The 72,089-nt window shown below is 36.2% G+C and overlaps 2 protein-coding genes, 1 long non-coding RNA gene, 1 other non-coding gene and 1 pseudogene across 9 annotated transcripts; 4 read left to right on the top strand and 1 right to left on the bottom strand.

Annotated features, from left to right (window-relative positions):
- Positions 1 to 36,126: 36,126 nt before the first annotated feature.
- On the bottom strand, positions 36,127 to 36,214 carry LOC145077343 (small nucleolar RNA U30). The gene has a single exon (XR_013693123.1). It is a non-coding gene; the product is annotated as a small nucleolar RNA U30 (small nucleolar RNA).
- A 14,195-nt stretch (positions 36,215 to 50,409) lies between these two features.
- Positions 50,410 to 52,201, top strand: LOC145072482 (eugenol synthase 1-like). Its single transcript, XM_079018914.1, has 5 exons — positions 50,410 to 50,720; positions 50,836 to 50,970; positions 51,261 to 51,498; positions 51,564 to 51,767; positions 51,868 to 52,201. The coding sequence occupies exons 1-5, from the start codon at positions 50,469 to 50,471 to the stop codon at positions 52,032 to 52,034; spliced, it is 996 nt and encodes a 331-aa protein (XP_078875040.1). The 5' UTR covers positions 50,410 to 50,468; the 3' UTR covers positions 52,035 to 52,201.
- A 2,577-nt stretch (positions 52,202 to 54,778) lies between these two features.
- Positions 54,779 to 57,808, top strand: LOC145075123 (uncharacterized). 6 transcript variants are annotated; one of them, XR_013692346.1, is made up of 6 exons: positions 54,800 to 55,088; positions 55,907 to 55,994; positions 56,179 to 56,207; positions 56,310 to 56,372; positions 56,649 to 56,709; positions 56,905 to 57,808. It is a non-coding gene; the product is annotated as an uncharacterized LOC145075123 (long non-coding RNA). The 6 variants fall into 6 exon arrangements; XR_013692347.1 differs by having other exon boundaries at positions 54,779 to 55,088; positions 56,179 to 56,709; positions 56,905 to 57,036; positions 57,558 to 57,808; XR_013692345.1 differs by having other exon boundaries at positions 54,785 to 55,088; positions 56,179 to 56,407.
- Positions 57,809 to 59,137: 1,329 nt separating this feature from the next.
- On the top strand, positions 59,138 to 60,710 carry LOC145073754 (uncharacterized; annotated as a pseudogene).
- A 1,075-nt stretch (positions 60,711 to 61,785) lies between these two features.
- LOC145073678 (phenylcoumaran benzylic ether reductase POP1-like) lies at positions 61,786 to 63,454 on the top strand. The gene is made up of 5 exons (XM_079020194.1): positions 61,786 to 62,033; positions 62,154 to 62,288; positions 62,388 to 62,625; positions 62,708 to 62,911; positions 63,083 to 63,454. The coding sequence occupies exons 1-5, from the start codon at positions 61,851 to 61,853 to the stop codon at positions 63,247 to 63,249; spliced, it is 927 nt and encodes a 308-aa protein (XP_078876320.1). The 5' UTR covers positions 61,786 to 61,850; the 3' UTR covers positions 63,250 to 63,454.
- Positions 63,455 to 72,089: the final 8,635 nt, after the last annotated feature.

Here is a 72,089-nt window from a genome sequence, read left to right as displayed (position 1 = left end):
ATGAAGTAGAAGTGTCTATGGTGGTAGTTTCGATAGTGGAAGATAATATAAGAGAAACAGGAACAGTTGAAGTTTTGAAGTACCTTGGGCTTCATGAGTCGACACCCCATCACCCATGTTGACATTTGTGTCCATATTAGATATGTTCACATGGATGCCAGAAGTTCGAACCTCCTCTGTAACGGATCCAGCAATCAAGACTTCGGGTGGTATGACTTTAGTCTGCTCAGGAATGGAAGGATTTGAAGAATCACCCAAATTAGTAGATGTGTCCACATTAGATGCTTTCACAGAGACACTAAGACTTCTATTCTCCTCAAAAGTCTACTTGACTGGAGATTCCTTTGAGGTGAAGCGAAGCCAATGTTATTATAGAGAATTGGAGACTGATCATCATCATCTTCAAAATCTGTTTCCACCACAACCTCATCAAGAGAATTTTGTAATTTCTTTTGCTTCTTCTTGATCTTCTTAAGCATGGCTTGAGCTCTTTGTTTCTTTGAAGTCGGAGAAAGTGCAGCTGGGATTTCATGAATAACCACACCCTTTCGACTTAGCTATGGTTTCTGAATCCTCTTTGCTTTTGAAACATAAACCTCCTTAGGTGAGGAAATATACTTCTCAGGAACATCTTCGATAATAGGCCTCGGTTCTGGTGAATGTCGAGGTCTATGAGCGAGCTTCTTCGTTGTTTTTAAAACACCGGTTTTTGATGGAACCACTTCATTTTGAACATCCTGAACAATAGGTTCTTGAACAGACTTCGTTACCTCCTTCTCGACTATCTCAAGAACATATTTAAGTTTTTCAACCTTTGGTGGTTTCTTGGAGATTTTGCCACGTTTTGAAGTTCCTTTAATTCCCTTTGGTAAAAAAAAAAAAAAAAAAAAAAAAAAAAAAAAAAAAAAAAAAAAAAAACCCTATTTTGACAGTAGGATTGATTATGGTAAGGTAAGTAACAAGAATAGGGTTCGCTGGATCCACCTTCCTAAGCATGGCATCCAGAATGTGGGAAACAGTAGGAAATATCTCCGAATCATCTTCAACAGTCTTCGGATGTTGATAAATTCAAAACTCAGCTTTTGGAACATCAGCTGGAACAAGAATCTCGTCCTTCTCATACACTTGTTGCAGAATTAGACTCCAATATCTAGCATACGATACACCATTAGCAACATTGGTGTGTGAGATACTAGCACCAAACTCCTCCCACAGTTGAGTAGCATAATCAGTAATTAGATCATAATATAGGCCAGCAATCATAGCATAAACTTCAAGTTTAGCTTTATCAAGACCAACACTTCGACCTGTCAAGCATCGAAGAAATATCCTAAATAGGAAGTTCCACATACACGGTAAAGAAGACTTTTTTGTAGGGTTTCAAAGTACTCCATGGACTATGACCATGGGCCCCCTTGATGAAGTGTAGGTTAAAAGCCCAAGACTTGTCTTTTCCCTATAAATAGTCATGTATTATTCATAATTAGGGTTAAGAGTGAGGCAAAATGTAACCGCCACGTTGTGAGGTTTCTTATGTAGAGTTAGACTATTTAGTCTATTCTGAAAATGTAATTTATTCCCCATGTTTGAATAAATCGAGTGATCATTCGACATATCTTCTTTATTTGTGTTTGTTCTTATTTTCCGCATCTTGTTCATTAAATCACAATTAGGGTTTTAATCCCAACAAGTGGTATCAGAACGGTTCTTTGAAGATCTATTGATTTTTGAAGTATCAGTTCTTGGTTTAATGATTTTTTGCACAAGTTATTGAAGATTATTGGTGTTTTGACGGATTGGAATCAAGGTTCTAGTTCAAAGTTCTGTTCATGAAGATTTATGAAGTTTTCTGTTGTTCGTTGTGGTAATTTGATCCGATTCTCTTTCGATTCATTATTTTTGTTGGATTGATCTGATTCAAGCCCAATTTTCAAGACCAAATTCATTATGTTACTGTTCATGGTATTATTTGAGCCCAAATCATTATTCCCGATTGATTTATGTACTTTCTTTTTAATCCATTGCTCGATTTTCTTTAATTTCTTGAAATTGTTTATCATATCCGGATCGTATTTTATTTCAAATCTCTTGATCTCAGTTGATTTCAAGATCCCGTTTCCATCGAGAATATCGGTTCTTGTTGGAATCTTGTTCTTAGATTCAAATCGAAATCACGTTCTATTTTTTATCTCATCAATCAACTTTCTAATTCAAATTCATATGATCGATTTGATTTCATATTAAACTATTCTTGATTTTTTAGTTCTAGATCGATTTATTATTTCAATTCAGGGCATCTTGATGTGGTGATTCGTGTTATACTTGATTGAATCGTTTTGGAGATACCATGAAAGTCAACGATTATCGATTTGCAGATCTATGATTATTGATTTCTGGAAATTTGATAATCAATGGATGATGAGGATGGGACTTTCATTTGTTCTAAGAATATATGTGAACATAATCAAAATTGTTCTTGTGATATTGAACAATTTGGCAGTTGGAATGAAAACACGAGATCGGAATTTATATCAACAGAATTTGCAAAATCGATTAAGGATACGATGTGAAAAGTCAAAATTGATGTATTGTGAATGCGAACCTGCGAACGATGGGAACTAAGCTCAAACTTATTTTTCCCACGAAGGTTCGCAACTGATTGTTTGGAGTATGCTTGGATTCGGGGATTGGCTTTGATTCGCACTACAACAACTGTTTGACTCGGAACGAATCGACTCGGAATTGGAGTTCCAGTCGGCTCGGAACTGGAATAATTGATCGTGTCGTTTGGATTCAGAATAGTTATTGCGAACCAGTGCTCGAAACGATGGGGCTGATCGGAATCGGAATTTTGGTGTCGTTTGCGAGCGTTCGGAATCAGGTCGTTTTGCTATGTTCGCATTTACTGGTCACTGTGGAATTGTTGCAAACGGCCTCACCCACGAACTTCAAAATTAAGATCAGAATTGGAATGAGATGTTGTATGGCCTGGCATTCGTAGCTATGCGATCGGAACGAAGGGATGTTCGGAGTTTGGAAATATTGGTTGATCTCCGAATCGGTCTTTGGAATTAAGTCGTTGTTGCTGTTCGTTCGTATTTAATCAAATGGGAAAGATGTTAAAGTTTCACTTTTGGTCCCTATTATTTTCACAGCTTGGCGAATTTGATTCAAATTCAGAAATTGTTACAAATCAAAGGGAATATGATGCAGAATTACTTTTTAAGTCCCTGATTTTCAGCAAATGACAGTTTCTGCCCATTTTTCGAAAATATTTACTAATTTAAGGGCTAATGAACAACTTTGGATTTTTTTTAATGTGCATATTAAAATTAAGGATTCCATCCTGTCTTGGCGGTTTGAAAAGTCGTTTTTCGCAATAACGTCAAATTTTTTCGACTTTTTCGGATTTTTTACTTCATCGTTTATATCGTTTTGTCACGGGGAGCATAGTGATTTTTTATTCATTCAAGATCATTCTCATGACCACTAGACGGCTTTATAATCATGTTTTTTTTTATTATAAATCGGGGAAGAATTTGGTATGACCATTCGAAATTGGATTTGTGTGTAACACCTCGTTTATTTAATAAATAAATAAATAAATTACTGAAGGAATAATATCCCTAAAATAAATAATTATAGTGCAAGGTGTTGGTCTCGAGGAGTAAATTGCGGCTATTTTAGAAGTCGGGGATTAAAAGTGTAAGTTCTGCACCTCATTCATAAAGACTTTAGAAGACAGGGGATATTTGTTAAGTATTAGACTTAATTTGTACAGGATTTCAGGAGACTGGGTTAAAAAGGTAAATTTTGGATTAGTCTCGAAAAGATTTTAGAATATGGGGGCTGTTTAGTAAAATTCGGAGTTATCTTGTAAAGATTTTCAAAAGGAGGGGTTAAATGGTAAATTAAGGATCTATTTTGAAAGAAATGGGGAAAATAGGGATTGATATTGTTAATATGGATGGAAGTTTCATAGGGTCGGGATATATAAACTCGCATCCCCGGTTGCCCTAACCCTAACCAACTATTCACCGTTGTCTTGTTCAGCTCTCGGTAGTCTATACACATTCTCATGCTTCTGTCCTTCTTCTTCACGAATAACACCGGAGCTCCCCAGGGTGATGAACTAGGTCGAATGAAACTGTTGTCCAACAACTCCTGAAGTTGCGTCATGAGCTCCTTCATCTCCGTCGGTGCTAGTCGGTACGGTGCTTTTGCTATTGGTGTCATTCCTGGTAACAAGTCTATTCGGAACTCTACTTGTCTATCAGGCAGTAATCCAGGAAGATCTTCGGGAAAGACTTCCGGATAATCACATACGACCAGTATATTCTGCACCTCCTTCTTTTCCTTCTTAGCATCGATCACAAATGCCAAATATGATGCACATCCTTTGGACAAACATTTTCTGGCTTTCATCAGGGAGATGATTCCAGAATTTACTCTGCGTTTGTCCCCGTACACCATAAATGAATCTTTTCCAGGTGGGTTTACTCTTACTATCTTCTTTCGGCATAATATCTCGGTATCGATGGCGCTAAGCCAATCCATTCCCAAATTGATGTCGAAACCGTTTAACTCTATGGGTAATAGCTCCTCGTGGAATTCGTTTCTGTTTAGGTCGATGACGATCTTCCTAATACGATTACTAACAGGTACGAACTTGCCACTGCCAACTTCCACAACTAAGGCATTATAAAGTTTTTCTACATGTAATGCTAGTTTCCCACCAAACTTATGTGACACAAAGGAGTAGTTTGTTCCGGAATCAAACAGTATATTGGCAGGCAAACCATTTACAAGAAAGGTACCAAAAGCGACGTCTACTGCCTCCTTCGCAGCCTCGAGCGTCATCTGGAAAGCTCTTGCCTTCGGCTTCGGTGGAATGTTGGGTCTTCCTGCCTCTTTCTTCTCCGGGTAGTCACTCGATATGTGCCCCTCCTCATTGCACTCATAACAAACCTTCTTAATGAACGTGCACTTGTTGGCATAATGCCCAGGTTTTCCACATTTGAAACAAGTGACTCCTCCGTCACATTTCCCCTGGTGCTTCTTCTTGCACTTGTCGCACCATTTGGCTTCACCTCCTCCAGACTTCTGCGTACCAGACCTTGAGAACTTTATTTTCTTGCTGAATTTCGACGACCCATCAAATTTCCTTTTCTCTCCCACCTCCGCTCTCTCAAGACCCTTTTCTCGTATCTGGGTCTCCACATTCTTAGCAGCCCAGATGGCGGCTTTCAGAGTGGTTGTTTGCTTGAATAAGTTATTTAATTTCATCAACCAACAATAACCCGATTACCCGTCCCTGTTATCCTCAGTTTACATCCCTAAACACTTATCATAAGGGACCTTGCCTAAGGGCCATCATCGGGATGGACACTACTGCTAAGGGGATTCCTCAGCAATAAATGTCCTTAAGGCAACCATGTGGGGGATGGAGTACACCGGTGAACACATCGTTCACAAACACCTATAGGTTGTGAGCCTGCTAGCGTTCCACTGGACTGTCTAGAAGAGTCTGTGGTCGTCATCCATACTTCGCTAGATGATAGAATCAACAACAACAACATCGAGGCCTCTCATCATTTTATCACACATCGTCTACTACATCTACCCATGTTTTACCCCCAACATTTTTGTAGATATAAAATACTTATACCGTTTAAATCATTTAAAACATGTATAAAAATCTTTCATCAGCATAGACAGCAAGTATTCAGACAATATGCACACATAGCACGTAGTTTATATTAAATACTTCATATCTATGTGTAAGATGAAAGTAACTATGCACTCACCTGAAAGGTAGTGACTCTGCACTCGAACAGGGCTTCGTTATCTCAAAATAATTTTCTCTCAACAAAACCTAGTATCAACATCACTAGGGTTTAGTCTAATGTTAACCGCGACTAATTAATAGTCTAATTATTATTACTATTATATAAGCGCGACATAATACTTTTCACCCACTGTATACAGACGAGGCCAGAAATGGAACACCGGAGGGCAGGATCATTTTGGCATATAAGCACTTCTGAATCCAGCAACCCAAGCGGCCCTCCAAACCGGAACCCTCGTACCGCGAGTGGTTAAAAAGATATTATAACGGCATTATATAACCCATAATAATAGTCCAATTAAATATTCTAAGGACCTAATAATATTACTATAATTATTTAAAAGTTATATTAAAAATTTTATAGGTGTAGCTCACTTACAGCGGGTTTTAAAGAAAATCGGGCTTTGCTTGGAGCAATGTTTCCGAACCAAAAGACCCTTTTTCTCGAGACTCCGGGAGCCTCGGGGCTTCTTTCGGGTGCTAAGGGTTCACCTAGGCTTTAGAGGGGTTAGGGATCTTAGAGAGAAAGTGTTTAGAGAGAGAAAGAGATTAGGTGCATTTTCCTCGGAACCCTACACAGCCTATTTATAGGCGCCTGACTTCGGTGGTACGCTAGGCGTACCGAATGCTACGCTGGGCGTAGCTTCGGATAAGGCTACCAGCTCGCATCCAGCTATCTCGCACGTGGCTCGTATTAGAACCGGATAAGACCGGAGTACGTGGGGCGTAATCTACCTTGGACGCGGGGCGTAGGCAAGGTGACGTGTCACTCATCCGATTCGAGGCTTGATCATCATCGGACGGCCCAGATGCTGTCACGTCAGCAACTCTCGCATCCGTTAAAAATCCATAACTTTTTCATCCGAAGTCTGTTTTCATCTGTATTTTTACCATTATGCTAATATTAACGGGATCTTCGATTCTCGTTTAGGTTGTGTCGGCTAAGTACCGCTCGATCAAATATTCAAACTTCGGGTTGTATCCAGCTAAGCCGAAACTTCGAAAAATCATAACTTCCTCATACGAAGTCAGATTTGGGCGTTCTTTTTATGGACGCTCTCGGTTTAATGTATTCTACAACTTTTGTTTAGATCGCTAAGGATAAAAATCGCTCTATCGTAAATTCACTATTTACGCTTCCCGGTATCATGTCGGTTCCCTCGCGAAACTTCGACGGGTCATAACTTCTTCGTTATAACTCGGATTCCGGCGTTCTTTATATCCCCAGAATCCTTTTTTCGATCACTACAACTTTATGTAAAGATATCGGGATTATCTCACACTTTAATTTTGACGCTTATTTTTATTCTTTATTTATTATAAGTTTATAAATAAGTAATAAGCACATAAATACACATAATTCACATAGTATTCAAATATTTCATCTTTATTACTTCAAAAGAGTTACAATAGTTAACCTAGACTATTACATCGTCTACTACTGCTTAGCCCTGAAACACGGGCGTTATAGTTCTTAATCAAGCTCTTCTAAAGCTTTTATAGAGAAGTAGCCTTTACAGTAGCAGTTCTTCGTCGAACTCTTCTAAGGCTTTGATATATCTCTAACTTCTAGTATTTTCTCGATCAAGTAGTGTTGCGAATCTTAAAATTTGGGTCGTTACATGATATTTTTTAGTGGCTTATATCATTAGCTTATTTGAAGATCATTGTGACTTGGAGGGGGAGTTCTTCAAAGACAATAAGTGATTTGGTTTCTTAATTCTGAAATGGGTTTTTATGGCGGGTTTGGCTTTATTGAAGATCTTTGGGATTACATTAGAAAATGAGGTTTAAAAACATTACTTCAGTGCTTGGTTATATATCCTAGAACCCGTTTTTGAAGACTATTAAAGAATCAAGATTTGTGGATTGCTTCAAATATTATTCATTGCAAGATCATTTCTTATTTGATAGATGCTTGTTTTGGAAGTTGAAGCCTTGTCATCCATTCCATACTTTGAGGGGGAGATTGTAGGGTTTCAAAGTACTCCATGGACTATGGCAATGGGCCCCCTTGATGAAGTGTAGGTTAAAAGCCCAAGACTTGTCTTTTCCCTGTAAATAGTCATGTATTATTCATAATTAGAGTTAACAGTGAAGCAAAATGTAACTGCCACGTTATGAGGTTTCTTATGTAGAGTTAGATTCTTTAGTCTATTCTGAAAGTATAATTTATTCCCCATGTTTGAATAAATCGAGTGATCATTCGACAAATCTTCTTTATTTGTGTTTGTTCTTATTTTCCGCATCTTGTTCATTAAATCACAGTTAGGGTTTTAATCCCAACATGATCATCTCCATATTTAATTTTATTCCAAGTATAGTTAAATATCTTGGAGAAAATGATTGGTGTTCTAATGTGATATAGAATCTCTTACTTGATTAAGTATACTCATGAAGTCACAAAAGAAATCTAGGTTATCATTGATTGTAAGGAGTCAATTTAGTTTTTCAGTGAGTTCATTCATCTAATCGTATTTTATTACAACTTCTGAAATGGCAGTGTAATCTGATTTTGGAGTAGATTGTGCGATTATGTTTTTCTTGGACCTCATTCCAATAAAACTCGTCATCCATTCTTATTGAAGTCATAACATATATATATATATATATATATATATATATATATATATATATATATATATATATATATATATATACTAGTTGTATGCCCACACAATGCAGCGGGACGCAAAATTTAAAGGTCGACTAAATCCTTCCTAAAATTTTTATTTGTGCACTTTAATGTTTAATAAGATGATAAATAATAGGTTTTTTTTTTGCAAATAGTCCCCTTTTAACTATTAGAATCTTTTTTGCTACATGATTCTTTTATTTAGCAAAGTAGTTTTCTTTCACATCCCAAATTCTTTTCAAAATTAATAACCAAATAGTAGTAAACTTAAGTATTTATCGTAATTGGAGGGGTGACATTCTTGATTTGAATCGGATATTAGTAGGATGTATATATTCAGATAAATTGTTATAGAAATAGTTACAAAATTTATTTTACAATTGCTTAATTAAAAAATAGTATAATAAGCATGATATTTACTTTTTAACGAATGAATATTCATTTTACATGTACATGAATATGTATTCTATAGGTTTTATATTAGTTTAAAAGTATAATATAATATCATGTATATCAATGCACGTTATTCAAACCTTTATTATAAATAACGAATGAAAATTGCCAGCCAACAATATTGATCTCAAAATGATATAATTTATTATTCAAATTAGTTTTTTCAATTTACAAAGATGTTACAACTTAATTACGAAAGAAATCAAATGATTCATTTAATTTAGTAATAAAAAGGTTATTTTGTTTTGATGAAATGAACCAAATCATTTGTTATTAGCTATTAACATGTTTACAACTTACATAGAATTTAATATAATAAACACTATATGTAAAAATAAGCAAACCATAAAAACAAATTTGGAACTAAAAACTTATTAAACTTTATAAAAACATCTGACATATTTGTACAAATTTGTGTATAATGTTTATGCAACAAATTAAGCACAATTTGTGACCAAAATTTATGCTAGTACCTTTAATACCAAAGATTTAAGTAGAAATATGTAGATGTTAGACATTTTTGGACAGTTGAAGAAGATTAATAATGAAGGAGTTTCATTTCAAATTTTTAATTCCATAGAAAACTCTTAAATAATGGTGTATAGTTAATCAAGTAAGAGACTCTATATCACATTAAATGTTCTCTTCATTTTATGCTAGTACCTTTAGTACCTTGTGTTTTCATTTAAAATAATGATTCCAACCTTGAGAATGGATCTTAGTTCTTACACATTTTATTTAGGATAACTTGGATTAAGAAATCCTCCATGCAAAGTTATATAGATATCTTCAAATATATAGGCTAAGGGACCGTTTGTTTACCTCTTAATTGCAAAATTAAGAGGCAAACTCTTAAAAATTCAGATTCAGACCGTTTGTTTGCATCTTATTTTTTACCACTTAAAATTATAATTGCCTCTTATTTTTTCAGATATTGAACAAGGTCTGAAAGATTAAAAAAAACACGCGTACCTATTTTGCCCTAATAAACGATCGACTAGTTTTCTTCCCTTCGCATCTGCTCCCAATCGTATCTTCTCCCAATCGCGCCTGGTTCTCTTCACCAACAAGGATCCGACGACGAGGCCTCAAACCTTCACCGTCGATGACGCTGCACCCTGAAACGCCGCCGCTGCCGCCGCACGTCCTCACGGCTCCAACGCGTTTTCAGAATCTGCCAATCAGGTAAGTTTTTCTTCTTCTGAAACTGGATTTCTTTGTTGTTCTTCTATTTCTTCCTTATTCTAAAAATCGATTTCCTTGTTGCTCCCAAACCTGAAAATAAAAATTCGAAATCATCTTGATGTTATTTGTTCTTGATTTGTTCAAAATTCGAAATCAAAAATCGATTTCCCTGGCATGAGTTCCTGATTTGTTCAATGTTGATGTTATTTGTTCAATCTTGATGTTATATGCTCATCTTGATGTTATTTGTTCTTGATTTGCTCAATTTTGATGTTATTTGTTCAATGTTTGATGGTTTTGATATTATATTTGATTTTTATACTCAATTTTTTATGTTCAATGTTTTTATATTCGATTATTATGTTGAAATGTTGTTGCTGAAATCATATTTGCGTTTGATGTTATAGTGAACTCATATATGTTCTTGTTATTATACTATGGTGGTTGTGTTGGTTATGGTGGTTGGATAGTGGTTTATTGTGGGTTGTATATAATATTTGCATACAGGTTGACTTGTGGTTTGATACCAGAAACAATGGAGTAAACAAAGAAGCAAGATTAATCAATGAATTGATTATAAAAGCAGTTGAAGTTTTGAAAGTATGTATTCATGTATCAACTTTTGTTGATTATGGGGGATATTATGTAATTGTAGGTAGATGATTTATATAGATTCATTATATTTGTTGAATGAAAGTTGAGTTTTGAAAGGATGTATTCATGTATCAACTTCTATTGTGAAATGTCTTTAGATGTTTTTTGTTTGGTTTGTTGCACAATTCTGGGAAATTTATGCTACTTTTTGTGTGGTTTATTATTAATAAATGACACCAAAGGATGTATAATTATGGTAGTTTTGATTTATCCTAAATTTGGATTTTATAAGAGTTTATATTTTTTAATACATATTTAAGAAATTTATTAGGTTATTTTCTAAACAAACAGTTGAATTCAATAAAAAATAAAACAGAAGGGTAAAATGGTCATTTTAATAATTCAGCACAACAATTCAGAGGTCCCAACCAAACAGCATGTTAAATATTCAGCTCTTAAAATTTCAGACCCTCTTAGAAATTCAGATCTCTTAAAAATTCAGAGCTTAAAAATTCAGATCCTACCAAACAGCCCCTAAGTTACATAGGTATCCTAAAATATCTATTAAGAAAAACGTTTTTTCTTAAGACCTATATGTTATATCTCACCATCAGAATATATACTTATGGTAAACAATATCATTGTTGATTGAATCATAGATACTTAAGAAAATGTTTTATCATATTCAATAACATTAGAATCAAAGAAGCCTTTTACAATAAGTGTTGATTAATGTTTATAGATATTTATGTTTGTATTCATTCTAAAAGGATTATTTACTCCTAGTCTTGCTATAAAGAGGAAGATTAATTAAGCTCATACTTGATTATTAAAAATTAATTACATCTCAATGTTCACGACTCAAAATTATTTATCAGATTCAAGATCTCATATAAAACTTTAGTAGTTGATGAATTTGCCAGAAACATCAAAAATAACTCATCAATAAATGATTTTATATTTCTCATGTTGTAGATGCTTTCTACCATATATGCGAATAATTTTTGTTTATAAATAACTATTATTCATGTTTAACAATTTCTTGTTAAAACTAATGTCAATTGTTGCTACATCGGACCATGATTCTTGATCTACTTCAAGTTTCATATGTTTCCCAATTGTTTTGTCATCAGACTATGATTCTTGATCTACTTCAATTTTCACATGTTTCTTAAATTTTTTGTTACTAGAAGTTTACTTTCTAACAACTTATATTTCAAAGGAATAAGAAATCTTATTCTTTATGGGTTTTTATAAAACAATATAAGCAATCTTTTAGACTTGTTAAACCGAAAACAGATGACCATACCGATTCAACTAAAAAATCATTTTTTTTAAAATTAGTCCGGAGTTAATTTGCTTAAGAAAAATCAAGTTAGACAAATTGGTCGCATTAACAGCTTCGATTGTTATTATGTTGTCACGTCATCTAAAAGTCACCGACGATGGGCGTTTGGGCAAATCAATTATTTTTGCAAGATAATATTGATGTCAAGTTTACATTAGCATATACTAATGTTTTTAGGTTAAAAAATCTAGGTAATGTTTTCAGGAAAATGTTTACTTCTGTGTTTTTAGTTTTTGTAAAAAAAAAAAAAAAAAAAAAAAAAAAAAAAAAAAAAAACTCTTCATACTTTTTATTTATGTGTCGCGCAGCACACGTATAGCACCTTTAATCTCGCAACTGTTTGTTTTTTAGAAGTCTTCAGTGTAAAAAAAATCTCTACGTTTGTTCTGTTTTGCGCAACACTTGATTATATGTTGCTGAAATCTTATTTTATATTTTTTTCGTTTTTTTTTTTGTTTATTCTTGTTGAATTCTTTTTTTTATATTGAATAATGATAATTTCTTAATAAAATATGATTATTTTTTTTGCTAAAATATCTTTATTTTTTTGTTGAAATATTATTATTTTTTATTGAAATATCATAAATTTTTACTGAAATATCATACATTATTAATTTTTCGGTATTAACTATTCTTGTTTATAAAATCAGTTTATTTTAAATTTTTAATATATGCAACAGCATGCAGATGTTAAAAAAACAAACATGTTTCTTGTTACAATCTATAGTCGTTTGGTCCACCTCTTCTATTTCAGAAGTTTGTAGAGATTATTTGTAACTTCATAAATTTTTGTTTCAATAAAACAAGCAGCACCTTCTATCCTAAATACGAGAAACCTAAAACAAATCTATATTTTTGCTCTAATTATAAAAAAATCTTTCCTAATTTTTTTTTAATTAACCATTAAAATCGATAAAAATTTGCAAAACAACTCTTGTATTCAGGTAGTATCAAATTTAAGTATTAAATTGCATTAAAAAAATAAAAATAACAAAAATAAAAACATAAATTATTTTTTTGGTAATAAAGTTATAAAGTTTTGAAGACTTTTCTGCAAATTTTCCTTTTTGTATATAATAAATTTATTGCAATAAAACTTACATATACTTCTTAAAAAAAATCCTTTTATTAAAAAACTCATATTTTTTTTAATTAAAAGCATAAAATCAGTTTATTATTAATTTTTCCTAATTTTATATGAAATGTCATACATTATTAATTTTTTGGTATTAAAAAACTATTTCGGTTTATAAAATCAGTTTATTTTAATTTTTTAATATCTGCAACAGCATACAGATGTTTAAAAAAAACACAATTCTTGTTACAGTCTGCGTCCATTAGGTATAACTCTTCTACTTCAGAGGGTTGCAGAGATGGTCTGCATACTTCATAATTTTTTGCTTAAAAAAACAAACAACACATTATATCCTAAATACAGGAAAACTAGAACAAATCTATATTTTAGCTCTAATAATAATAAAAAAAATTCCTAATTTTTTTTCAATTAAACTATTAAAATCGATAAACATTTGCAAAACAACTCTTGTATTCAGGTAGTATCAGCTTTAAGTATTAAATTGAATTAAAAAAAATAAAAATAACAAAAATAAAAACATAAATTTTTTTTGTTAATAAAGTTATAAAGTTTTGAAGACTTTTCTACAAATTTTCATTTTTATATATTATAAATTTATTAGAATAAAACTTACATATACTTATTAAAAAAATCCTTTTATTATAAAACTCATATTTTTTTAATTAAAAAGCATAATAATAATAAATTATATATCAATTTTAGAATTTTTTTTTTATTCTCTTCAATTGAATCATCACTACATAGATAGTTTTATAATAAATATTTTATAAACAAGACCTAAAAATTCAATAATAAAATAGCATTTAACCTAAAAATACACTTATTGCAACAAATCAACAAAATCCTTTAGAGTTATATACAATAAAAAAATATAGACAATATTTTTTTATTTTAGTAATGACATTAATATTTTAGTGTTTTTAAAATAAAAAATCCTCTTCAAGTATATAAAGTTTTAAAAATATATTTAGTATATGTAAAAAAATTCTCCAAAAAATAAACTTATCAACAAAAATATCATCGATAATTTTCTTTCGGAACCATGATTAATTTGCAAATGATGATAAGTTACCATGGTTAAATAACTAAAAACAAAATCAAGGATGTTTTTTTATCAATAGCACAATAAAATAAGTTTTTTTTTATGATTTCCTTTATTTGTCTAAAACAAACTTAATACCCAAAACTCAAAATCAACATTATCGTATAAAAACATTATATCGACGAATCAATGTTCAGCAAACACAATTACAACTTTAATGGCAGCAACCATCTTTGACATCTTTGAGAATCTTCTTAACAATAAGACTCCAAATCATACACTCCCTAGCACTCTATTCGTTGTACTAATCTCTAAGTGGAGTAATATATACTTATATGTTACATAAATCCCTACCATCGTTAGTAGTGCACTAGGGGTGAGCATTTGGACCGGTGGAGTGTACCGGACCGTTTTTTTGGACCCCCAGGCCGGTTCTTGTTCTAGGAATTCATTAAAACCGGTCCGGTCCGGTTTGTTTCTCGGTCCGGTCCGATGGTTAAAAACCTGTTGGACCCGATTTAAAAAAAATTGTAATCTGTGAAATTTTTTAAACAACCATAACTCATTCGTTTTAAATCAGATTGACATGCGGTTTTTTCCAACGTTTGATAAATTTAGACTATAATTTTGTTGATTTTGGTATTATATTCAATGTGTTACATTCTTTCAAAGTTAAACTATCAAAGTTGAAAATTTTCAGCTTTTCAGCAACATTTTTATAATTTTGTAATCTGTATTTGTGAAAATTTTTAAACAACCATAACTCATTCATTTTATGTCGGATTGACACACGGTTTTTTCTAACATTTAATTTAGAGTAAATTACACGAATTGTCCCTCGTCCGGGTGTCAAAATCCACGTTCAGTCTCTATTTTTAAAAATTAACTCGGATCGTCCCTCGTTTGATTAAAAGTTGCATGTTTCATCCCTCGTTAATTTATATTTACGCACTTAATCCCTTCGTGAGAAATGAAATGACTACAATGCCCTTTTCAATTTATTTTTTATTTATTTTTAACATTTCAAATTATTTTTTATTATTGAAAAATATTTTAATTAAAATTATGGGTCCATCCAACTTTAATTCTTTAAACCTTATATATATATATATATATATATATATATATATATATATATATATATATATATATATATATATATATATTCTCCTTTGTTGAACGCTTAACCACCGACACCACCACCGGAAAAATGGAGCAACATCGAAAATGTGTGCATCCACCCCTTATCTTCCCCTCCTGATATGATATTCTCTAGAAATCAAAAATCAAAAATCAAAAATCCGATACCTACAAGCCAAATGATTCTAGAAACTAAAAATTGTTATAGAAATATCCAACTCCTTCTAGAAATCAAAAATGGTGGTGGCTCCTTTTGAAAACCTAAAATTTGCACACTGGTTTCTCTCCCTCTCATCTCAACTAGTTTTTTTCTGAAACCCTTGAGCCGTCATCGCCATTTGATTCCTCATTCTTCTTCTAGATCAAAGAAAACAAAACAACAAACACACATTGTGTGTGTCTATTGATCCGAATCAGAGAGAGAGGGAGAGAGAGAGAGAGAGAAAGAGCAAACAAAATGCCGTCATCGTTACCTGTGCACTTAGGTTTTGAGAAATCGGGAGGAGATGTGTGGTTTTAGATTGAGAACTTTAGGGGTTTCAGGAAGGATTTCACTTTGTGGGTTTCAGATCAAGCGTCACAACCATCACTAATCTCTTTTTCCTTCGTGTGTCGCAACCACAATTAGAGTTCAACTAGTGGTTTTCGGAGGAGGCTGTAATTAGTGGGACAGAGGTTGTGCACGCAAAGGAGGGCCATCGATGGAGACGATTTATGTTCGATCTGAACCTACTTCTCCAATCTGAATCCCTCTCTTCTCCGGTGGACTTGTGACATGTTCCGGTGTAACACCCAAAGTCTGGAAGGCCAAGAAAGGAAAGAAAACCCTAATTTTAAGGGACGACTCGACGAGTCCAAGGAGGAACTCGGAGAGTCCGAGCGGGATCCGGGTCGAGGAGTAAGTGAGCGACTCGGCGAGTTTTGTCTGTGCGAGGAAAACCCTAAATTCGGGACTTGGAGCCTATTTAAGCGCCTCATTCTCTTCCCTAGGGTTCTTTTACTGCCTCTCTAACCCAGAACACCAAACCCTAGCCGCCATATCCATTGATTGAGCCAATTGTTGCCTTGAAGAGTGCATTAAAGCTTGGAGAAGGAAGAAGGATCTTGGAGGTGCAAGAAGGGGCTATAGATCTGGGATTGGGAAGATATTTCTGAACATTTGGAGGTAATAAACTAGTTCTTGGACTCGTTTGCACCTAGATCTATGTGTGACTTTTGGGGCTTTTTAGCCATGATGGTATCCATTTGAGTTAGAAGCCAGATCTGAAGTTGCTACTTCGGATCTAAGCATATTATGGTCTTGAGAAGCATAAAGTATCTGCTCTTGAGTTGATTATGGAGCCTCTTTGCCTTAAACCCTAGTTTATGGTGTATTTTGCCTAGATCTCCTTCTCTACATGTAAAGTTTGCAACATTACGTGAGGAATAGGCTTGGGAAGGGTAGATCTACAGTTTAGAGTCCATGCATGACTCAAAAGTCCTCTGCATGTATGGAGATCTGAATGGACTCGGCGAGTCCTTTGAGTGGACTCAGTGAGTAGCATGAAGATTTGGAGGAACTCGACGAGTGGGATGAACAGCTCGTCGAGTCAGATGAAGCTAGGCAGGAACTCGGCGAGTTGGAAGAACAACTCGGCGAGTCTGTTGAAGGTTGTCTTGGACTCGGCGAGTCTGTTCTTGGAATCGGTGAGTCAGATCGCGAAACCCCAAGCCCTTCGAGTTAAGACTCGAATCGGTGAGTCGAGTGGAGACTCAGTGAGTTAGACAGGTCAGGACTCGAAAATCGGTAGACTCGGTGAGTCATGGACTGACTCGGCGAGTCGAGTCGCGAATGGAAGGACTCTGAACATATGAACTCGACGAGTCAGTAGGGTGACTCGGCAAGTAGGGTTGATCTGGAAGGTAGACTTTGACCAGGACTTTGACTTTGACCAGAGTTTACTTGGTTGTCTTTCGGGGGTCAGTTAGACTCAGTGTTGCATTGATATTGGTAGCTCGGGGAGCGAGTGGAACAGGAGTTCAGAGAGTTGTCGGGCAGCAGCTAGTGGGATCATCAGCAAGTTCAGCCAGTGCAGGTGAGTTTCCCTTTATGTGAATGGGTCTAAGGCCACAATGCCGGCCCATGTAGTTATGAGTAGAAGACCCGGGGGTTAGCCCTAGGCACAGTATGCTAGTATGATATTCAGGACGAGGTCCAGTGGTAGCGGGCGGGTGCCCAAGGAATGGTTTATGTGATAGTTTATACTTGTCGTCTGTGTGATGCTTGTATGTGCCTGGTAAGGAGGTGAGTGTGGGCGAGGTCCCGTAACTCACCAATAACAGAGTGTGGATGGCGTTCCACATCTCATTAGCAGCAGATCAGGGGCGAGGCTCGAGTTAGGAAAAGAGTGAGTGTGGGATGGGCCCGTATCTCACAATCAGTAGGAGCATGGACGGGGTTCCATGACTCATCAGTAGCAGGGCAGGAGCGAGGCCAGGGATAGGCGAGGCCTTAGGACAGGATCAGTCGTATATGTTTAGCTTATGTGTTGTGATATGTTTATGTGTTATTATTTGTTGGCGAGCGAGGCCCTGTGACAGGCGAGGCCTAAGTGAAACATATATGTATCCGAGCGGGGCTCGAAGCCAGGCGGGGCCTGGAGCGGCGAGACCGTTGTATCAGGCGAGGCCCGAGGTAAGGGGGCGAGGCCCAGGATAGTGGGCGTGGCCCAGTATGTGCAGTATGTGGTTATGCATGGTATGTGGTAGGGTGGGGAACTCACTAAGCTTCATGCTTACGGTTTTCAGTTTTGGTTTCAGGTACTTCCGGTAGTGGAGGGAAGAGTTCGGGGTGATCGCATGGCACACACCATAGATTAGACAGCCTGGGAATGTTTACTCTGATAACGAACATGTATTTTGGAAATTAACACTCTGTTTATGTTTTGGAATGATGAATTTGCTTAAAGTAATGTTTTATTAAAAGAAATTTTTAGTCTTGAATTTTGGGACGTTACAAGTTGGTATCAGAGCCTTGGTTTGAGGGATTCGGGCATACTCTCGGGTGTGCCTGAACTCAAACTAAGGGGTCAGATAAAAAGTTTTCAAAAATGAGAAGATAGTTCTGTAAAAAGGAAGTTTTTAGAATGAAACAGTCTTAGAAAAGCAAAAGAATTCAGAAAGAAAAGAACTTTGAAAAGAGAAAAAGGGTGTGTTGCATGCAATCGGCCGAGCTCAAGTAAGTACCCCAAAATACCCATACAAGTTTATGTTATGATTATCAATTAATAGAACAGCATGCTAGATTAGGACTAAGGATCTAGGGATGATGCCTTATGTGCCTGTTATATGTGCTTTTGAGCTGCATGATAGTGCTAATTAGACAGTAGTAGGATAGCCTGTTTAGGTTATGCCTGAGTTTATGATTTTGTGTGAGTCTATGAGTTTGTGTTGCATGCTAGTTCAGATTCTTGCTATGTGGATATGATTGCTTGAGTATGTTATGGTTAGATTTTCCCTTGTCTGAATACTGCTTGCTTTGTGCATTGTGGGATTCTGAGTGATGGGAGTTAGCTATTAGGTGGATACGACACGTCACATGTGATCAGGGTTGAATAATCTCAGAGTGCTGGATTTGGTCCTATTGCACAGCTCTTGTTTGAGTCCAACCGTTGTAGGGACGAGTCTTTTACTTGAAGGATTATATGAGCCTCGTCACATGTGATGGTATCCAGGTGATGGCTAATTGGCATCACAAATAGACCTTCACCAGCTGAGGACTGGTTTGAGTTGAGTCAGAGGTTTCCCTAGGGTAAGCCTAGGATGAGATAGTGTTGGGAGCAGTAGTAGTGGATAAGGAACCTGGTGGAGTCGAAGCAATTCCTGAGGAAAGTACGGATAGATGTGGAAGGTAGTATGGGCTCGTACTACTGAAAGCAGAGGATCCGTACTCGATTCGGGAAAGGCCGAGACAAGATCGGGAACCTGGTAGGGTGTGTTTGGTCCCGCATCAGTGATCAGTATTCTTATAGTGGTTGTGGTATATTTTCAGCATGGTGACGTTACGAGAGAGACCAGCGGGCGGATCAGGCGCCAGAGAGGGATCAGGCTCGGGTTCAGGGGTCGAGCAGCTCGAGGAGCGAATGAGGGAGTTGATATCCGCCGAGGTTACGCGCAGTATTCTAGATCAGACTCCTGTGATCTTTGGCACGGTCAAGAAGGGTATATTGGAGATTTTGGATGAGAGGTTGGGAGCCTTCCATACCGAGATGATGGCTTTGATGGGAGCGCATACCTTGACATTTCGAGAGTTCAGGGCTTGTGGGGCACCAGATTATCATGGGGCTAGGGACCCCATCGCTAGCAGCAGATGGTTGGCTGATGTTGCCAACACGTTCCGTACGAGCCGGTGTCCTGAGGAGGACAAGGTCAGACTCGCTTCCTGTCTTCTGAAGGACCGAGTGGGGGATTGGTGGGAGGAGATTGGTCATGCTCTGGGGGATGATGCCGCGTTGGACGCGATGACTTGGAGTGATTTCTCAACCAGGTTTAGGGCGGAGTTTTCGCCAATTATTGAGGTGCAGCAGTTGGCATGGGAGTTTCAGGATTTGACGTAGACCACTGAGACTGTGGCGGAGATCACCGCCAAGTTCAAGGAGAGGGCTCTTCTTGTACCGCAGTATGTCGCGGATGAGGAAATGAAGAAGGCCCGTTATCACGAGATGTTGAGGGCTGACATTAGGGAGTTCGTGAGCAAGTCCGACTGTAAGACGCTGGAAGATATGATTTCTCGGGCCAGGGAGAGGGAAATTGATTTGGAGCAGATCCGGAAGAGGAAGCCGGATGAGGTCCAGGTAGCCGCGAGTTCAGGAAAAAGGCCCAAGGGATCGGATTCGAGATCGAGGGATTATCAGGACCGCAGTCGATGTGGGAAGTGTGGCAGGGCGCACGGGGGCGCGTGCAGGAGTGGTAGCGGCGGTGAGACTGACTGCTTCAAGTGCGGTCGGACTGGTCATTTTAGCAGGGATTATACTGCTACCACGACATAGGGATCAGACTCGATATGTTTTCACTGCAATCAGCGGGGCCACAAGAAGGCCCAGTGCCCCAGTTTGTTTTCAGCAGGACGGGTGATGGCACCTGCCCCTGTAACTTTGAGGATCACAGACGGCCGTCAGGGCCGTGCAGAGGCGCCTGCGGTAGGAGGCAGGGCTTTTCAGATGACTACCTTGGAGGCGTGAGCAGCATCGGACGTTGCAGGTATGCGATTTCCGTTTTCAGTTCTTTTATTCGTGCATGATTATATGGTTATGGTTCTGCATCATTATCGGTATGAGAATTTTATTTTGTGCGGCTTGCTTGTGATTGAGTTATATGTCATCTGCATACCATGGATATTTGAATGGTAGTTAAGGGATGCGCTCTTTTGGGGAAGGTTGCTTAGGATGCAGTGACTATAGCATGCCTGGGGGAGGACTTGGTATGTCTCGCTAATTCGGAGCCATATGATTTTAGAATTAGATTGGTTAGATCCCTAGCTATGGTGAGCTTGGGGTTTCTCAGTAGGTTGATTCTGGAATGGTAGCGAGGATTGGGATTTCTTTTCGAGCATTGAACAGCAAGGGTTAAGCAGGATCGAAGTGTTGGGTTTTGAGCATTCTAACACTTCCTAAGTGTACATGCAACCCTAATAACCTTGGATCTATGTTTGTCTAATTATCATGCAAAGTTGATTTCCAAGGCTATGATCCTATCTTGCATACATGGGGAACAATTTTAACTTGAATAATAGATAGAACTACATACCTTGTTGTTGTAAGTGTTCCTTGAAACCTTGTGAGCCTAGCACCTCAAGTGTGATGCCTCAAATGCTTCACACAACACCAAATGCAAAGTATAAACTTGAGAGAATACTCTAACACACTCAAAATCGGCCAAGCCCTCTTGTTTCTCTTAGTGTAGCCGATTTTGGGGAGAGACATGGTCCTTATATAGTGTGTTGCATTAGGTAAAACCCTAATGTAACATGGCTCTTCATTTCTCAATCCATGGGTTAACTCCATGGAGCATCCTATGGGTGGAACCCAACTTGATAATCCATGGAGCCTTTTAGCCCACTATATAAGATATGGAAGATTTACATAATCTACCCATATATTTAATTAGTTATTCTTTTGATCACTTAATTAATTCTTGATCAAAACTAATTAAATAATATTATTAATATATTAGAACTTATAATATATTAATAAACCATATGTGTTATTTCTCTCATTTAGTTTATCCAATTGCATGGTGCCATGCAACCCAAATGGACCATGCCGGGTCGGGTCAAGTATTTACCAGAAATAGTTATGGACTTAGACACCTTATCCAACAGTCTCCCACTTGGATAAGTCTAATAACTATAACTGCAATACTTCAGGAACTGATCGGCAATCGTAGCTCTTTCAAGGTCTCTCGGAACTGAGAAGATGTTGATACGCCATTTAAGATAAGTGATCATATAATCCTCTATTCTAGATATCAGCCGGACAAATACATGGAACAATGTCTTACTTATTGTCCAGCAGTTTGTTTCCCGATTTCCGATTTGTTTGACAAAGAACTTAATTGAACACATCAACTTAGTTCTAACCGGGCCCGGTACATAGGTCAAAACAAAATCATCGAGGGGCCCAGATATCAGCTTCTAATCCAAGAAGGAACAGATAAACTTCGACTCATATGTTTGTTCTACCACTCATTGAATTACACACAAAAGCACGTTTTATAACATCGAGTTACCAATGCGTTTTTGTACAATCAATGCATAACCAACTCGTAAGTAACAAATCATATCTCTAGGTTTGAAGACTTATATGATATTACCGTCTCACGATCACTCGAGATAAAATTCCATGAAGTGATTCTAGTGAGCGTGGGTTGATTCCAATACTCAGAACTTATGAGCACTCATGAAGTGTTGTCTTATATCCTGACACCTACAACCAACTTCATGACAGTCTTACTTCATATCTACTTCCAGCATATGACTGACTGTGGAAAGTTTGAATAATATGTGAAACCATAACATACTATTCTCGAAGTCAAAACATGCAAAAGAAATTATAGTAAACGATTGGCAAAAGATAGCAACACTTTACTCATAAATAAAAACAACTTTTATTCATCATCAAATGTCAATTACACTTTACAAATTTCATAATTTATCTAACTACTAAAACTTATATCATCCTTCAGCCCTATGCTCCGAGCATGCTGGAGATGCTTAACCCTACTCAGTCCCTTCATGAGGGGATCTGCCGGGTTCTCATTCGATGATACCCTCTTGCCACGAGGATTCCTTCTTCTATGCAATGTCTGATAAAATGATATTTTCTGTCGATGTGTCTAGATCTCCCATGATCCCTTGGTTCCTTGGCTAAGGCAACAACACTTTCACTATCACGGAAAATTTTCATGGGCTCCTTTATAGCTGGTACAACTCCAAGGTCTCCAATGAAGTTCTTTAGCCATATTGCCTTCAGCCACTGTCTCCTGCTTGGAACTCTTCCAAGTGATTGCTCCTCCATTTAAGGTAAAGACCCAACCCGACTAAGAGTGGAAATTATCCCTATCAGTCTAGAAGCTAGCATCACTATACCCTACAACTCTCAAGTCATCACTCCCACCGAGGGTAAGGACCCAGTCCTTAGTCCTCCATAGGTACTTGAGGATATTCTTTACCGCAGTCCAGTGTGCCTTACCAGGATTCCCCTGATACCTGCTAACCATGCTGAAGGCAAAGGCTACATCAGGTCGAGTACACGTCATAGCATACATGATCGAGCCTACTGCTGAAGCATAAGGTACTTGACTCATTTCTACTATCTCAGCCTCGGTACTTAGGCTTTGTGTCTTACTCAATCTGGCGTTACTCTGGATGGGTAACTCTCCTTTCTTGGAGTTCTGCATGCTGAATCTCTTCAACACCTTGTCCAAGTATGTACTTTGACTAAGTCCAATTAGTCTTTTACTCCGGTTTCTCAAAATCCTTATCCCTAGAATATAGGCAGCTTCTCCTAGGTCCTTCATAGAGAAACACTTCCCAAGCTAGGACTTAACTTCCTGCAGAGTTGGGATGTCATTTCCTATGAGTAGTATGTCATCCACATACAATACCAAAAAGCTAACTATACTCCCACTAGCCTTGGCATACACACAAGATTCATCTTCACTCCTAGAAAAGCCAAATTCCTTAACCTTTTCATTAAAGCAAAGATTCCATCTGCGAGGTGCTTGCTTTAATCCATAAATGGATTTCTCAAGCTTACACACTCTATTAGGGTACGCGTTGCTGAAAAAACCTTCTGGCTGACTCATGTAAACATCTTCAGTCAACTTTCCATTAAGGAAAGCGGTTTTGACATCCATTTGCCATATTTCATAGTCATGAAATGCAGCTATGGCTAACATAACCCTAATAGACTTAATCTTGGCTACTGGAGAAAAGGTCTCATCATAGTCCACTCCAGGAATTTGAGAGAAGCCCTTTGCAACCAGTTGAGCCTTATAAGTGTGTACATTACCATCCATGTCGATCTTCTTCTTGAAGATCCATTTGCACCCTACAGTCTTACGACCTGGTACATTCTCAACCAAGTTCCAAACTTGATTGTCATACACGGATTGTATCTCGCTATCCATAGCCTCTTTCCATTTCGCAGACTCGGGGCCTGCCATGGCTTCTGCGTAGCTATTAGGTTCATCCAGACCTACTAGTGTCTCATCACTAATAAGTGTCTCACCTTCCGCAGTAATATGGAAACCATAGTAATGCTCAGGTGCATTCCTAACTCTCGTGGAACGCCTTAGAGGAACAAATTCGTCAATTGGCTCAACAGGAGTTTCCTCCTCAAGTTGAGGGCTAGGGTTTGAAGTCCATTCACCACTTGACTCTTGAAGTTCTTCAAGGTCAATTTTCCTCCCACTGTCTCATTGGCTTATAAATTCTCTCTCTCGAAAGACTCTCCTTCTTGCTACAAAGACCACATTATCACTAGGTCTGTAGAAGAGGTAGCCAAAGGATCTTTGTGGGTAGCCGATGAAAATACACCTCTCGCTTCGGGGTTCTAGCTTATCATGAGACTCGCGCCTCACAAAATCCTCGCAACCCCAAATCTTGATGTGGTCTAGTTTAGGTACTTTACCAGTCCACATCTCGTGAGGATTTTTGGCAACTTTCTTTGTAAGGACTAGATTAAGAATATGGGCGGCAGTCTCTAAGGCATACCCCCAGAATGAGATTGGTAGCGAAGCTCGACTCATCATGGAACGAACCATATCCAACAAGGTTCGATTACGCCTCTCAGCCACACCATTCAACTACGGTGTCCTGGGAGGTGTCAATTGTGAGACAATCCCACATTCCCTAAGATAGTCGAGGAAATATGAACTAAGATACTCACCACCTCGATCGGATCGAAGCATCTTAATGTTCCTGCCCAATTGATTCTCGACTTCCTGTTTACATTCCTTAAACCTTTCGAAAGTCTCTGACTTATGCTTAATTAAGTAGACATATCCATATCTACTGTAATCATCAGTAAAAGTCAAATAATAAAGATTAGCATCCCTTGTGGCATGTTTGAATGGTCCACACACATTCGTGTGTACAAGGTCCAACAAACCTTCACCCCTCTCACAAGAACCTGTGAAGGGTGACTTTGTCATTTTTTCAAGTAAGCAAGATTCGCAACTATCATCAGACTTTAGGTCAAATGACTCCAAGTTGGCCTATGCATTTCTTGCTTATATGTCCAAGACGACAATGCCATAGTGATGCTTTATGCAAGTTATTATTATTAACAGAATCAACACACAATACATTATTTCCTAAATTATCAACCACAGATACAGTTTCATACACGCAATCACAAGGTACTGCTTTAAAATAAAGAACATTATTAAAGAAAGCATTAATCGAACCAACTTTATTATCAAATGAAAAGGTGAAACCTTGTTTATACAATGCATGAAAGGAAATAATATTTCTTGCCATTTATGGCGAATAACAACATTTATTCAAATCTAAACTAAACCCACTACTTAGCGATAAAGTATAAACTCCAATCTTGGTGACAGGTGAAGCTTTCCTGTTTCCCATGAGCAAGTTTATCCTTCCTTGCTCCACATTCTCACTTCTTCTTAGTCCCTGCAAATCAGAACAGATATGAATACCACAACCGGTATCAAGGACCCATGAGTTAGAATGGGGTGAGTTATTAGATAAGATAGTGTAAATACCTGCATGGTTGGGTTTAACTTTCCCATCCTTCACATCTTGTTGGTACTTTGGGTAGTTCTACTTCCAATGTGCCTTTTCATGGCAATAGAAGCATTCAGCCTCTTTTGGGTCAGAAGAAGGAGTGATGAAACCTTTCTTGGTTCCACTTGAAGAAGAGCCATCAAGGGTCCTAACCTTGGTACCCTTCGAAGAACTCTTTCTCTTCTTCCCTCGTCCTTTCCCGATTGCCAAGACAAGGGCGGAGTTGGTAGGAGTAGGAGTAGTAACAACCGCCTTACCCTTAAGACCACTTTCTGCGGTCTTTAAGAGTCCTTGAAGTTTGCTGAGAGTGACCTCTTCCTTGTTCATGTGGTACGTAATGCGGAATTGATCATACATGAAGGTAAGGAGTGCAAAATAATATTTATTGCTAGCTCCTCGGGGAAGTTCACATTAAGCTTCAGCAAGCGGTCCACAAATCTTTGCATTTTCTGCATGTGGCCCGTGATAGTTCTCCATCCTTCATTCGGGTTGTTATCATGGAGGAGATGATTTCATACCTCTCTTGTCGTGCACTTTGATGGTATCTTTCCATCAAATCTTGGTGCATTTCAAAAGGGTAGTAGTCCTCGTAGGACTTTTGGAGATCGGCTGTCATAGTGGCCATCATGATGCATGCCACCTTGGTGGCATCCCTTTCATGTGCCCTAAAGTCAGCGATCTCTAGATGAGTAGCAACTGTCTCATTAATCTCCTTAAGCTCCTTATCGAGGACATATTCTTTGTCCTCGTAGCAGGTAATCATTCGGATGTTTCTGATCCATTCATTAAAGTTGGATCCATCAAAAGTGACTTTCCCACTCAAGTTCATAAGAGAAAAGGAGCCATTAGGATTAGAGCCAGAAGCAGCAGTGTTTGCAGACATCTGAAAAGAAGAAAAGTTTAGTTTAGAAATAGAGATAGTCCTTAATAAAACACCCAAATGTAGTATTAAGGCTAGGACCCAATCACAATATATTAAGAGGTATGCCGTAATCTAAGTAATAACATATTTGGAAGGTAGGTGAATGACGATTCACCAATTTCCACCAAAGTCGAAATATTAAAATATTTAATTTGGTTCTTAGAAACTCCTAGATTCTTTTGAGATTCAATGAACTTTTCAAAGGCATGTTTCAATCTCGAGTGTGCCCTCCAAGTTTTGTGACTGGGATGCCGAGGATCACAAAACGAGGTGTGAAGTAACCATGCAAATTACTTGGTACCCTTAATAAATTACCCCTCAATCGATGTGCCGGTTAACCACACACGCTCCATCGATACTATGATAAATATTAAGTCACCCTTTACCTACCTTGTTAAGTCCAAGTTAGTGTGTCGTTTAACCACACACGCTCCACTAACGACTTAGACTAAGTGTAAAGTGTAATTTCATGGATTAGCACCTTAATCCCATTTTTCCTAAAGTAACTAAGATTGGGAATTTAATAAAACATTTAGTTACTTTATAATATTCATCATACTTTTAATGAGAATTTATAAGTCCTTGTCTTACCCGTTCGGCTAACGACCCTCCACCAGTCAAGCAAGCGGTGGGTGAGAGTGGACACCCATTAAGTTTCCATTTTATAGGCAACAACCTTATACCCACCTTATAGACCGGCTTCGTGAATGAGGCGTACTAGCAGTAAGACGACTTTAATCTTACATATATATATATATATATATATATATATATATATATATATATATATATATTATTAACTTATAATATTATAAGTATAAGGGTTGAATTTTAACTTTTAAAATTCTAAGGGTTGGAACTAAAGTTTTAATCAAGACTTTACTTGTTCCAAAACTTGAGGGCAAGTTTTGTAAACTTTAAAAACTTTTCATTTCTTGTAACTTATGAGTTTATTAGGGTATTAAAAATGAAGACTCTTCATTTTATAACACATGTGTTCTTTTAATGGTTTTTAAACAAAGTGACTTTTGGTTTTCCATAACTTGAGGACAAGTTATGGACTCCATTAAACACATAATGATCATGAATTAATCTACCACATAGGTTACAAATAATTCCTATGATCATCTAAACATCATAAGATCAAGAACATGAATATGAACACTTTCATGAATCAAAAATTACATTTAAAACTTTGTAATTTTGATAACTTCTTGTTGTAAATGGATTAGCAAAGACATTACACCATCTAAAACAGGTTTTCAAGTACCAAAACAGTTTAGGGTAATGTTTCTAGTCCATTTCCAGCAACTAAAGTCGAAAATATGCATTCTGAGACTCCTACTCGCCGAGTGCATGAACCTACTCAGCGAGTAGGTTGAAGATTCACATGAACTCAGCGAGTCCCCCCATGGACTCGGTGAGTTCATCAGTCAGATTGCAAAAATATCGACTTTTTTCAACTATTTAGCACAAATAACAAACAAACAAGTCTAGGCTCTGATACCACTGTTGGGTTTTGAGCATTCTAACACTTCCTAAGTGTACATGCAACCCTAATAACCTTGGATCTATGTTTGTCTAATTATCATGCAAAGTTGATTTCCAAGGCTATGATCCTATCTTGCATACATGGGGAACAATTTTAACTTGAATAATAGATAGAACTACATACCTTGTTGTTGTAAGTGTTCCTTGAAACCTTGTGAGCCTAGCACCTCAAGTGTGATGCCTCAAATGCTTCACACAACACCAAATGCAAAGTATAAACTTGAGAGAATACTCTAACACACTCAAAATCGGCCAAGCCCTCTTGTTTCTCTTAGTGTAGCCGATTTTAGGGAGAGACATGGTCCTTATATAGTGTGTTGCATTAGGTAAAACCCTAATGTAACATGACTTTTCATTTCTCAATCCATGGGTTAACTCCATGGAGCATCCTATGAGTGGAACCCAACTTGATAATCCATGGAGCCTTTTAGCCCACTATATAAGATATGGAAGATTTACATAATCTACCCATATATTTAATTAGTTATTCTTTTGATCACCTAATTAATTCTAAATTAAAATCTTGATCAAAACTAATTAAATAATATTATTAATATATTAGAACTTATAATATATTAATAAGCCATATGTGTTATTTCTCTCATTTATTTTATCCAATTGCATGGTGCCATGCAACCCAAATGGACCATGTCGGGTCGGGTCAAGTATTTACCATAAATAGTTATGGACTTAGACACCTTATCCAACATGAAGTGGGGGAGAATCCTCCGAGCGGGCAAAGGTAAGAGCACGCAGATCCAGGATGAGTGCGCGACCTCCGAGAAGGAAAAAGAAGTGGTACAACATTGATGGATTGAGAAGTTTAGGGTTGGGAGCTTGAGAAACTTCCCCCTCGGCCAGTGCGTGTACTGGTGCTGGTTAGTATGTGGTTGGGAATTCAGGATGGGTGATCGCCTGTAGGGCTCGAGTGAGTCAAAAGGAAGATCTTGAGAACTGATAGCATGGGGTGCTTTCGTACTAACAGTCAGTAGTGGAAAGTGTTGTAAGACTACGGGGCAGCCGTAGCATTCACTAGCAGTCAGTAGTGGAAAGTGTTGTATGACAAGGGGCAGCCGTAGCATTCACTAGCAGTCAGTAGTGGAAAGTGTTGTAAGACTACGGGGCAGCCGTAACATTCACTAGCAGTCAGTGGTGGGAAGTGTTGTCAGACTACGAGGCAGACGTAGCATTCACTAGCAGACGGTGATAGAAGGTGATGTAAGACTACGGGCAAGCCGTAGCATTCCATAGTAGCTTCGTTGGCGGAGTTGGGGCGAGGCCCTTATCTCCTAGTGATCAGATAGGGATCAGGAATGGGTAGTGGATGAGAATGATAGGGAGTTTGCATGTATAGCCCTAGAGAGGTGAGACCTTTGGAGAGGCCGTTCCAGGATATAGCTGGGTGAGACCCGTGGGCGAGGCCCGTATGAGAATAGCAGTATAGGTGAGACCTGAGAGCAGGGTTGCTCAGTAGTATGGTTGGGTGTGACCCGTGGGCGAGGCCCGAGCAAGAATGGCTAGAGAAGTAGGACTAGAGGGGTAGAGGCGGGTGAGACCTGTGGGCGAGGCCCATGAGTTTTAACAGCACAGGTGGGACCTGGTAGGGACCTTAGTGTCAAGATAAGGGATCGGGGATCCGAGGAAATTTTAGTGCCTGTATGGCAGAATAGATTGAGCAGTATTAGGTGGTCGAAGTTTCTTCGAAAGTCGCTAGGAGCGACTAGTAGTTGTGTTGGGTCAGCGATCGGTGGGAGCCGGTAATCCAAATATTGATAGGTTGGTAGGGACCAGGGTGGTCTCAGTTCATCCGGAAGTCAGATGAGGAATAGCAGAATTTCCAGTCAGTAGCAGTGCGGGTATGCAGCGTATGGTGGAATTAAGATAGTTGATCGTGGGGTGCTCGACACCAAATTATAGTAGAAAGAATTGTCCAGTGGATACTGGCGATAATGACCCGTACTGGAGGTAGCGGGAGTAATGGATTGGAGAAGATAGGATCTTCACAGTGACAAAGGAAATAGTTGGTTATGGAGCATTGCCTTGGGGAGGCAAGGGAATCGCGCAAGGAAAGAAGGAGTGAACCCCTATGGGTTCAGTGCAGTACTCGGTGAGTACCAGAAGGATTGTCGGTTGAGTAAGTTGTGTTTCCAGAATGTTCAGGGTCAGGGTTGACCCGAGATGATTATCCGCAAGGATTAATGTTAGTCGGAATGACCGAGCGGAAGACCAGCGAAGGTAGGCAGCTGGTGTTGGAACAATTGGTGGGGGATTGGAGGCAGATCGCAGGCGGCTGGCCATAGCAAACTTCGAGGACGAAGTTTAGTTTAAGTGGGGGAGAGTTGTAACAAAGTCTGGAAGGCCAAGAAAGGAAAGAAAACCCTAATTTTAAGGGACGACTCGGCGAGTCCAAGGAGGAACTCGGCGAGTCCGAGCGGGATCCGGGTCGAGGAGTAAGTGACTGACTCGGCGAGTCGGCCAAGGAGACTCGGCGAGTCTGGTCTATGCAAGGGAAACCCTAAATTCGGGACTTGGAGCCTATTTAAGCGCCTCATTCTCATCTCTAGGGTTCCTTTACTGCCTCTCTAACCCAGAACACCAAACCCTAGCCGACATATCCGTTGATTGGGCCAATTATTGCCTTGAAGAGTGCATTAAAGCTTGGAGAAGGAAGAAGGATCTTGGAGGTGCAAGAAGGGGCTATAGATATGGGATTGGGAAGATATTTCTAAACATTTGGAGGTAATAAAATAGTTCTTGGACTCTTTTGCACCTAGATCTATGTGTGAGTTTTGGGGCTTTTTAGCCACGATGGTATCCATTTGAGTTTTGGGAAGATATTTCTAAACATTTGGAGGTAATAAAATAGTTCTTGGACTCTTTTGCACCTAGATCTATGTGTGAGTTTTGGGGCTTTTTAGCCACGATGGTATCCATTTGAGTTAGAAGCCAGATCTGAAATTGCTACTTCGGATCTAAGCATATTATGGTCTTGAGAAGCATAAAGTATCTGCCCTTGAGTTGATTATGGAGCCTCTTTGTCTTAAACCCTAGTTTATGGTGTATTTTTCCTAGATCTCCTTCTCTACACATAAAGTTTGCAACTTTACGTGAGGAATAGGCTTGGGAAGGGTAGATCTACAGTTTAGAGTCCATGCATGACTCAAAAGTCCTATGCATGTATGGAGATCTGAATGGACTCGGCGAGTCCTTTGAGTGGACTCGGCGAGTAGCATGAAGATTTAGAGGAACTCAACGAGTGGGATGAACCGCTCGTCGAGTCAAATGAATTTGGGCAGGAACTCGACGAGTTGGAAGAACAACTCGGCGAGTCTGTTGAAGGTTGTCTCATAGACTCGGCGAGTCTTCTCTTGGACTTGGCGAGTCAGGTCGCGAAACCCCAAACCCTTCGAGTTGAGACTCGAATCAGTGGGTCGAGTGGAGACTCGGTGAGTTGGACAGGTCAGGACTCGGAAATCGGTAGACTCGGCGAGTCATGGACTGACTCGGCGAGTCGAGTCACGAATGAAAGGACTCTGAACATATGAACTCGACGAGTCAGTAGGGTGACTCGGCAAGTAGGGTTGATATGGAAGGTTGACTTTGACCAGGACTTTGACTTTGACCAGAGTAGACTTGGTTGTCTTTCGTGGGTCAGTTAGACTCAGTGTTGCATTGATATTGGTAGCTCGGGGAGCGAGTGGAACAGGAGTTCAGAGAGTTGTCGGGCAGCAGCTAGTGGGATCATCAGCAAGTTCAGCCAGTGCAGATGAGTTTCCCTTTGTGTGAATGGATCTAAGGCCACAATGCCGGCCCATGTAGTTATGAGTAGAAGACCCGGGGGTTAGCCCTAGGCACAATATGCTAGTATGATATTCAGGACGAGGTCCAGTGGTAGCGGGCGGGTGCTCAAGGAATGGTTTATGTGATAGTTTATACTTGTTGTCTGTGTGATGCTTGTATGTGCCTGGTAGGGAGGTGAGTGTGGGCGAGGTCCCGTAACTCACCAATAGCAGAGTGTGGATGGTGTTCCATATCTCATTAACAGCAGATCAGGGGCGAGGCCCGAGTTAGGAAAAGAGTGAGTGTAGGCTGGGACTGTATCTCACAATCAGTAGGAGCATGGACGGGGTTCCATGACCCATCAGTAGCAGGGCAGGGGCGAGGCCCAGGATAGGCGAGGCCTTATGACAGGATCAGTCGTATGTGTTTAGCTTATGTGTTGTGATATGTTTATGTGTTATTATTTGTTGGTGGGCGAGGCCATGTGACAGGCGAGGCCTAAGTGAAACAGATTTGTATCCGAGCGGGGCTCGAAGCCAGGCAGGGCCTGGAGCGGCGAGGTCGTTGTATCGGGTGAGGCCCGAGGTAGGGGCGCGGTCCAAGATAGCGGGCATGGCCCAGTATGTGCAGTATGTGGTTATGCATGGTATGTGGTAGGGTGGGGAACTCACTAAGCTTCGTGCTTACGGTTTTCAGTTTTGGTTTCAGGTACTTCCGGTAGCAGAGGGAAGAGCTCGGGGTGATCGCATGACACACACCATAGATTAGACAGCCTGGGAATGTTTACTCTGATAACGAACATGTATTTTGGAAATTAACACTCTGTTTATGTTTTGGAATGATGAATTTGCTTAAAGTAATGTTTTATTAAAAGAAATTTTTAGTCTTGAATTTTGGGACGTTACATCTGGTGAGGTATTGCACAAAGACGAACTGAAGTATAAATGAGGGGAGGGAAAGGATCTATAGGTTTAATGTCTATTTCTTTTATTAAAGGAAATAAATATATTGTTATAATAACAAAATCAATAAACAATTAATAAATAGCAATTAAATAGAAAATATATCAAAAAAGAAATAAATAAAGACAAAAATTGTTTTTATGTTCGGAGGGATGAAGCAAGTAACTTTTACCCAAACGAAAGACCGTCCGAGTTAATTTTTTCAAAATAAGGACTGAACTTACATTCATGTAATTTACTCTTTAATGAAGATTACTCTTTAATTTAAAGTTTGTAGATGATTTTAAAGTATAATTTTGTTAATTTTGTTAATTTTGTAGATTTTAGAGTATAATTTTGATGATTTCAAAGTTGAGCTATCAAACCAAAAATTTTCAGCTTTTCAACAAGAATTTTAAAATTTTGTAATTCTTTTAAACAACCATATTTTTCAACAAAATTTTTAAAATTTTGTAATTTTTTTAAACAACCATAACTCATTCGTTTTAAATTGAATTGTAAACTTTTTTAAACAACTATAACTCATTAGTTTTAAACCATATTGATAAGCAGTATTTTCCAACATTTAGTTTACATTAGTTTACAATTCATAAATGAATTTAGACTATAATTTTATTGATTTTAGTATTATATTCAGTGTGTTATAATCCTTCAAAGTTGAGCAATTAAAGCTAAAATATTTTCAACTTTTTAACTATTATTTTTTAGTATAATTTAGAATTTTATACGTCTTTGATAGATAAATCAAATGAAAGGAATGTTGATGAACTTCATTTATATTCATTTAAATTTGAACAATTTGAAAAGTTTGAATTTATAAGAAAAATGAGAAAAATTTGAATTATTAAAACTAATGAGACTTTAATGTATTGAATACATTACATATATAAACTTTTTCTAATAAATACTTACATATATATATATATATATATATTACCTTACACATTAAATGTGGAATTTTAATATAATAAAATAAAAAATACAATAAAATGACAAGTGTAAAAAATAAAAATTTAAAAATTTTAGAAAATATCATGTGTCCAAATGAATGAGAAGAGAACATGTAGCAAAAAAAACCTTCATTTATTATAGTAGATAGGGAAAATGACTTTTATGGGTAACTATGTTTCAAAATTGTTCAAAAAATATCATTCAAGTTCGGTGTGTTCAAAAAACACCATCCAAATAAAACATTTGTACAAAAAACACCAACAAAGTATATTCTTTGTTCAAATTTAGCCATGTGGTAACCGGCAATTACCGGTAAAAAAAATAAGTAAAGGAAATAAAACAAGAGGAAATGACTCAAAGAGGTAACTATGTTTCAAAATCGTTCAAAAAACACCATCCAAGTTTTGTATGTTCAAAAAACGTCATCCAAGTAAACTTTTTGTACAAAAAACACCAACAAACTATATGTTTTGTTCAAATATTATCCACTGGTAGCTGGCTCTTACATGTTAAATGATGACTTGGCTTAACTATTATGACATGGCATAATAATTATTATAAATGATATATTCCTCATTTAAAACTCGATTTGAGGTTTCTTCATGAACGAATGACTTCTTCTTCTCCTATGATTGCTCTTCTTCTTCTAAAGTGATGATCTCGAACTCAAGTCCAAAACCCGATTAATGGGCCTCTCTACCCCTAAGGCCCAAACTCATAAAAAACATCCAAGCCCAACTATAAGGCCTTTAAGGCCTAATATGGCCTAAGAACCCCCAACATGGCCTTAAGCCCAAAAAATGACTTGCTACAATTAGGTGGACTGAGGCCTAACTTAAACAAGTCCATGCATACGCCTAACATATGTTAAGCCTCTACGATTTGGATGTCAAGCTAGTACGCCCATTGTACTCCTAGCGTACTCGACTAGGGTCAAGAACCACTAATCTTCCAAAGGCCATAACTTCTTCATTCTAAGTCCGATTTCATCATTCTTTATATCCACGAGAGCTAATTTATGCATCAGATAACCATACCGAGAGTCTAAAGAATGACGAAATCGGACTTGGAATGAAGGAGTTACGGCCTTCAAAAGATTTGTGGTCCTTGACCCAGCAGAGTATGTTAGAGAGAGGGAGGCCCATTAAGGGACAGGTAAAGGAGCCTTTTTGCCTTTAGTCAAAGGAGCCTTTTTGCCTTTAGTCAAGAATTTGGTTTTGAACTTGAGTTCAAGATCACTTTAGAAGAAGAAAAGTAATCATAGAAAAAGAAAAAGTCATTCGTTCATGAATAAATCCTAAATCAAGTTTTAAAGAAGAAATATATCAGTTATTGTTTTGTCAGTTACCGATGGATAATATTTGAACAAAACATATAGTTTGTTTTTTTTTTACAAAAAGTTTACTTGAATGTGTTTTTTTAACATACAAAACTTAGATGATGTTTTTTGAACAATCTTGAAACATAATTCCCTCTTTGAGTCATTTCCTCTTTTTTTTTCTTTTATTTATCTTTGAGTCATTTCCTCTTTTTTTTTCTTTTATTTATCTTTGAGTCATTTCCTCTTTTTTTTCCTTTATTTATTTTTTACCTGCCAGTTACAAAAGGTCATACTTATACAAATTTCTTTACTTGATGTTTGTTAGGGGCACCAAACTTGAATGGTATTTTTAGAACGATCTTGAAACATAATTACCCATATAAGTATATATATATATATATATATATATATATATATATATATATATATATATATATATATATATATATATACACGTTGCTTTGATCGGGCCAAAATGCTCACACATATACTGCACTATAGATTAACATATAAAATTAGAATTTAAGGCGATAGGCTACTAATAAATTTTGTTTTAAACGAAAAAATCACAACATCACAAAGTCACTTATAAAAATAATTATATTTACCAATTTTAAGATTTTATAAATTTAAATAAAACAACAAATAAGAAACATCAATGTTTGGACAATTTTTTTAATGTCGACTTATCCTGTCGACAAATGTTGACGATAAAATATTTTAAGTTATAACTTTGCAAATCAAAATATTTCAGTACAACTCCCTAAACCATCCCTAAACTAGGTTATAAGGTCAAAATGATCGAAAAAATACTGTAAAACTGTTATAATTTAGCAAAATAACAAATATAGCCACAAAATAACGCTGCATATACCATGAGATCAATTTATGATTCACGATTAGCAATCTAGAAAACTCATTCCATATAAATAAGTAATAACAAAACAAATGACGCTTTAATATAAAAAGACCTAAATGGAAACAGTCGCGATTTTGAAATTAAAGGAGGTGCTCAGACGCTCTATAAAGAATGGATTAGAGAGTTTTTCCTCACAAAATCTTATCAGATTAACGAGATTATTGATAATCATCATTGCACCTCATCTATTTTTTTCGAGATCAACATTAAAGCAAACAAAAAACTGGAATGGAATTAAAACAGATGTTCTAATAAAATTAACTAATTCAAATATCGAATCAAAAACAAATTAAAAACTAGAATTGAATTAAAACAGATGATCTTATATAATTAACCAAACGATAAACAAGAATGACCTCAATGAGATTTGCAAGATGCATATGCCACAGGTATTATATGGTGAGAAATTAGGTTGCGGAAAGAGGCAGCGGAGACTGATGTATTTGTTAGGGTTTAACAATTGTTTGGTTTATATAGACTGTTGGAGGCCTGGGAAACGGGTTTGGGCTTTCGATGGTGGGCCTATACGAATAACAATTGTTCGGTTTATATAGACTGCTAGAGGCCTCGATGTTGGCCTATACGAGTATTTCTTTGATCTTTGACTGTAGAGTAAACGAATACGACGTAGTTATTCGTTATTATTGGGTAAATCACATAAATTAGGGTTTCTGTTAACGAACAAAATTTTATAAGTGTACAATAGGTAAAAAATAAATTATAGTAGGTTAACATTGATCATATCTAAACATGCATTTCTAGTTTGTAAGTATAAATATGTAAAAACATATTTTTTTTTTATTCTCCACATATTATGATTGTATTGGCAGTATCCTGGGACACGTGTGACAAGCAAGCAAAATACATTTGCAGAAAATGATGTGTGACTAAAAATATTATTGTAGTTTCTGATTTTAATATGTGTTTTATATTTATTTAGGATGGATGAACTCTAGGGAAATAAAGTCTAAGTATACATATTCAAAAAGTCATTTCAATTTTCAACCCTTATAATAGGTAATGATGCCATGTAGGACGGTGTTTGGTGATTAAGATGTCTAATTAGTGCTTCGGTGGCAACTAACTAAGCGCCACTATAGCACCCTTCGTCCCCCAGGCTCGCCACATAGGCACATGGCTCCATTATAAAATGACAATGAATCCTAAATAAGATATATTGGCCTACATTATTACCAGAATCGATTTTCACCCACAAACTCTCTTGTTACTCTCATTTTCTCTTGTTTAAAATCTCAATTCTAATCGAGAATGTCTGCCTCTGAAACTAAATACTCATATGGGGATTTCCATGAGTCCGTTTTAGAGATTCCAATTGACTTGAGTTGTTAGCCATCGGAACTCAAGTTGGACTGTAACTGGCAACAATGAAGGTGCAACTTGGTTCTATGAAGAAGAAATTGAAGGTGGTGATAATGATTGGCATGGTTGCATTGTTTATGGTTTTGGGTTTGGTTAGATGTAGAGATGTGAGAATGTTGGCGAAATTAGTGTTTTTTGGTTTCATGGTTATTTAGTGATTTTTCCATCACCTTTAAATCAAATCGTATGTAGGTTTTGTTAAGGTTTGTTTTACTCATATGGTATTTCTTGGGTAATTGTTGTGTTTTTTAGGGGTATCTATCTATCTATTTATAACTTAGGTGATTAGCCGTGAGATGAACGGTTTACCCCTTCATTTTGTCTATTATGGCTACTTTAACATACTATTTTAACACACAAAGATCTACTTTAATATCTAAAAATACTAAAGTTAAGCGACCTTTAAAAAAACAAATGATAAGTTTGTATGGCTAGAGTGCCATTTTCCCTTGTTTTAAATAAACAATTTCAAGTAAAGCATCAACTTTAACCATACCTATAATCCTATAAAAACATTAACCTTAACAATATATCTAATTCAAGTAAAACAAATACAAAACAACTACTCGGGAATATCTATTGGCTCATCTCTATTTCTATATTCATTGTTTATCGTGTCTTCCAACTCTAATATAAACAAAAAATAAAACAAAATAGGAGGTTAGTACATAATTAAACATTTGGTGTAACATCCCAGGTTTCAGGTATTTTCAAATCCTTCCCTTGGTTTTTAATTTATGTCATTTTGGTCCTTTGATTGTAAAGATAAAGCCCTAAGAAGCGCTAGAGGCAAAATGGTAATTTTGGGAGCACGAGTTGTACGTTGAGCGTACATGTGAGTACCCTAAGCGTACTAGGGCGCGCCCTAATACGTTGGGCGTACACATATGTACGTTGGGCGTACTTATCTCCAATGGAAACCCTAATTTTTAAGGTTTATGGGTATTTAAGCACCTTTATGGATCATTTAGCCTCATCCATTTAGCCTCCAAGCCCTTGAGTCGTTTTTGGAAAACCCTAACCCCATAAGAGAGTGTTTTGAGCTTAAAGTGTGTTCTTTGTGTGCTCATGGAAGAAAGTGTTGCATTAAGGAGATTAGAAATTGAAGCAAGCTTTGTGGATCTTGGATCATCACCTTCTTGGGAAGCTCTAGAAGGTAAAAGTTGTTACATTTATGCTTTGTCTGCGTGGATCTCATTTTGATAGCCTTATGATGTTCCTTTTGTCCCAAAAGTCTCATTGTTATGCATGTTTAGTTTTGGACGTTTTGGGTTGTCCTTTCAGACCATGTGAAGGGTTCTAATGATGGGTTTTGAGCAATACATCAATCATATGGTGCACATGCAACCCTAAAGCTTTGGATCTAGGTTTCTCTATTATACAGGCAAATCATCCAAAGCTTACAAACCCTGATCTAGCATACAACAAAACTTGAAAATAACATAAATAGCCAATAAGAATGTTACATTGATTGGTGCTTGAAGATCTTTAGATAATGAGAACATAGCACCTCAAATGTGATGCCTCTAATAGATCACAAACACCAAAGCAAATTGGATGGTCTTGGAGAGAGGGGATGAGAGGCTCAAAATTGGCTCTAAGACTTCTTAGGGTTTCTGGTGGCCGATTTCTGAAGCCCTAGGGGTCCTTATATAGTGGAGCTGCTAGGGTTTCAGTCAAACCCCTAATTGGATAGTTTAGGCCTTAAGCAGTCCAATGGAACCTTCTGGAATAAGGCCTTGAACGATTTCAAGCTGGGCTTCCACCCTAATTTCGTCCACCCCCTTATCCATTTGATCCACAACCCAAAATCCAATTATCTTATAATTTCAATTCCAGTCCCCTAAGTTTAATTAATATCTTTTGATCACAAAATTAATTTCTTAATTAATTATTAACCAATATTAATTAATCTCTTTTAAATCTGTTAAGTTATATCTCACCAACTAAATACGGGTTTTAATTTATTAAGTCACAAAGTTGGCCCAAAAAGTATAAAACTCTTATTTTACCAATTTGACCAAAAATATATTAGTGACTTAAACTCTTCTTGGTCATTTTCACGAAGTCATAACTTTTTGTTCTCATCTTTTTCTCATAATTGATCATTTTGCCATTTTGGTCAATATTTAACTAAAAGTCATTTTTTTTAAATTTCAGGTTCTTACATTAATTATGTATGTAATCAACAAGTGGAAGAATAGCAATGTACGTTTATTCATACACATAACTCATACACGAACACACACTATATTAGGCTAAAACATTAAAGTGCATTTTTATTCATACACATTGAAAGATTGATATATTCCAACATTGAAATTGATATTGGTTTACACTTTATATCATATACATTACACATAACACATTTAAAGATTGAAAAAGTTGATTGTGGTTGCTTAGTTAAGTTTCTTGAGTTTCTTCCCACTTATTAATTTGTTTTCTGACTGGATTCAATCCAGGATGATACAATTGATCGATAGCTTGAAGGAGCTGAAGGTCAAGTACTCACGAGTCAGTTGGTCACGACAATAGTTTGATCGATTGTTGCAATTTTTTATTTTGTTACTCACATGATGACCACATGAGGGAAGAACAAATTTAGCTCAATTTGCTTTCTGCCCAAGGATCACGACTAATGTCGCAAGTGAAGAGAATCGATCCTAACTTTACTTTTCATATTCTCGGTTCCGGTTAATCCGTCTGAAAAACCGATTTTTATACGCGGTACCGGTTAAGAGGATATGTGGTAATCGGTAGTCGGCCCAAACCATCCTATTCGGTTCCAACCAGTTCCGGTCCAAAATTTCGGCCTTAATATCAAGCACCGCCTAAATCATGTCTTCGAATTCTCGTCCATGATATCTTGAATGTGACATCCCCAAAATCTCGGCCAGAAAAGACCGTTTTCATTTATGCTTTTTAAACCTTTTAAGAGTAAATTCTTTTGATTTTAAAAGAGATGCAGAATTTGTTCCCAAAAACAAAACATGATGAAGTAGGTTTTTATCAAAACATTTCATAAAGAAATATGATTTCATTTCATAATCAAAAGTCGGGATGTCATAATCCGATACAGACCATAAAGCATAAATGATAACATTACAAGTCATTCAACAAATATATACATATACAGACTTGTAAACAAAACAACTTGATGATTCATCCATCTTATGCCCTTGCGCCACTTCCTGTAATACAAATAAACTGAGTGGGTCAGGCTTGGGAGCCTGGTGAGCATGTAGGGTTTTCAACCCACAATAAATAATTATATTTAATTCAACAATCAACAATAACCCGATTACCCATTCCCGTTATCCTCACTTTACGTCCCTAAAACAACATCTATTATAAGGGACCTAATTTAGGATTTTTCATCGGGACGGACATTACTGCAAAAGGGCTTCCTTAGCAATAATTATCCTAAAGGCAACCATGAGGGGGATAGAGTACACCGGTGAACACGTCGTTCACAACACGTACAAGTTATGAGCCTGCTAGTATTCCACAAGACTGTCTAGAATGGTATGTGGTCGTCATCCATACTCTGCTGAATGACTAGAATAACACCAACAACACCGAAGCCTCTCATATGTTTATTACACACCAATTATCTACCCATGTTCTACCCAACATATTAGTAGATAAAAATATACATTTTTATACTAAGTTTAAAACATGTATAACATGCTCGATCAATACATTTTTCCACATAACAGATGAGGCATACACATATTTCATAGAGAATAAATCAGATCTATGAGATAATAGAAAGTGAATATACAGTCACACATATAATCAACAAGGTATACACGTAACGCATATTTTATATAAAATACTTCATAATAATGTGTTGGAAGAAAATGACTACATACTCACTTGATCGGAAGATGATCGGGCAGCACTACAGCTTGCAGAAGTAGTGTTTCTCCGTAGATCTGGAAGATCTTCACAAAAACCGGGCTCCTCGCGGGCAGGGCTTCAGCTTGGGAATCTCACTTCTCGGGATCCTCGGGACTTCGGATCTTGCTTACGCAAAACGAGACAAAATCTAGAGAGAAAAGGAAGAAGTTTGTAAAGGAAATCGGTTGCCTTCGTATCCCCTTTTATAGGGTCTGATCCTTGGAAGTACGTTGGGCGTACGAGGCTACGCGGGGCATACACCTCGGATCGTCAGCGCTTACGCCATCGGAGGTACTCAAGTGCGAAGGTCGTCACGCATCGCTGTACGCTGGGCGTACAACATTACGTTGGGCGTAACCTGGATAAGTCCGGTGACTCCTCTTCGGATAATATCGAAAGTTTGAATTTAAATTTATATTTTAAATATTTAATAAACTTCAAAAATTCATATCTTCATCATACGAACTCCGTTTTCGACGTTCTTTATATCCACGCGTAGGTGAGACTACGCTCTACAACTTTCGCTTAGACTCTGTCGGCTAATTTTGACTTTATTTTTATTATTTATTTTTAGTAGGCTGGGACAGGAAAACTTCGTTATAAATTTATAACTTCTTCGTCTGACGTCCGTTTTCGCCTAACTTTTTATCGTTTCGCTACTAACAACGAGATCTTCGATTTTCGTTTAGATTGTTTCGACTAAAAACCGCTCGATCTCAAATCGAGTATTCAGACTGCATATTGCCAAGTCGATACTTCAAAAAATCATAACTTCCTCATACGAAGTCAGATTTGGGTGTTCTATATATATTCGGAAACCTCGTTTCGGCCACTACAACTTCGTGCATCAATATCGAGTTTATTTTACACTTAAATTTCGACGCTCATTTTATTCTTAATTCATTAAATTATAATACTTAAGAAAATACACACATAAATCACATAATTCACAAATAATACATTTTTATTATTTCAAATTGGGTTACAAAGGTTAACCTAGACTATTACATTGCTAAAAAAATGGAAAGCCCAGAAACACGGGCGTTACAATTCTCCCCACCTTAGAATGATTCCGTCCCCGGAATCATACATCAACAAACAAATGCGGATAGCGACTCCTCATGTCACTCTTCGTCTCCCAGGTGAGATTCGGCCCATTCGTGTGTTTCCAACGGATAAGCACTAACTCAACCATCTTATGTCGCAACTTCTTAGTCTTTCGGTCAACGATTGCCTCTGGTTCTTCAATCAACCTTTTGTTTTCATCGATTCTTAACTCCGAAAGTGGAATTATGTCGGGAACTTCTCCCGTGAACTTCCTCAAATAACACACATGAAAAGTGTTATGAATTCCATTCAATTCTTCTGGTAGCTCGAGCTTGTAAGCTTGGTTCCCAATCCTCTGAAGAACTATAAACGGTCCAATAAACTTTGGACTTAGTTTTCCTCTTTTTCCAAATCTTATAAGTCCCTTCCACGGCGAGACTTTAAGCAAAACCAAATCTCCAACTTCAAAAGTCATCGGTCTTCGCTTTTTGTCAGCATAGCTCTTTTGACGGTCCTGAGCTGCTAACATTCTCTCCCTAATTATTTTCAACTTTTCAGCAGTTTGATGGACTATCTCTGGTCCCATAAACTGTTTTTCCCCAGTCTCAAGCCAACAAGACGACATACGACACTTCTGCCCGTACAAAGCTTGATAAGGCGCCATCTTAATGCTCGAGTGAAAACTATTATTATAGGAAAATTCTACCAAAGGTAAATGTTCATCCCAGTTACCTTGGAATTCTAACGTACATGCTCTCAGCATATCTTCAAGTGTTTGTATCGTCCGTTCGCTCTGACCATCAGTCTGCAGATGGTAAGCTGTACTTAAACACAACTTGGTACCCAATTCCTCTTGTAGACTTTTCTAAAACCGCAAGGTGAAACGGCTATCACGATCCGACACAATCGTTAACGGAACACTGTGAAGCCTCACAATTTCCTTCACGTAAGAATTCGCAAATTTTCCATAGACCATTTCTCATTGGCTGCTATGAAATGCGCACTCTTAGTGAATCGATCAACGACCACCCAAATCATGTCGTGACCACTTTTTGTTCTGGGAAGTTTAGTGACAAAATCCATAGCAATGTCTTCCCACTTACCCATAGGTATAGGTAAAGGTTCTAAACTCCCGTATGGTTTCTAATGTTGTATCTTGACTCTCGCACAAGTCACACACTCCGCCACATACTTCGCAATGTCGAGCTTCATCGTCGGCCACCAGTAATAGGGTTTCAAGTCCCTATACATTTTTGTGCTACCAGGATGAATGGAGTACATGGTTTTGTGAGCTTCTTCCATCAGAAGATCTCTTATTCCTCCTAACTTAGGTATCCAAATCCGATCTTGGAACACCTTCAGTCCATGACTGTTTATACCGAACACCAACATTTTGCCCAAACGTTCCTCTTTTCGGTCATTCTTCTCAGAATCTTCCTCTTGAGCTTTCTTTATACTTTCCACAATGGTCGAGACAACTTCTATCCTCAACGCTCTTGGCCTTTTCCTTTCAAGATTGACTTTCCGACTGAGAGCATCAGCAACAACATTTGTTTTACCGGGGTGGTAAAGTATCTCACAGTCGTAGTCTTTAAGTAATTCTTGCCACCGTCATTGCCTCATATTCAATTCCTTCTGACTAAAGAGATATTGGAGACTCTTATGATCAGTAAAAACTTTGCACTTCGTTCCATAGAGGTAATGCCTCCATATTTTCAGAGCGAAAACTACCGCTGCCAACTCCAAATCATGAGTCGGATAGTTCTTTTCATACTCTTTTAGCTGTCAAGATGCATACGCGATCACCTTATCTCGTTGGGTCAAAACACAACCCAATCCAACACCAGACGCATCGCTATAAACAGCAAAGTCTTCAACTCCATCGGGTAGAGAAAGTATCGGTGCCTCGCATAGTTTCTTCTTTAGCTTCTCGAATGTTTCTTTATGCTTATCACTCCAAGCGTAAGTAGCTCCTTTGTGGGTCAAAGATGTTAATGGACTAGCGATCGAAGAAAATCCTTGGATAAACCTTCGGTAATATCCGGCTAATCCTAAAAAGCTTTGGATCTCTGTGGGACTTTTTGGTTGTTCCCACTTCATTACAGCTTCAATCTTTGCTGGATCAACCATTATACCTTCTTGGTTGACCACGTGACCCAAGAATTGGACTTCTTGAATCCAAAAATCACATTTGGAGAACTTAGTATACAGCTTCTCCTTCTTCAATACTTCTAACACTTCTCACAAGTGTCTGCCATGCTCTTCTTGGCTTTTCAAATAAATCAGAATGTCATCTATGAACACTATCACATATTTATCTAGGAACGGATTACAAACCCTGTTCATTAAATCCATGAATGTTTTTGGAGCATTGGTTAGTCCAAACGACATAACCAAAAACTCGTAGTGTCCATATCGTGTTCTAAATGCAGTCTTCTCTATATCCTGCTCTCTTACTTTCAGCTGATGATATCCTGACCTCAGGTCGATCTTTGAAAAATATCTTGAACCTTGTAGTTGATCGAACAGGTCATCAATCCTCGACAACGGATATCTATTATTTATTGTTGCCTTGTTCAGCTCTCTGTAGTCGATGCACATTCTCATACTTCCATCTTTCTTCTTCACGAATAACACCGGAGCTCCCCAGGGCGATGAACTAGGTCTAATGAAACCTTTGTCCAATAACTCCTGAAGTTGCATCATCAGCTCCTTCATCTCCGTCGGTGCTAATCGATAATGTGCTTTTGTTATAGGCGTCGTTCCGGGCAACAAGTTGATACGAAATTCTACTTGCCGATCGGGCGGTAATCCAGGAAGATCTTCGGGAAATACTTCCGGATAATCACATACGACAGGAATATTCTGCATCACATTCTTTTCCTTCTTAGCATCCATCACGAATGCTAAATATGATGTACACCCCTTGGTCAAACACTTTCTGGCTTTCATTAGAGAAATGATTCCAGAATGTACTCTGCGTTTGTCTCCATACACCATAAATGATTCCTTCCCACGCGGTTTCACTTTCACTATTTTCTTTTTGCATAAAATTTCGGCATCATTGGTGCTAAGCCAATCCGTTCTCAAAACGATGTCGAAACCGTTAAGTTCTATAGGCAATAATTCCTCGTGGACTTATTCCCATTCAAGTCAATTAAGATGTTTTTCATACGATGGCTAACAGGTACAGACTTGCCACTAGCAACTTTGACTAATAAAGCATTATCTAGTCTATCGACAGGCAAAGCTAGTTTTCTACCAAATTCATGCGATATAAAGGAGTAATTGGCTTCAGAATCAAATAAAATTTGGGCAGGCAATTCATTTACGAGAAAGGTAGCTAAAGCGACATCAGCTTCATCTTTGGCAGCTTCCAGTGTCATCTGGAATGCTCTCGCCTTCGGCTTTGGCGGAATGTTGGGTTTTGCTGCCTCCTTCTTCTTTGGACAATCTCTCGAGATGTGCCCTTCCTCACCATAACCATAACAAACATTCTTGGTGAGGGTGCATTCGTTGGTATAATGCCCTGGCTTTCCACATTTGAAGCATGTGGTTTCCCCGCCGCACTTCCCATGATGCTTCTTCTTACACTTGTCGCACCATTTCGCCTCTACCTTTCCCCCACTTCCTCTCGAACCAGATTTCGAGAATTTACTTTTCTTGCTGGACCCTGAAGATCCCTCGAATTTCCTCTTTTCACTAACCTCTGACCTTTCCAGACCTTTTTCCCTGATCTGGGTCTCAACATTTCTAGCAGCCCAGATGGCGGCTTTCAATGTGGTTGCTTGCTTAACCATTGGACCGTAGTCCGCTGGTAGTCCAAGGGCAAACTTGTTGACCTTAGAGAGTTCTGTTGGCACCAAATATGGGATAAACTTAATTTTTTCTGTGAAACTAGCAACGTATTCAGTAACGCTCAATTTCCCCTTATTCAAATTCTGAAACTCATTATTGATTTCCAGAAGGTCCTGCTCGGAGCAGTATTGCAGTTTTAGTTGTTCCGCAAAGTCTTCCCAAGACATTTTGCTTGCTTCTCCCTTGGGCATAGAGTCAGCTAACAGCTTCCACCAACTCAACACGCCAGATTTTAGCAGAGGGATCGCAAGAGCGGTCTTCTGCCTGTTGCTGCATTCGCAACTTTCAAACATTGTCTCCATTTCGGAGATCCAGTCCATAACTTATACTGGCGTCGGTCTTCCGGATAGACATGGTGGTTTGGACGCCATGAAATCCTTATACTTACACCCACGCCCATCATTTCCTCCATGCTGCTTGTTGCGTCTAACCACTGGTGGGTTGTCTTGACCAATGATCCCACTAAAGTTTTCTCTTTCAGACTGCCCTCCATTCTCCTCGGACTCTTCCACTTGAATTGACGGTTCTTCACGATTCTACCTAAGCAGATATCTTGTTTCTTCCATCTGACGATCCAATATCGTTTGAATCATCATTTGTACACCAGCCATTATTATCGGCTCAGGTGCTGCTGCTACGACAGGTATTTGCTCAATCACTGGGGGTTGATTCCTGTTTTCATCAGCATTTCCAACTCCGCTTCTTGTTCTCACCATTTTTGATTTGATCTGTACACCGAATAAGGTGAAATTAGATCCACTTTCACGATAAGATTTCAATTCATCTTTAGTACTCCAAACGATTACATGCTAGTTCTAATATCGTATACATACACTTAGAATCCTAAACACATAAACCTTCAGATCCGGTTGGCAACAAACCGTAGATCCGAACAAATAATATCATATATGGCAACATATAACATTTAGCACGTAAAAGCATTTTACGCAACTTTCTTAAAATAAACTAGTGATCGTGTCTAAAATTTAACAGACACACATCTCCCAATCTCCACTTAGCATTCTAAGTTTAAGTCTAGAGATCCTACAAATTCCTAGTTTGCTTAAACTAATGCTCTGATAACAACCGTGACATCCCCAAAATCTCAGCCAGAAAAGACCGTTTTCATTTATGCCTTTTAAACCTTTTTAGAGTAAATTCTTTTGATTTTAAAAGAGATGCGGAATTTGTTCCCCAAAACAAAACATGATGAAGTAGGTTTTTATCAAAACATTTCATAAAGAAATATGATTTCATTTCATAATCAAAAGTCGGGATGTCATAATCCGATACAGACCATAAAGCATAAACGATAACATTACAAGTCATTCAACAAATATATACATATACAAACTTGTAAACAAAACAATTCATCCATCTTATGCCCTTGCGCCACTTCCTGTAATACAAATAAACTGAGTGGGTCAGGCTTGGGAGCCTGGTGAGCATGTAGGGTTTTCAACCTACAATAAATAATTATATTTAATTCAACAATCAACAATAACCCGATTACCCATTCCCGTTATCCTCACTTTACGTCCCTAAAACAACATCTATTATAAGGGACCTAATTTAGGATTTTTCATCGGGACGGACATTACTGCAAAAGGGCTTCCTTAGCAATAATTATCCTAAAGGCAACCATGAGGGGGATAGAGTACACCGGTGAACACGTCGTTCACAACACCTACAAGTTATGAGTCTGCTAGTGTTCCACAAGACTGTCTAGAATGGTATGTGGTCGTCATCCATACTCTGCTAAATGACTAGAATAACACCAACAACACTGAAGCCTCTCATATGTTTATTACACACCAATTATCTACCCATGTTCTACCCAACATATTAGTAGATAAAAATATACATTTTTATACAAAGTTTAAAACATATATAACATGTTCAATCAATACATTTTTCCACATAACAGATGAGGCATACATACATAACACGTATTTCATAGAGAATAAATCAGATCTATGAGATAATAGAAAGTGAATATATAGTCACACATATAATCAACAAGGTATACACGTAACTAGGGGTGAGCAAAAACCGCACCGAAATTAAATTTAACCGTAAAAACCGCAACTGAAAAACCGCAACCGCAATTAAAACCGATGATGAGGTTTTCTGTTTTTCAAAAACCGCAAATTTGCGGTGCGGTGCGGTTATTAGTTTTCAAAAACCGCAAAAAAACCGCACCGCACCGCATATGTTATATACAATTTTTTTAATTAATTATTAATATATTAAATATTAAAAATAACATAAGTTTCATGGATGAAAGATGGATAAAATACTAGAAGACCAAAGTATTGGTGTTTTGTTATGTTTAACTTTGAAAAATGGTGAAATTCGACAATTTTAAGATATTTTTTGTAAATTACTATTGATTTGACGTTTTTAAGATATTAGTTGTTTGTAATTTAAGTTAATTGTCTTATACTTTATGGTTTTTTTATTATTACAAGTAATATGTTTGAACTCTTAAAACCGTTTGAGCTCTAAACTGTGGTTAAAAACCACACAAAATAACCGCACCAAATCCATGCGGTTAATAACCGCAACATAGAAAAAACAAAACCACACCGCAAAAATAACCGCCTAACCGCACCGCAAAAATAACCGCACCATGCGGTTTTCAAAATAGATTAACCGCATTTGCGGTTAGTGGTGAGGTTTTAGCTAATAACCGCACCGAACCGCACCGCACTCACCCCTACACGTAACACGTATTTTATATAAAATACTTCATAATAATGTGTTGGAAGAAAATGACTACACACTCACTTGATTGGAAGATGATCGGGCAGCACTACGGCTTGCAGAAGTAGTGTTTCTCCGTAGATCTGGGAGATCTTTACAAAAACCGGGTTCCTCGCGGGCAGGGCTTCGGCTTGGGAATCTCACTTCTCGGGATCCTCGGGACTTTGGATCTTGCTTCGGGGCTCGAGAATAATACCGGGGCTTTGGGGTATAAACGACACGCAAAACGAGGCAAAATCTAGAGAGAATAGGAAGAAGTTTGTAAAGGAAATTGGCTTCCTTCGTATCCCCTTTTATAGGGTCTGATCCTCGGAAGTACGCTGGGCGTACAAGGCTATGCGGGGCGTACGCCTCGGATCGTCAGCGCTTACGCCATCGGAGGTACTCGAGTGCGAAGGTCATCATGCATCGCTGTACGCTGGGCGTACAACATTACGATGGGCGTAACCCGGATAAGTCCGGTGACTCCTCTTCGGATAATATCGAAAGTTTGAATTTAAATTTATATTTTAAATATTTAATAAACTTCAAAAATTCATATCTTCATCATACGAACTCCGTTTTCGACGTTCTTTATATCCACGCGTAGGTGAGACTACGCTCTACAACTTTCGTTTAGACTTCGTCAGCTAATTTTGAATTTATTTTTATTATTTATTTTTAATAGGCTGGGACAGGAAAACTTCGTTATAAATTTATAAGTTCTTCGTCCGACGTTTGTTCTCGCCTAATTTTTTATCCTTTCGAGTATTCGGGCTGCATACTGCCAAGTCGAAACTTCAGAAAATCATAACTTCCTCATACAAAGTCAGATTTGGGCGTTCTATATGTATTTGGAAACCTCGTTTCGGCCACTACAACTTCGTGCATCAATATCGAGTTTATTTTACACTTAAAAAAATACACATAAATCACATAATTCACAAATAATACATTTTTATTATTTCAAATTAGGTTACAAAGGTTAACCTAGACTATTACATTGCTAAAAAAATAGCAAGCCCAGAAACACGGACGTTACATTGAAACTGAAACCATTCAATCATGGTTTACGGCCAACCTAAACCATGATATCTTGAAACTTAAATTGTACAATTCAAACATGTGCACCTCTTAATTGCGTTAGCATTGTTCTATAGAATACGTCACCTTCATGGCATCTCACTATTCGTATATAGTTTCTTAGATACTTCAATCCCTTGATTTAAAAAATCCAAATATATAGGGCAAAAAATTATTAGAGGTGTGAACATAACCATTTTCTAGAAGAAAAGAAAAGGTGAGAATGTGAGATGCTCCACCTAAAGTAATCAAAAATGAATCCGGACATATTCATGGGCATAATCTCTTTTGAAAAAGAAAGATGTATATGTAATAATCCAAAAGAGAAAGGGTCTATCTATAAATTCATGCTTCTTGAGCCTCGATCACCATGCTTCCCAATACGCTATAACTACTCGCTTACTAAACTCCACTTGCATGCTTAAACTTAATTGCTCCCTTTTCTATCGTATCCGATCACCTGGAAATCGTTGTCGAAGAAACAAAATGGCGGAAAAGAGTAAGATTTTGATCATCGGAGGAACTGGTTACATCGGGAAATTCATCGTCGAGGCCAGTGCCAAGTCCGGCCATCCTACTTTCCTTCTCGTCAGGGAATCCACGCTCTCCAACCCTGCCAAATCCTCCCTGGTCGAATCGTTTAAGAAATCCGGCGTTACTTTCATCACTGTCAGTAATAATTGTTCTTCTTTAACTAACTAGAATTTTTCCAATTGTAGGTTTGTAAAATGATCGAATTGATGTTTTTAGAGAAATTCCTGATAATTGTGTATACTTTTGGCAGGGAGACTTGTATGATCACGCGAGTTTGGTGAAGGCGATAAAACAGGTAGATGTGGTGATCTCCACGGTAGGTCACACACAACTCGGTGATCAAGTTAAAATCATTGCCGCCATTAAAGAAGCTGGTAACGTGAAGGTAATTCAAAATCTCTAGACGAAATCAATTTCTGCAGCCTGTAGGTCGTTCTTATTGTTCGTTTCAATCGATTGTAGTACAGATCTACTTCGTCTGTAGATAATTTCAGTCTTTTCAAGTTTGATTATCGAATTATTTTGGTTGAATTTACTCTCAAATGTCATTCACACCATGAAAAGGCATATATGTTTTCGTTTGGAAATTTGGGGATTCAAATCCATTAAAAAGTTCACCGGGGATAAATGTTGCGACGATTTCTTAACTTCTTCCATTGTTCCTGTATTACAAAGAAATTTTACCCATCGGAGTTCGGAAACGATGTGGATCGTACAAACGCCGTGGAGCCAGCCAAATCAGCTTTTGCAAACAAGGCGCAGATCCGCCGCGCCATTGAATCCGAAGGAATCCCGCATACCTACGTCTCTTCCAATTGTTTTGCTGGCTATTTCCTCCCAACATTAGCACAGCCAGCAGCCACCGCGCCACCAAGGGATAAAGTCGTCATCTTAGGAGACGGAAATGCAAAAGGTAAATTAAACCAATTTCTTTCTTTCTCTTCAAAGCTACTTTCTAATAATCTGTGTATATCGCAGTGGTTTTCAATGAGGAACATGACATTGGAACTTACACCATTAAATCCGTCGATGACCCAAGAACTCTGAACAAAATCGTTTACATCAAGCCTCCTGGTAATATTTACTCATTTAACGAGCTGGTGTCGTTGTGGGAGAAGAAGATCGGGAAAAAGTTGGAGAGGGTTTATCTTTCCGATGAACAAGTTTTGAAGAACATACAAGGTACTGTAACTCTGTAACTCTGTTTTATGTTCATTACCTGAAACTCCTTCTTCATCATCATCTCCAAATCCCGATGACTCATTTGTTCATTATTCTGCAGAATCTCCAGTTCCGTTGAACGTGGTATTGTCGATCTCTCACTCGATCTTTGTGAAGGGCGATCAAACAAACTTTGAGATCAAACCATCATTTGGGGTTGAAGCTTCTGAACTTTATCCTGATGTTAAGTACACTACAGTTGATGAATTTCTCAGCCGTTTCGTCTGAAATGTCAAGCGGCGGTGGTTTCCGGTGACTGATGGGTGGAGCTATTATAAAAAGTATGGTTATTTCGATCAATAGATGGATATATTTCGTGTTTGGGTGTTTTCTATATTTGAACTTTTTATTTGCCAAATATTGAAAGAATAATAAGCATTAACAAAACTTTTCCAGAGTTCTTGCCATTAAAGGGAGTATATTATCATTATGGTATTGTTGCTATGGTCCTAAAAAACGCACTATGCTTAATTTCGAAAAAAAAAACTTTATAAAGTATTATGTTATTTTTTGTTCATATTGATACGTTATCGATGGGTCTTTGAATTAGCGGTGAAAAAGTGATTTTCTTTCTTAAAATATAAGGATAATGTCTTAAAAATATATTAATTTTTGTTTTGTACTTTTGTGTAAAAAATATGTATTAAAAAAAAAGAGAAATTGAGTTATCTATCCATAATGAAAAAAATGGTTTTTCTAATAAAAAAATATATTTTGGGTTGATATTTCAAGAATAAATCTGATAAAAATTTCAGAATAATTTTTTTTAATTAAAATCTAGCAATAGGTTAAACAAACATATTAATAGGAAATATATATGGTGGTATTGCTTAAAATCAAACATTTGATTGAAAAATATGATCTTAAACATTCTAAAATTGACATTTCAGATAGAAGTAGAGACTTGTTTAAAAACAAATTGTAAAAATAAAATAAAATAAGAACTAAAACTCATATTTATTATTAAAAAACTCAAAATAAATATATTATCTATATCTTTTTCACTAAATAAACTCATTTGTATTTAATAAAAAACACAATAATGATAATTTATATATAACTTTTGGGTTTATTTTTTTATTTTTTAATAAATATCATAATTATATATCATCTTCAACATATTTTTATAACTATTGTAATTCTTATAACGTTCTTTGCAACTATTTAACCATGTTATCATTTAAGGTACAAATTCTTAAACTTAATTTGATAGCATGTGACCACTGTTAAATACTTGCAAAGAATGTTATAATCTATTGTTATTCTTTACACTTAAGTCATTTGTTTTACAATCAAGACATGAAAATTCAAAAATAAGGTAGCATGTGATCAACATTGCTAAATACTAGCTACACTAGTTAGATAAAAATACATGCTAAAAATGATATATAGTAGTGAGTTTAGTTATGATATTTATTAAAGAAATCATAAAACAATCCAAAAATGATATATAAATTATCATTATTGTAGCTTTTAATAAAAAATGAGTTTTTTTTTTAAAAAAAAAAAATTAATTTAAATTTTTATTACTGAAAATGATGCAGATGACATCTTTATTTTGAGTTTTTTAATAAATAAATATGAGTTTTCTTGATATAAAAAAATTCAAAAAAAGTCCTTAAGCTTTAACCTTGTTAACGAAAAAGCCATTTATAGTTGTTTATTTTAAGAAAAATCCTTTAAATTTTCAAAAAAGCCCTCGAAACTTGCATTAGCCGGGAACAATGATTTTTTTTACAAGTGTTCACTGGTTTTCTAAACTTAATTGGAAAATAAATAAATAAAATCAGGGATGAATTTTTTGTTAATAAAGCCAAACTTTCAGGGATTGTCTTTTTCTTCAGATTTTCCATTTCCGAAATGAAATAAGAAATCTGCAAGTGTAGTTTATATATCAACTGCATTTTATATGTAAAGAGAAATTAAATAAGAAACTACTTTTACTTCTATGAATAACTTCAACGGACCACAAAGTAGCAAAACAAACATCAACAAGAGCAAACAAAGCTATAAAGTTGGCAAGACCCAATTAAGGGTGAAGATACGAACTTCAATAAATAGATCATGATCAAACCAACTTATGACTGAGTGGTCTAGGTTTGGTCTAGACCAACGATCTTGGAATGATTTGCAATTTCAAACTTTATTCGGTTTAGGGTGAGTTTCAGATTGATCTTAATTTGGTGTTTAAAAAACCGGTTTTGAGTCAGTCCTAATGGTCATTTTTTCCCAGTAAATACTCCATGGTTTCTAATCGTTCTTTCTTTTTTGTATTATTCTATGATATTAGTTTTCGATATAGATTTACACATTCTTTTCGGTATTCATGTTAACAAACTATTGATGATTTTAAACTTTAATATTTTGGGGCGATCCGTTTATCGCAAAGACTGCTTCGGTCTATACCGAAAAACTCAGGGGGACCTACATTGGGGGTAGCTGCTCCCATAATAAAAAAAACTAAAAAAGTTTTTACGAAAATAATATATTCTGACCACTTTAAAATAAAATATTATGACTCTTCAAAAATATTTCGCCCCTACAAAAGATTAATCTTTTTGCTACCTCTTTGAAAATTTTCTAGCTTAACCCTATGAAACCTAACTAAAAAAAATTGTATCGCCCTTGACCAGGGGCAAAACATGAGTACTAAGATCGAAGATGGCTGAAACTAATACCTCAAAGCGTAAATGTATAAACAAGTTTATTATTATTTAAAGTTGTCAATAAGAAACTCAATTTGAAATATTATTACATTTCTTATCAATCTTTTGTATTATTTACTTGAATTGTTTTACAAAATTTATAATTATACTCTAACGACAATTAACAAATTACAAAACTAACTAATAACTAGTAAATATAAAAGAAAAAATTAACATTTAACATATACATTCATAACAAACAAAATAAACTCTACTTTTTTAAATTTTCCGTGTTCACAAATATGTTCTTGATTTAATAAAAACTCATAAATTAATAAATAACAAATAACAATAAATAAATATATTGCAGTCTTTAGCTTTACAGTGAGAGGTTTTTCAATTACTTTTTTACATCTTTTTCACATTCCAACGTTTTTTATCTAATCACATTCTTTTAAAGAGAAACAAAAAGAAAAAGATAGAGAAAAAGAATAGGGTGAGAAAGAGAAAAAACTTTACCAATTTGGAGCACAAAGTTCAGCAAAGAGATGATAGAAGGAATGACGAGCACTCCAGCGGTGGTGACGATGTTCACTGCTGAGAACTCCGGAAGATTTGAGGAGTCGCACATTTTTCGGTGAGTAATTTTTTCGGCCTTAGTGATAATCTCTAGTTTAGGGTATAATATTTAATGAAAGATTACATTAATAGATTGTAAATTGGAATAGTTTTTGGGTTTATATGTATAGTTTTAGTTTCCAAACGGTTAGTATCTTTTAAAATTAAGATTTGGTTTTGATTTTTTTCAGTAAATTTCTGTAATTCAGTTGGTTATCTTTTATTTTATTAGTTTCAAGATAATAAGCAAATAAGATTAATTTATATTTTTCTGAATTTACTTAATCGTATAGAGAATAAAAGAAGGGGCCATAAAGTTAAAAAAATAAAACTCATCCCACATACTGTAATAAAGGTATCCCCTGATCTAATAAATAAAACCAATTTTGTCATAGCACCCCCAAATTAATTTTTCCCGCTCAAAATACCAAAATGAATTTCCCCAAATGCCCTTCCGCCTAAGTTGATTTCAGTGTTAGACTAAAAAGTCCCACTAAATTTGAAAATCAAATCCCTTAATCTTAGACATATTAAAAATTCAAATTGTTTGATAACGAACGTGATCTCTGATATCAAGAAATCATCAAATTTAAATCAATCTCCTATTTCACTCATGTTTAGAACCTAGCATCTCATAAAATCAGGAAAGAAAATGGTTTCCAAACTTTGAATCATTCAAACCCTGGCATCTGATAAATTCAAATCAAGAAACAAAATTGTCTTTGAGTTTTAGGTTTTCCAAAGATGTTCGAATGCCAACCAACTTATTGATATAATGCAAAATTGCTCTTTGTTCGCCCTCTCTTCTAGCTGACGAGGCTTTTCTCTTTATCTCAGTTGAATTTTATTTTACGATCTGAAGCTTCAAGGGTATTGGAGAGCTTATTGTGAACCCGTTTGTTGATCGTCATCATTTCAAGTTTAGGTAAAGTTTTTTTTTTGTCTAGGGTTTGTTTGCCTTGATGAATTCTTGTTATCCATTTCTGCATTTTCGTTATTATGATTCTTTCTATGCGAATTATTGAATTGATTATTTGTTTTTAACCGAGTTTTTTCAACTTTGGTTGCATCTTTTTCATGTATTATTATTATTATTTGTTTATTTTCAGGTCTAACATATGTTGTCGTTTGCCATAAGGTAATTGTTGGTTTGTTTATTCTTTGTTCTTCGTTCTTCCATAACATGTTTGATGTATTGCATTACTGAGCTTTTTTCTTGGTTTTTATTGTTTGGATAAAGGATTTAGTAAATTCAAAATTGACTAAAGCTGATTCACGTCGTTCCCCAAAAGGTGAAACAAAGGCAAACACCTAATCTTTGGTTTTCTTGAATCAAGTGTATGAATCTTTAATTCGTTTTAATAGACATTTTCTTTATTGGATTTATGGTTTTCGTTTTTCAAGTGCAAAATGGATTTGATCATTATAATATTGACATGTATTTTGTTCTCCTGTCGAGGATAGATAAACTGGTTTTTAAAACTCCAAAAATCCTTGGAGTGAAAACCAATCGCAACTTTAAACTTGTAATTCATTAAAACTAATAATTTTTCCTTGTGACTTAAATATTTTATTGCAGGTTAAGCTGATAGAAACATCGATCAAGGGAGTTAAAGTGTAGAGTTGTTGGAATGTTTTATGTGAGGGGCTGCATAAAAACTGATATGAAGAAAAGGGGAATATATATATATATATATATATATATATATATATATATATATATATATATATATATATATATATATATATATGGATTTAAGAAACATTTCAATTTTTGAAAAATATAGCTTATTTTGGAAACGGGCTTATTCATTTTCTTTGTTTTTTTGTGTTAGGTTAATAGTAGCCCCAGGGGATGGAAACAATGGATTACAAAGGAACTAAATAAGAAAGCAAAGATAAAGAGGTATTATTACCGCATCTTGTCGTTACATACATATGGAGATAGAAACAACCCATTACTTAAGGTATGACCAACTAGCCCCCGAATATAGTGGTCTTATGTGTTATATGGCCCTATATTATTAGAAAAGGAAAATCTTGAAAAAATTTAAACCTGATTGTTCAAATTCAACGTACATGGTATTGGATTATATGGGAAAATTGGTAAGTTTTTTATTAAAATGTTAACTATGTAAGATTAAATAAAAAAATAATTGGATAAAATGTGGTAATTATGTAGGATTAAGCTCAAAACTACTACGTGTTGCTAGTTGATTAAAAAATATGAGATTATACAATTTTGAGTTCACTTATTTATATCGGTCATTAAATGTTGAATTCTTACAAGATTTTCTGGTTATATGATCTACTCTGTCATGCATTGATTAGTTTTTTTTCTCTTTTGATTGATAACAACTTTATGAGAAATTTCATGGTAAGGCCAAAATGCAAGATCGTTCATTAGGTACTGTGAATTTGAACAAGATCGTTCCTTCAAGGGTTTGATTTTATTAAAAGAATTTGGTATTGATTTTGTTATTTGCAGGTTTATTTCTCAGATGTTTGATTTTGAAAATTACAGTTTTTATACATGATCGGCTATTGATTGGATGGCAAGTTAATCAACTGCTCATAATCTGGGTTTTATAAATTTGTTGTTATTTGTGGGTTTATATTTCCTGTTCTTGATCTAGATATTCCGTGTATGTGACTGTAGATGTTTGCATTGAAATTCAAACATAATGGTTCGATTCGAATGTTTGTGGGTAATGAGTTTATTCGACATCACATTTAGAATATTCTTAAAATTTAAATTTAATTACACTTAGTGTAACTTTCCAACTATTTAAACTCTTTCATTTAATAGTAAATATTTAGATAAAATTTTATAATTGTTAAAAAGGAAACGGTGTGGTACTCTCATAGTTACACAAATACAAAATAAAGATAATGTACGTTATAAGAATGGACAATTTAGAAAAAAAATATTATGTTAATCGATGGTCGCGTCTAATACGTTTATAAAAGGTTGTTTCGTAAATATTGGTTAGTTTAAAACACATTGTAAAATTAGTTTAAACTAATAATTATATAATTACGGATAAAACATCTAAGTCTCTAAGAAACAATTGTTGCAAATGTATTATTAATTATAACGTCTATTAACTTTCGAAGTTGTTTTATGTTGTCCCGTGTAGTATATGAGTTATAACCTAGTTAACTTTCGAAGTTGTTTTATGTTGTCCTTTGACTAATACAGATTTTGTTCGCTTATCGCCAATTTCTCCATTTTAGTGGCATTTAGTATATAATATTAATCGAGAAGATGGAAAACTTTGAGATGGAAACCACGAAAACTCCAACCATGATATACGTTGAAGTGGACATAATCATTAAAAACATCAAGTGGTAAAATATGAATGACTTGAATCAAATAACGAGAAGTTGACACTCAATGACTAGAAAGAAAGGGCGGTGTTTAACAAATTTCCTTTAGATTTGCTTACTTTCGTCAACACACTAGTATTAAATTATAATCTAATGTGAACAAAAATCATGAAATTAAGATGTTATTGAAATACCCTAACACGTAGAAGATTTTGGACCCTTTCCCTGGGCCCACTTATCGACTATAAGTATAATTCATTAGTGAAATATAAAAATGGATCAAATGTCCAAAATAGTTTTGTTTTGTCTCAATTTTAAAACACTACCATCTAACCCTAATGTATATATAGTCGACAGCCACCAGGTCATCTTCATCAATCCCCATGTCCTCTTCATCCCTACTCTGTGATCGGCAATCACTTTCGGGTACACTCCTCTCATCTAGATCTTCTCTCGACTCTCATCTCTGTGTGATCGTCTATTACTTTAAGCTTGATTAAACCATAAACGATATAATTTTATTTGATGAACTTGATTCCCGACTTGAAACAAAGTCGTTTATTCTCTAAATGTTGTTAATACAGAAACAAAGAACAAATCTCTGTGTCATTGGATATTGGATTTTGATCAGAATTTTATATAGTCAAGTTTCATAAATCATGTTAATTTGTTGTTATGATTAAAAATTATGTTGGATTTGAGTTGTTAATCAAACATAATATTTGGCTATTTGAAGGAATGTTTAGGGTAAAGCAAACTGTTGGTAGCGTTCTCTGTTGCACATGCGGCATTCCAATGGCCCCAAATGCTGCCAATATGTGCGCCACGTGTCTTCGTTCTCAAGAAGACATAACAGCAGGTTTACAGAAGCAAGTCACCATTATTCATTGCCCTGAATGTGATCGTTCCTTACAGCCACCAAGAACATGGGTTAAAACCCAGTTAGAATCCAAAGAGCTGTTAACTTTCTGTCTTAAAAGATTAAACAATCTGAATGAAGTAAGATTAATTCACGCCGAATTCATCTGGACTGAACCTCACTCCAAGAGAATCAAAGTCAAACTAACAGCTCAAAAAGAAGTTCAAAACGGTGTCGTTCTCGAACAAGCTTATATAGTACATTATTTTATTCAAGATCAAATGTGCGAGTCTTGTACACGAGTCAAAGCCAACCCAGATCAGTGGGTCGCCGTCGTCCAACTCCGGCAACATGTTGCTCACCGGAGAACTTTCTTATACTTAGAACAACTTGTTCTCAAACACGATGCTGCTCATAAAGCCATCAGAATCAAAGAAATGAATCGAGGGATTGATTTCTTTTTCGCAAATCGTAGTCACGCAGTTAAATTTGAGGAGTTTGTTCGGAAAGTTGTCCCGATTAGAAGACGAGATGACAAACAACTCGTATCCCATGATACGAAAAGCAACAACTACAATTACAAATACACTTTTTCAATCGAAATTTGTCCTATTTGTCGTGAAGATCTTGTTTGCCTCCCTCTAATTCCAAAAATCGCCCAAATTGGTCCCCTTGTTATCTGTACTAAAATCAGCACTGGTATCACGTTCTTAGATCCATTGACTAGCTGCCACTGTGTTCTTGAGGCCGATGAGTATTGGAGAACACCTTTTACTTCACTTCTTTCCTCTAAACAGCTCGTGGAATATGTAGTCTTGAATGTTAACCCGATTGAGATTAAAGTCAATGGTTTGAATTTCGAAATGGCTGATGTACATGTGGCGCGTGTATCTGATTTTGGGAAGAATGATACGATTTTCTTCATAAGGACTCATCTAGTGAACGTTTTAAAGCCTGGGGATTATGCGCTTGGGTATGACTTGCATGCTGCTAACATTAACGATGTAGAATTCGACAATTATAAAGGTGTGGTTCCGGAGGTTATTTTGGTAAAAAAGAGTTACGAAGAAAAGAGGAAGAAGAAGTGGGGGAAGTCGCGTTCATGGAAGCTTAAAATGCTAAATATGGAGGTTGATGGAGGTGAAAAGATGAATGATGAATATGAAGAGTTTTGTAGGGATCTTGAAGAGAACCCAGATTTGAGATTTGATATATCACTTTACAGAAATGAAGATTATCAGCCTTCGGAAATGGCGGATGATGAGGATGAATTTTCTGTGCCATTGGAAGAACTGCTTGCTGATGTAAAATTGAGCGATGAAGATGAGGAAATGAGGGAATGATTCCAATTCAAGGCAAATGTTTTGGTCAGTTTTTATTTAAGTTCTTGTTTTTTATGTTGGTTTATTTTGTATTGTGAAAGTTACAAAGATTAGATGTCATATTTTGAGTTTCAATCTGCATCTATTCGAGAGTTCTATAAGAATTTCATTATGATTACTAGTTTTGATGATATAATTTAATTTTATATATTCGCTGCTGATGTAACTTTTATTCATCAGTAACATCTTTCTATGGGTCTTAATTACATACGCCTCGTCATAAATTACATAATTGATATATGTGATATAGCGAAAATCACAACTTTGGGCAAGCTTTAGCTTTTTTATAACTTGTCTATCCGTTTTGAGTTTCATACATGATTTATCTTTATGACTAATTCCGTTAAAAATAAGTCTACAAAACCTTAATTATGCTTTCTAACGGAGTTAATGATAAATACCATTCTTACAAGAAAATGAAACCACATGGACAAGGCATGCAATAAAAAGCAAAGTTTAATCTTGTAATTTCCGCTTTACCATAAAAACAATTTGTGAAATTCACTCTTATTAGTAAATATCATCTCATCTTTTGTTATTAGATATAATGCTAAATGCAATGTATTCAGATATAATTAAATGCTAAATGCAATAAATAGCAATGTATTCGGTGTTTTTACTGTAGCCACATACTTTCATTTTTATATTACGACCTTGTACTTTCACTTTATTTCTTATTAGAGAAATATATTTCGATACATCATTGAGATCATTTCTTAATATTTCTAACATCCAGTTCATTAGAAAAGTGTAATGGGCTTGGGTGGAAAGTGAAATACAGCAGCTGTTTAAAAAATATAACTTAATTTTTTGATTTTGTGATAGGCTAAATGCAAATAATAGCGATGTGTTTTTCTTTTTTACTGCAAGTGACTATCGACATTAACCCATTATTAAATAACGATTGTCACTATAAATTTTCATACTACAAACTGATTACATGGTATTACCAACTCTTTTACTTAAATAATTACTTTCAAAATTATTAAAAAACTAAAGTGGTTTAAATTGATTACATGGTATTACCAACTCTTTTACTTTCAAAATTATTAAAATAATAAAGTGGTTTAAACGCATTAGTAGAGTGTTGTAGTCTTTCACCCTAGCTAGCGACCAGTTATAAATTTCACACTTCCTGCTGCTAGCTAGAGCCACCGTCGTTACTAGCTAGACTCCTGTCTCCCATTTTCCAGTCATTGTAGAAAGAAATATGGGGGAGAAGAGTAAGATCTTGGTCATCGGAGGAACTGGTTACATCGGAAAATTCATCGTCGAGACCAGTGCCAAGTCTGGCCACCCTACTTTCCTCCTCATCAGGGGATCCACGCTCTTAAATCCATCCAAATCCTCCATGCTCGACTCATTTAAGAAATCCGGCGTTACTTTCATCACTGTCAGTAATAATCCTTCGTTTTCATATTTTAATTAAAGTATTATAATTTATAAATCTGTAACATGATTGAATTGAAGCAATTTTAAGTGAAATTACTCATAATATTTCGTTTATATGCAGGGAGATTTGTATGACCATGATAGCCTGGTGAGGGCAGTAAAGCAGATAGATGTAGTGATCTCGACAGTCGGGCCCGCGCAATTTGGTGATCAAGTTAACATCATTGCCGCCATCAAAGCAGCTGGCAATGTCAAGGTATTAAAAATTACAAATATAATGCGTTTGAATCGGATTGATCTTTTGAAGTTGATAACGATCAAACTTTTTCTCTTGACGTATTTCAATGTGATGAAGAAATTCTACCCATCGGAGTTCGGAAATGATGTGGATCGTACTCATGCAGTGGGTCCGGCTAAAACAGCTTTCGCAACTAAGGCTCAAATTCGTCGTGCCATTGAAGCCGAAGGAATCCCTTATACGTACATAGTTAACAATTGCTTTGATGGTTACTTTCTTCCGAGTTTAGCACAGCCTGAAGCCACCGCTCCTCCGTTGGATAAGGTGGTTATCTTCGGCGATGGTGATACAAAAGGTAAACAGTAAAAACAATTGTTTTTCATATACAAAAGGTATCCATTATGGGTTACATATATAATCATCTACGTAATTCACAGCTGTTTTCAATGAGGAACATGACATTGCAACCTACACCATTCAGACTATTGATGACCCAAGGACTCTAAACAAAATCGTTTACATCAAGCCTTCGTGTAACGTTTACTCATTCCATGACTTGGTGTCGTTATGGGAGAAAAAGATCGGAAAAACCTTGGAGAGGGTCTATCTGTGTGAAAGCCAAGTTTTGAAGAACTTAGAGGGTATGTGTTGTAAGTTTGTTCAATACGAAAACTGTAAAACATCCTTTTTCATCAATATGTATGTTGGAGTTTCTCTCTATACATATGTTGATTAATTTCTCTCTCTTTCCAATAGATATTTTTGAAAGAAAATGAAGGACTAAGATAAACAATTTGTTGGTTATTCTGCAGAATCTCCTGCCCCACTAAAAAAGAATTTGTCGATTTGGCACTCCGTCTTTGTTAAAGGAGATCAAACAAACTTTGAGATTGAACCATCAGTAGGGGTCGAAGCCTCAACACTTTATCCAGATGTTAAATACGTTACAGTTGACGAATATCTAAGCCGTTTTGTTTGATACATTATCGTTAGAACATATTACATAATATCATCAGGTGTGATTATAGTGATCGAGCTTAAGACGATGTGTTTTGTGAGTGATTTTACTTTGTAGACCTTTTGTTTTTTGTTTTGTTCATAATAAACAAAGACTTTGAGGGCTTTTGAGCCATCGAATGAAATATGTGGTGTTATTGGTATGAATATTACAATCATTTTTCATATATTGTTTATTTTAAATACAAGGTTGAAGAGATATTTTTTACTTATTAAAATTGTTCAATTACAATGTCTACATTGTGTTTTTTTTAGTTTTTTTTTATGATTAAAAGAGATAACTAGAGTTTATAAATTTTAATAAGGTTTAGTTTTAAGGAAAGGGATAATGATTTAGAAGGTTAATAACGTTTTCCGTTTGTCCATATTAGGTCTCTAACATATTGTTTGTGTGTATTACACTATTAAGGTTGTTATAACCGTTTACAAATAATCTCTTTACCGATTTCTTCCTATTAAAAGGACTATTTGTAAACGGTTAGAATAACCTTAATGGTGTAATACGCACAAAAAACACGTAGGGACCTAAAATAGACAAACATGAAACGTTATTATCATCCTAAGATTTTTCGTATTTATTATTTTGAATATATATTTTTAAGATTTTTAGTATTTATTTTTATATGTGTCTTTCATATAAAGTTGTTGAAGTTAAAAAGAATAAAAAGTAGAAAGGTTTGGATTAGATTTTGTAACCACATCATTCAGTTAACCTCTAGCAAAACAAAATCTCTAGCAAGGAGCTAGAGAGAAGAACAAATTAAGGTCGGATTAGATTTTGTAACCACATCATCCAATTAACCTGAGCCTTAGAATTCTGAAACGAAAACCAACGAAAAGAAAGATCCACAATAGAATCAAAGAGCCTATCTTTTGTAGGTTTATTGCTACTAAAAAGTAAAGAATTACGAAACGTCCAAAGCACTCATATGACCACCATGAACACCGACTCAACAATCGGACGTTCCATATGAACTGTCGATCTAGAATCCACCCAATCCACCACATCACGGATAGATGAAAGCACAGGAAGATCCAAATGAAGCCAATGCCCAACCCGACTCCAAACCTGATCAGCAACCGAAAACTACAACAACAAATGTTTCACATTTTCTTGAGAATTATGACACGCATGACACAATTAGGAATCTATCACCACCCCCCTTTCCACCAGTTTAGCTCTTACCAGAATGCGATCCAAAAGTACACACTATAAAAATGTTAATTTTAATAGGGACAAAACGGTTCCACCTAGTAGGCATACTACCCATAGGAAGCGTCATATCATTAACCAAATTCCATGTTGATTTAACAATAAAGATATCTGACGATTCAAGCTCCCAAGACCACTTATCCGACATTTCCCCTATGCGAATAGGATTTAATATCTCCACAAGATAATCAAATTGGGTCGATTCAGCCCCTCCTCTAATCCCTCGATGCCAATGAAAATTCCATCCCCCCGAATCCCATTATTCACTTACTCGAGCATCTTGATTAAAGGCCAAAACAAAGAGCCTCCCGAACCGCTCCCTAAGAGGAATATCCAAGCATCAAACATCCTTTTAGAACCTCGTTTGAGTCCTATCTCCCACCACTTTATACATGGAATTAGAAGGAATACAACTATTTTCATGGAGATGATTAATGGATCCTACAATCTTTTGCCAAACACCCCTTCCAGTTCCTATTCTCGAATCATCCGAAAAACCACCACCTTCCCCATGACAAAATTTGACAATTTTAACCCAAAGAGCTCCATTGTCATTAAGAAACCACCATTTCCATATATAAAAAAGATCAATGTTAAAAACATCCAAACTACCAACCCTAAGACCTACACGTTTCTTATTTAAAAAGTAAAAATTAACTATAGGGGTTTATAGTTTCATATGTGGATAATGACTTAGGAGGGTAATAATATTTCTCGTTTGTCTATATTAGGTCCCTAACGTATTTTTTGTGTGTATTACACCATTAAGGTTGTTATAACCGTTTAGAAATAATCTCTTTTACCGGTTTCTTCCTGTTAAAATGACTATTTGTAAACGGTTATAATAACCTTAATGGTGTAATACGGACAAAAAATATGTTAAGGACCTAAAATGGACAAACAGGAAACGTTATTGCCCTCCTAAGTCATTATTCCTGTAGGGAAATTGAATAAACTAATTCATACAAACGAGTATTTTAATAAACGTAATTATATATATATATATATATATATATATATATATATATATATAATTAGGTTCTATAGAAAACAAAAAATCATAAAAATCAAAAAAATACATAAAAAAATACTTAGAGATAACAAAACTTTTTTTTGAATTCTTTTACAAAAAAAACCGTAGCTTTTAGTATAAAATTGGTGAAATTTTAAAAAACCAATTTAAAAAAAAATTGATTTTTGATTTTTTATTTTTCAGCGATTTTATTAAAAAAGCTACGATTTTTCTAGAAAAAATTTTAAAAAAGTTTTGTGATCTCTAAGTATTTTTTTTATGTATTTTTATGATTTTTAGGGTTTTTTTATTTTCCAAATAACCCTTCCCTATATATATATATATATATATATATATATATATATATATATATATATATATATATATATATATATATATATATATAAGCTTAGATTATTGTATTCTAACTATCTATTGTCTGGATGTAGAATTGATTGTGGATCCATCATTTTATTTATTTTAAGAAAGTTGTAAATAAATTTTATTAAATTAAATATAGTGGAAAATCACCGTCTAAATTCATTATAAGGGTAGTTTAGTCAATTAATTTAAATTTAAAAAAAGAAAATTCCAAATTTTAGGGATAATTAATTCTCTTGATTTAAAAAATGTATTTTTACTAATTATATCAATTTAAAATATAACGTAAATTGTAAGCAAGACAGATTTTTATTCTGTAAGAATGATAATTATGTTATACAATTTTGTCAGAATGTTATTCTATCATAATATATATAATGTTATTAATATATATTTTGATTGAATGAACTTTTAAAGAATAACAAAATTTTAGACACAAGTTCAATTTTTTCCTTGCATTCTTAAAATGATTAAAAAAAATTTACATATTATTCTACAATGATATAACACTCACCAATAACAAACAAATACAATATGTAGATTATTCATTCAGAATATAGTATTATATATATATATATATATATATATATATATATATATATATATATATATATATATATACTTTTATCATTCTGTTATAGATTATTCTACCAGAATATAACAATGAATTGTGCATTTATAGATTATTCTACCATAATATAACAATGAATTGTGCATTTTTTTGGAAGACCGGTGACCATTGACGATTGATCATCTCCATCCCACACACATTCATCCAACCTTCAGGCCATTGATCATCATGTCATTCATGCATTCTACGAGAATACCTGCCATGAAATTAAATTATGTAAGAATAAAACTATGTGAAAATGTTTTTTATATGACAAAAATAAAACAAATTTTAGTAATTCTAAGAGAACTCATACCACATGTTAGAACCAAGTAACACAAATAACCAACTCAGAATTATTTTTGTGTTCTTCAAGAATTTGAAGAACACAAAAATTTGCTCATCGGTCCGTGAATTTGTAATCCTTTCGTAATATGGATTAAAATCGACATTTGGCTGAAAGTAAGGGGACTAAACTTGTAAAACATATGTTATCTTCCCCAATTGATCAATTTATACGAACAAAAACAAACAACGACATAAATATGCGAGAGCCAGAAAATCAATTTCCACTGCAAGATCACTGAGCGTGTGCTTACAGTTTTGTTGGGTGTTTCAGGTACTTCTGGTTCTAAGGGTAAGGGCCCGACTTCATAGCGCAACGTGCACTCTCCAGTATTTCCGCATTAGTTGTTTTGGATACTCTGATCTTTTGAATAATATGATTATGTAATGGAATTGTGGCAAACTAATATGAATGAGATTTTTAATTATTAAATGAAAATTTTTATCTGAATTTTTGGGCTGTTACAATTTATTTAAACAAATACAACTATGTTCATAATTTATGTTCTCCAGTACAGCTAAACTAGTTACTTTGATCACTTATCTAAGATTTGGTCGATCTTAGCTCTGGCAATTTAATAGTCACTAAACTACTAGGTATCAAGTTCATGTAATTTAATGGTCACTAAGCTACATAAAACCTGAATTCAAGCAATCAATGCATCAAATATTAACATGTTAGGTAATGATAATCAAACACAAGCTCAAAACCAACTATTAAAATCCATAATTTGATAAACTAAACCACAGAGTTAAAGCTTCATCTAGCAAAATGAAAGAAAATAAATTCAGATACTCATGGCTGAAAACATAAACAAAATCTCCACATAAATTGACATTATTAAAGTAAACAAACCAATTTAATGAATGTGTTCTTCGATATCTTGATCTCCAAGCGAATCTCCTTCAAAAGGATGCTTTGTGCACTTTTTGGACTCCAAAATCGGTTTCTCAGAATACCTTTCCTTCAGAAACTCTCCAAAAGCCTCCTAAAGCCGTGAGAATGAAGGAATATTTATAGTTTTGGTAAATAAGTTGCTCACGTCGTAAGCATTGATGTCACGTCGTGAGCTCAGTAGTAATCCTTCTCTTCAAAGGAAATTAGATCCCGTATGTTGATCTTCTAGAACTTGATTCTCACGTTGTTCGATTTGATCCCTCACGTCGTGAGCTTGGCTTTTCAGCTGGAATTTTCTTCTTTTAATCTCCAATCCTCCAAAGTTCCAATTCTTGTAAATTTCGATTATTGTTCTTCAAGAGTGTTCTTTTTTGCTGCAAAATACAATTTAATCTAGTAAGTATCATATATCTTTGCAATTAACCAAAATATTAATCAAAATGTATTAAAATAATGCCTAAAATTGTAATGAACGTCACTTGAGGTAACAATTATTAAATTTCTTAATTAATTGTTGGGCTAAGTGTTAATAGAAGGACTAATTGAGTGGGCCTTTAGTGAGTGGGTTGAAGACTTGGGCCGCCCATAAGACGTACGTTGGGCGTAGCCTTGGGGTACATGAGGCGTAGAGAATCATTGGATGCGGGGGACGCATGCACATATGCGCAGCGTACTAAGGAGTACGTGAAGCGTACGTGAGCAGATTTCAAACCCTACTTTTTAGGGTTTAAGCCATATAAATACCACATTATGATAGAAACCCTAGCCTCCTTACCAGCCTCTCATTCTCAGAAACCCTAGATAGCCTCCCTTTCTCATTCTTGTGTGTGTTTTGGCCTTGTGAAGCTTGTTTAGAGATTAGAAGCTTAAAAGAAGGAAGGAGAAGATAATGAAGAGGAACTTGAGTATCTTGAGCTAATAGATCTAGGATAACATCAACTTTTGGGACTCATTGGAGGTATAAAGCTTTCAACTTTATTTTTGAATACTAAGATCTAGTGTAGTGTTGTTTTGGGGTCTTTTTAGTTCTAAGAATGGACCTTTCTGACTCAAGTTCATTTCTAGGCTAAAAAGTGCCACTCTCAGTGATACTCAGGTCCCATAAGCAGTAAAGTCTCGATCTTTAAGGCCCTTTTATGACCATGCATGAGTTTGGAGTCATTTCCATGAAAGTTAGTTGCTATATTCCAATTTTGGTCTCACTTGGTGGGTTGCAAGCCACCAAGTAGTTGACTTTATGGGTTAAGACACATTATTGGACTCTGATCTGTAATTTGGACTTAGTGTCTTAAGGGATTAAGCAGTTTTGAAGAAAATGGCTTAACAGTAGTACGTTAGGCGTACACGCTAGTACGTGCAATGTACAAGCCATGCAAGTTGGACGTGTAGCGTACAGAGGAGTATGCTCAACATATTCTCAGATTTTGGGCTTTGCGACATTTGGGCCTCGGTTTGGACCAATCTTTGGGCCTAGCAGATGTTGGGCCAGAATGGGCCATTAGAAGTCCGATAATGGACCAAGGACATGTTCGGGCTTAAGGGAAGGCCCATTTTAGGATTTGGGCCTAATTTAGAAAATTAGGCCATTAGTGGGCCTTTAATGGGCTATTAGTGAGTTGGAAAGATTAGAAGGAAGTGGGCCTAGGTTATGGTCCAAATTAGACCAGGGGGTAAAATGGTTATTTTACCTTTAGAAGGATTCTCAGTTTTTGACTAAGTGTTTATTATGATAATGATAGTCGGGGAGTCGTTGGAGCAGCCATCAAAGATTCCCTCACACAAGTTTTTAGCAGCCATCTTCAAAGGTGAGTTTTCCTCTAGTAGGAACGGGTCTAAGGCATCAATGTCGGCCCGTTTATGTATGTTAGCTTATACCAGACTTGGTTCCAATGTTGGGGCTATCCTGATGTAGATTATATGTTTCTGGACTTCGCTCCGATGCCGGGGCAAGCCCGATGAATGTTTGTATGCTTGATGTCTTCGTAATTCTTGCATGTGTTTGTTATGTGTTCCGGACTTCGGTCCGATGTTGGGGAAAGCTCGAGGAATGTTCATATGTTTATGTTATGTGATTATGTTATATGCTTGATGATATGTTATATGTATAGCGGACTTCGGTTCGATGCCAGGGGGGCCCGATGTAGTGGGCAAGGCCCAATGTATGTTATTATGTGATTATGTGTATGGTATGTGGTAGTTTGGAGAGACTCACTAAGCTTCAGGCTTACAGTTTTCAGTTTTGGTTTCAAGTACTTCCGCTAGTAAGGGGAAGAGCTCGGGATGACTGCATGGCACAAACTACAACTTTTAGCTTGGGAGGATTCACTCTGATATTTTAACATATGATTTTGATACATGGATAGATGATATAAGATTTTTGAGATACATGATTTATGACACTTTGATACTTGTGGTTTTATTACTATGATGTTTGATGAAATATGGTTTTCTTAAATGATTTAAAACGAAAATTTTGGACCGTATTATTGGGATGTTTCAAGTTGGTATCAGAGCCTTGGTTTGAGGGATTCGGGCATACTCTCGAGTGTGTCTGAACTCAAACTGAGGAGTTGGCATGAAAATTTTCAAAAGAAAATCATTTTTATAAAAAGAACTTTGAAAAGAGAAAAGAATTTTAAAAAGAGATTTTGCATGCAATCAACCAAGCTCAAGTAAGTACTCCCAAATTACCCATACAAGTTTATGTTATGATATGTTATGAGAACTACATGCTAGAGTAGCACTAAGGATCTAGGAAGGATGCCTTATGTGCCTATTATATGTGTATCAGCTTTATGAGAACTGCATGCTATATTAGGGTTAAGGATCTAGGAAGGATGCTTTATATGCATGTTATATGTATCTCAACTTGATGAACTGCATGCTAGTACAGATTATTCAGGGATAGCCTGAATAAGACATGTTTGATTATGTTTACTCGATGCTCAAATGCTGTTTGCTTTGTGCTTTTAGGAGTTCTAGTTATCTTTTACTAACTAGTAAGTGAATATGTTAAGTTACATATTGCGATGACTAAATAATTTCAGAAGGTTAGGTCTAGCTCTATTGTGCAGCTCTTGTTTGAGTCCAACCGTTATAGGGTAGGACCTCTCATTCGAAGAATTATGTAGTCTTAGTAATATGTAATAGTATTCGCAAGCTAGTTAGGGGGAGGTAACAGGGACTTCTTATGTAGCTGATGGCGGAGAGTGGGATGGTGATTACCCTAGGGCAAGCCTAGGACGAGAGTATCGCATGAAGCAGTAATAGTAGAAGGGATTTGGTGAAGTCAAGGAAGTTCTTGAAGAAATGTGGAATATAGTATGGGCCCGTACTACTAAAAACAGAGGATTCGTACTCCAGTCAAGGAAGGCTGAGATGAATCTAAGGAACTTGTAGTATATGTGATCCCTCGAGATATGATTAGTATTTTGATGTTGTTATAATGTTGTTTTCAGAATGGTGGTATTGCACACTAGACCAGTCGACAATTTAGGCGCCAGTGAGGGATCGGGCTCGGGCTATGGAGTCGGGCAGCTAGACGACCAGATTAGGGAGTTCGTCTCCTCTGAGATTACGCATAGTATCCTGGATCAGACTCCTATGTTCTTCGTCACGATCAAGGAGGGTATTTTAGAGCTTTTGGATGAGAGGTTGAGTGCCTTCCGAACTGAGGTGGCGGCCATGATGGGGTCACACACAATGACATTCAAAGAGTTCAGAGCTTGTGGAGCTCCTGATTACCATGGGGCTCGGGAACCCATTGTGAGTACCAGATGGCTGGCGGATGTCGCCAACGTATTTCACACCAGCAGATGTCCCGAGCGGGATAAGGTTCGAATTGCGTCATGTCTTCTGAAGGATAGGGCACGTGACTGGTAGGCGGACGTTGGACGAGGCATTGGAGATGACGCAGTCCTAGATGCAATGACTTGGAGTGATTTTTCGGCCAGGTTTAGGGACGAGTTTGCACTTGTTATTGAGGTGCAATAGCTTGCCAGGGAGTTCTAGGATCTCCATCAGATGACTGAGACGGTAACTGAGATCACCACGATGTTCAGGGAGAGGGCCCTTCTCGTTCCGCAGTACATGGCAAACGAAGAGATGAAAAATGCCCGATATCATGAGATGTTGCGAGTGATATCCGCCGGTTTGTGAGCCACTCCAGCTGCAAGACGCCGGAGGACATGGTTTCTACGCCTCGAAAGAGAGTTAGATTTAGAGATGAAGAGGAAGAGGAAACCTGAGGGGGTTCAGACAGGGAGTGCGGGCAAGAAGCCCAAGGTGTAAGATCACAAACCTAGGAGCCAGTAGCACCGCAGTCGTTGTGGCAAATGCAGAAA

The sequence above is a fragment of the Lactuca serriola genome, chromosome 9 (genome assembly GCF_051521515.1).
Source record: "Lactuca serriola cultivar US96UC23 chromosome 9, Lser_US96UC23_V15, whole genome shotgun sequence".
Classification (NCBI taxonomy): domain Eukaryota; kingdom Viridiplantae; phylum Streptophyta; class Magnoliopsida; order Asterales; family Asteraceae; genus Lactuca; species Lactuca serriola.
The sequence above is the reverse complement of the archived record's forward strand: the minus strand, read 5'-3'. Positions and strand labels throughout refer to the sequence as shown.

Coding starts and splice junctions, on each gene's coding strand:
- LOC145072482 (XM_079018914.1), top strand. CDS start 50,469: ATGCTTAAACTTAATTGCTCCCTTTTCTATCGTATCCGATCACCTGGA. Junction 50,971..51,260: donor AAGAAGCTGGTAACGTGAAG/GTAATTCAAAAT, acceptor TGTATTACAAAG/AAATTTTACCCATCGGAGTT. Junction 51,768..51,867: donor AGTTTTGAAGAACATACAAG/GTACTGTAACTC, acceptor ATTATTCTGCAG/AATCTCCAGTTCCGTTGAAC.
- LOC145073678 (XM_079020194.1), top strand. CDS start 61,851: ATGGGGGAGAAGAGTAAGATCTTGGTCATCGGAGGAACTGGTTACATC. Junction 62,289..62,387: donor AAGCAGCTGGCAATGTCAAG/GTATTAAAAATT, acceptor AATGTGATGAAG/AAATTCTACCCATCGGAGTT. Junction 62,912..63,082: donor AGTTTTGAAGAACTTAGAGG/GTATGTGTTGTA, acceptor GTTATTCTGCAG/AATCTCCTGCCCCACTAAAA.